This window comes from Gigantopelta aegis, chromosome 7 (assembly GCF_016097555.1).
Source record: "Gigantopelta aegis isolate Gae_Host chromosome 7, Gae_host_genome, whole genome shotgun sequence".
Classification (NCBI taxonomy): Eukaryota; Metazoa; Mollusca; class Gastropoda; order Neomphalida; family Peltospiridae; genus Gigantopelta; species Gigantopelta aegis.
The window spans coordinates 29,911,560-29,983,648 of record NC_054705.1 but is presented as its reverse complement, the minus strand read 5'-3'; the positions used below and the strand labels follow the sequence as shown (position 1 = coordinate 29,983,648).

Genomic DNA, 72,089 nt, shown 5'->3' with positions numbered 1-72,089 from the left:
CTATGGATTTAAAACATTTTCACAGCACTTTTTTTTTTTTGGCCTTAGACTAAATTTAGTTTTTCCTTTTTATCAATGGCATGTTTTTTGCCATGAATATCTTCTTATTTGCAGGAGTTGGGGTGGTGAGAAATTTGTATAGCAGTGTGGGTATAGAATGCTTTTCCTACTAGTCGTAACTAGTGGGAATCTCCTTACTGTCTCGTATAGAGAGTCGCTAGTTCAACTCCCATCAGTGGAGATTGATTTATTTGTTTGTTACAAATTGAATTGTGTGTAATATGTAACTGGTTGGTGTTTACTTGATTGTTTTAAACTGGTATGCAATGATTCCAAATCACTCCACAGTTTGTTTGTTTATAGACGTTAGTGAGAATTACACAAGATACTGACTCTTTGGACACAAATAGCTAAACATTACTGAAAGCATACAGGTTCAATGGCGTAGCCAGCATGAGGCAGACGAGGCGCTTGCCTCATCTGGAATTTGCCCAGATTTATTTTATTTTTTCCCATGACACTGATATTTAGTTTACAGGTCTGGGTTTGCCTCGGCGTTTTTTCCTCTATGGCTACGCTCCAGAGGTTAGTACTTGATATCCTGTTTGTTTATAAACACTAAATAAATATGGTCTCATTAAACGTGTCTAATTTAAATTAGAAAAGAAAAAAAATTGCTAGTATCCTATTGATTTTCTTTATTAGAACAAGTGGGTGGGATTTAGCACAGTCGGTTGAGTGTTCGCCTGAGATACTTGCATTGCAGGATTGAACCACCTTGGTGGATCCATTCAACTAATTGGTTTTTTTTTTTTCATTCCAAACCAGTGCACTACAACTGGTCAAAGGCCGTGGTATGTGCTGTCCTGTCTGTGGGAAAGTGTATATAAAAGAACCTTTGCTGCTAATGGAAAAATGTAGCAGGTTTCCTCTGATGACCACGAGTCGGAATTACCGTACCAAATGTTTGACATCCAATAGCCGATGATTAATTAATCTAGTGGTGTTGTTAAACAAAACAAACTTTAACTTGACTAGAACATATAGATGTATTATTAGTTAGAACAATAGGCAATATGATGTATATGTACCTCTACAATGTATGTTTGGGGCATTTTTCAAAAACTTTAATTCTTTTAATGAAAACTCAATACTCTGGTGTTTTGCCAACTGCATTTATTTCTTAATTTATTTACTTATAATTTGTAATATATAGCATTAACTAGCAGGTCAGAGTCTGGGTTATGACTAGCAGGTCAGAGTCTGGGTTATCACTAGCAGGTCAGAGTCTGGGTTATGACTAGCAGGTCAGAGTCTGGGTTATCACTAGCAGGTCTGAGTCTGGGTTATGACTAGCAGGTCAGAATCTGGGTTATGACAGCGAATAGGATTTAATTATGTTGTTTTTGTATGTAATGTTTCATTAGGGTTAGGTCCCATCTTTCTACAAAAGTGTTTTTTGTTAATAATTTCAGTTTCGTATGACATAAGAAGAAAAGTAAAAGTATTTTGGAAATAACAAACAAATAATATCTGTGTGTGCAAAACAATCGGCTCAGAAATAAATAACTTGTAGTAAATTCCATAGTATCAGAAAAGGCATTCCCTGTGGGACGGACTATAGTTTTTTCATTTATGTAAAATTGTGACTTTAGTTAATTTAAATACACACATCCACTATAACTATCCTGAGCTTGCGGCCATTGTACGATGTCTCTGACTAACACAGCCTTTCTGGCGACTACAATTACGTATTAAATATATGTTCTTGTTTAGAATAGCACTGTATCAGTGTCTGTGTATCCAATGTGTTTATGATGATGTACTAATGTTTGTACCAGACATTGTTCATTTTACTTCATAATATATACTTTTCAAGACTGGCTGCTCCTACATCCAGTGAAAAACTACACGATGGAAATCGATTACATTATGATGTTTAGTTAACCTGACAATCATGGGTCTGTGACGCATAAGTTAGCACACAAGTGCAATGGCTGTAAATAACTTTTAGTCGAAAAACATGTTAAAATTTGCTTTAAACCTGGTTTTTGAGGCTATGTAAGAAATAGAATAATTAATACATTCGTATCCGTTAAATACCATTTATCTCATAACTCGTATTTTAAAAATGTATCAATCTCACTTTCGCTTGTTGTATACATTTTAAAACAGCTTGTTGCGAGATATATGGTATCTAACGTCCACTCATGTATTATTCTCTATGGAAGGTAAAATCCGGTTTGAGCTAAAACAAACATTACTTAGGATGACAACAAGAAACCTTGTGAGATATATGGTATCTAACGTCCACTCATGTATTATTGTCTATGGAAGGTGAAATCCGGTTTGAGCTAAAACAAACATTACTTAGGATGACAGCAAGAAACCTTGTGAGATATATGGTATCTAACGTCCACTCATGTATTATTGTCTATGGAAGGTGAAATCCGGTTTGAGCTAAAACAAACATTACTTAGCATGACAGCAAGAAACCTTGTGAGATATATGGTATCTAACGTCCACTCATGTATTATTGTCTATGGAAGGTGAAATCCGGTTTGAGCTAAAACAAACATTACTTAGGATGACAACAAGAAACCTTGTATATACAAACACTGATTTTATAAACAGAAAAATAGCTTTAATATTTAATTTTAGCCCTCAAAAAGGATCTTAGTCAGAAACATGGTATAATGACAGGAAACCGAGGAACATTAAATAGTAGTTGCTAAACAAATTTCAACTGACTAGCAATGTCACTTATAAAACATTTTGAAAACAATATGTTCCTTGCACTACACAGCTACAATCGGGGAAATCAAACCAACTGTCAGTATTCATGAGAGTTAACTCAGTTATACCTTTTCTTTTAGCCAAAAAGCATTCGTCAATATTTATTTTAAAAAATAATAATATAAAAAACTGGAATACAAAATTAATGTAGCTTTTATTGGAATTGAAAACATAATGTCGTCTTCTGATATTTGACTATAATTTTGAAAAAAAAAAATTTGTGTGGTTTTGACTTTACTATATTATATAGTTAACCTTTAATTTAAGTTCGGTCTTAAATAAAATATCATTTTCTAAAATTGCTGCTACATACATGTACCTATAGCTTTATAATTTTGGTTCACTCATAAAGTAAGTTTGAAACTACATGTATACACTTTATAAAATATTCTGAATACTACAAAACATTATGATGAAGGTATGATTGTTGATAATTTGTTATTATAGATCCAAATTGCCCGTTCTCAATTATATATATATATATGTATATCGCAATATATCCAATATTTTGTTTTGAGACGGCCCCTAGAGTTACAATAGCCAAACACCTGTACAGATAATGTTGAGGTCGTTTTAAACTGTGTTACAAAATGATGATGAGATTTGAAATGTGTGTAATTGAGGCTTTTAACAATATGCATTTATAGAGATTACCATGAGTTTGTAAGAAGTATGATAGTAATTGTTATGTTTGTGATTTTGCATTTAATATTATAATATGGTGACGATGATGGCAGCTTAATTTTAATATCAGACTAATTTCAGAAAGTTAATGTAAAGCGAGAAACTGATTATTCAGGGGCGGATCCAGGAATTTTAGCGGGGGGGGGGGGGGTGGGGTGTGTGTCCAGTCTTGAGCCTTTGAAGGGCCCCCCCCCCCCCCCCCCCCCGATAGGACATTTTTTATATTTGAAGATAGCTTTAGATGGATTTGAAGTATATTCCCGTTACCAAAATCCTGCTTGTTGGTCACGAGCAGGGGGAGGGGGTGGGGGGGTCCAGACCCTGTCAACCCCCACCTGGATCCGCGTCTGTTATTATTCAGCTTATTTAGTTTATTTGTATTTTAAATATGAAATTTGCAAAACAAATTGTACTGATCCTACATGTAGAGTGTAGACTTGCTTTGTTTTGGGCATTTTGTAACCAAAGAGAAATTACAGTTGAATCCCTCGAGAAAGTGTTCGACCCATCGGGTAGTTTGACCTAACCATTCGGTCAGTTACGTGCAAGTGTAACTCGGGACTTCGTGTTTGGTTCAAGCATTGTGGTGTATTCAACCCTTCCCAGTTCGACCCAACGATATTCTACTGTATATACATATTTATAATTATTACAAGACTAATTAGCATGTTTTCTATGATTTCATTCAAACACAGTAACTCTCTGATCTAGTGGAGTTATCGGAGTGTGTGTAAATTAATATGCAGTATTTGTATTAGATGGTTGTGCATGTCATTGGTTGTTGAATGGTTGAAAATAGGAAATACATTCAGACCTTGTTACAACGATTGGGGCCTCCACCAGTCCAAAATATTGGACTAGTGCTCGAGGGTCAAACTCGACCCGGACCCGAGTACTCGAGGGTCAAACTCGACCCGGACCCGAGTACCCGACACTTACACTAGATGATGATGAGATTAAGGAATAAAGTAAAATAGCATTATGAATCTTAATTCCAGCGTTGAACATGGATGCCAAATCATGCCACTGTACTTTGCATATTTGTCTATGAAGTAAATCACAGGAGTGGATCCAGGGTTTGTAATGAGGGTGGGGGTGGTTCACAAACGTCTAAAAAAGATCAAGTTTGAGTATGCCAAAAACAAATGAGTTCAGTCCTCCAAGTATCTCTATGGGGTTCAGTGGCATGCTTCCCAAAACATTTTGAAATTCTCAGAGATGCATTTTCAGGGTAGTTTAAATTAGTTTTCTATATTATAAATGATAAATAATATTTTTTACAAATCATTAAAAAGGGAACTTTAAATAGGGGGATGGAGGTCATAGGACCCCTGTCCAATGGATCCACATGTAATAGTGGAGCTAATTTTAATTAGATTGTACTAAATTAATTTATCATCCATTAAAGGCATTTGTAGGAGATATTGCCGACACTATAATTTGCAAGATCTGAGATATTCCTGTAGGAGATATCGCTTCATTTGTTACGTCACTCTGTATCTTTCAAAGCTAAACCTATCATTAGTGATGTCACGCCACTGTCGTTCTGCTAGTTAACTAGTCTACCACTGCCAAATATAGTGACATTCAACCCACATTACTGACATTGTTTACAATTGTCGCAAATTAAAGAAATGATAATGGATGATAAAAAGAATATCCTCCCCCCTCGTGTCTTGTAATATAATTTATCAGCACTCGTTCATAAAAGTATACTTTTATCAATTCGGTAGGCGTAGGCGGTTTTGGCCGTAAGGGGTGTTAGGTTTGTCCGGGGGACTGCCCCTCTCCCCCCCGGAGCCTTCCCCGGTTTCGGCCACACCGAAGTCCCCAATACGATGGGTGCCCCTAAGTAAAACATATTTCCCTATTAAAAAAACCTTTTTGTGGCTGAAGCCTAACCTCTTAGTCACCTGCCACCCCTATTTTGAGGGCTAATTAATATATTTAAAAAATTATTTTAAAATATATTTATATTTAGGACTGCCCGATCTAAATTTGCGTAACAAATTGTTAGTTGTTTGCTGTATATTAAATATTGTTTGGGAAAATAACGCACAAAATTATTTATTGTAAAGTCCTTTTTCCCTGTTTGTTTAAATATCAAAATTGCGCCAGTAATTGTTCTGTCCCAGGTTGGACTACTGGCATCCGGTGGCCGAACCTGTGATAGACCTGCTCGAAACCTTCGTGGTATAGGAGCATGTAAATACTTTATTGATTGATTTTATCAATTCGTGCGTATAAATTATAAATTAAAGACACTCTGGGAGTATCCTCTATTTCTCTGTGGAAACCATTAAGACATTGCTTTAATCAAAATGGTGTAACTGTTATTGTGAAGTGGTCTGAATGTGTCTGTTTGCAATATCTAGTGGTGTAACTGGTTATTGCTTATTTTTTAAAGTCATTAAACTATAACGCCATGTCAAGAAGTCCTACCGACAGCATCGTTTTGCAGTCATCCTGGAATTGATTTTATTTTTATTGGCAGTCTCTTAGATTGTAAATAAATATCTATTGTCATTTAGAACATGCACTTTTTTCTGCGTTGTTCTTTTACTAGTTGACCGATGTTTTTCACATTTTATTTCCTTTTACTTCATTTGTTAATACCCATTTTTAGGTGCTGTGATTGTTTTGGGGTTTTTTCACAGAAAAATTATAGTATTAAAGTTACATAATATAGAAGTTGGTGTTTTTTACTTGAATGTGTTATTTGCAGGTGATTTTGTATTGCCCTTTTCACCTTGTGATTTTTGAAATTGTTAGCATGTAAATTTTTGTGCACTTTGCAATTATTAAATCAATCCCGGTTTATCCAGTTGTTGGTCATGTTCCAATATATTAATTATTCCAGTATTAATTTGCATTGCATATATATTTATTTACATTTTTTTAAAAATAATAATTTATTTGGTAGCAAGAGTAGAAGCCTTAAATTAAAATATCTCCGTGTAGATTGTTTGATTCTGTATATGGTGTGAAAGTATCACATGATATGATGTATGGATGACTCTGTAATCAAGCTCAATAAATACTTTTTACACCTTATGAAATAGTTCCTTCTCTGTTTAGAACATTTTATAGATTATTGGGTATGTATACGTGTAGACATATTCTTCAGATTGTCTGTCCTCCAATGATGTTGACAGATAAAACTAATACAGCCTAGTTCATAGCAGATTAACTGTGCTGCAAACTAAATGTTTGCTTCAGTCTAGATGTTTGGTAAATATTATCCAACTGAATTAATGAATGAAGAAATTCACTGGTTACATCAAATACTATCATTAAAGATTGTGGGTTCTTGAGGAACACGTATTAAGTACGTAGTGTGACAAGTATTATTCAAAATGGCCCGACTGTCAGCATGTTAAATCTTGAATCAGAATTACTAGCTTGGAGGAAGGTTAAAGTTTGTTTGATTAACGACGCCACTACAGCACATTGATTAATTAATCATCGGCTATTGGATGTCAAACATTTGGTAATTCCGACACATAGTCTTAGAGAGGAAACCCGCTACATTTTTCAGTTAGCAGCAAGACCTCTTTATATGCCTTTTTCCACAGACAGAAAAGCACATACCATGGCCTTTGACCAGTTGTGGTGCAGTGGTTGGAACGAGAAAAAACCCATCGAGTTGAATGGATCCACCGAGGGGTAACGATCCTGCTATGCAAGCACCTCAAGCGAGCACTCTACCGACTGAGCTAAATCGCGACCCAGTAACTAGAAGATTCTGATTCTTGTTTTTAACCAGAGCCAACACGGAACACCTCAAAAAAAGATCAAACACAACACGGTGTTAATTACAGTTTTTATTGGTACTAATAACAATCAATAAACGGTTGAATGGTAGTGCTCATTGGATGAATTAATGTACATTGTAACTATCAACTACAGTATAAACGAATAAAACAAGCGATGATCATAACATGATGCACATCTGCAACATTCTGCACTGTGAACGTTCAGGTGTTCAGTTTAAACAAGGCTTACTGCCAAAACATGAGAATGCAAAAAGTGTACAAGGAATGTGGACAAATGAAAGGAAAATCTGTTTAAAATGCACGGCAATTCTAATAGCCCTGAAACAAACTACATGTACATACATATTGTTAATAAAGCTGTACGTCTTCTGCGAATCCATAATTAAAGGGACATTCCCGACTGCTGCAATGTTTAAGATGTTATCGACTAACAAAGACTGTTTAACGATTGTAATTACATATCAAATATATTTTTCTGCATAAAATATTAGTGGCTGTATATTAAACGTGTTTCTGATAGTACTAGTATTTGTACTAGGTTAAATTTTATTTTATTTCCAATTTTTTTTCTTTTTTCGTACATACGAAATTATTTGAAAACAAAATCCAGTTTGGGCTTCTTACAGATATTAAGGCAACCAGAAACACATTGAATATACAGACACTGATATTCTAAACCAGAAAATATATTTAATATGTAAGTTTAATCGTAGAAATATTTTATAAGTCGGAAACATCTTAAAATGCAGCAAACTCAGGAATGTCCATTTAAAGTGTCTCGGACTCTGCCATGTTCGTGTTTTTATGCTAACTGACCTGTGTGCTATTCATGTACGTGAATTTGGAGTCTCTTTTCGAGCAATTTTTCACGGTTTCACAGATCACTGAATCGAGGAATCCCACAAGCAATGATATTATGAAAGATGTTGTGTTTAACGACACCACTAGAGCCTATTGATTTATTAATCATCAGCTATTGGATGTCAAACATTTGGCATTTTTGACATGTAGTCTTAGAGAGGAAACCCGCTACATTTTTTTTCCATCAGTAGTAAGGGGTCTTTTATATGCACCATCCCACAGACAGGATAGCACATACCATGGCCTTTGATATACCAGTCGTGGTGCACTGGCTGGAACTAGAAATATCCCAATGAGCCCCATCGACGGGGATCGATCCTAGACTGACCGTGCATCAGGCGAGCGTTTTACCATGGGCTGCTCATAAAAGAAAGCATCATCACCATTAAGGGCAAGAAGTCTAAAGTGACCAATGTTCTTACTGTGTGTTTTCAAAATTAATTTCTGTCACTATGTCACCACGGATGGTTTTAAGCACACAGGTATGGAACCGATCAACAGGGACACAGATTCGTGGTTTCACGCAATATGTATGCGGGAAAATGTACATAAGGAAACGTAGCTTTAATCATTTAAAAGGAGTTTTGTTCTTTTAAAAAGATCTATAAAACTCACAAAACATGTCATGACATTCCAACTTCAAGAGTACCATATACATGCACTTCTAATGCATATCATCTAGCGACCGTGGTTTTGTAGTACCGGTATACCGGTATTTGTTCACATTGACAAATTCAGTAAAGAAAATGGATCAGGAAACCTTGTTACATATGGCAGTCGTATCAGCTGACAAATGATCGATGTACAGTTGAAAGAAACAAAGGGAAAACCAAAACAATACTATGGAGGTGAATGATTACCAAATAAAATATAATAAAATATGTAAGTTGAAGGTAATGTATGACAAAAAAGAGAGAAAAATGAAGTCATTTTAAATTTTAAAAAAGAAAACAAATGAAGAGAAAGTGAATTCGTAACAATGATTAATAACTGTAAACTTTGAAGTTAATTATGTACAATGTAGGAACTGGAAAAGCTCAGAAAAAAATATTCATCTGCTAAATTTATGTACATTTTAAAAATAAATATAAATTTACCGAGAAAATGTGAATAAAAGTCCAAACTACAATAACACTGATAATGGTCGACAGTATTAAATTCTAATAAACATAAAAGTTGCAAACTGTATTCTGCAAAACTGTATTCTGCAAAACTGTATTCTGCAAAAAGGTTTATTACCTGCATATAAATAGTACATACATGTACTACTGACAGAATGTTTTGCAATTAAATAATATCTACTGGTATGAGATTTAAGGGATAACGATGCATGATCACATAATTATTTGATCATACATGTGAAAAAAACTATGTGGTTTTATTGTGGCAAACTGACTTTTACAGGAGTCCCTAAAGGATTCCATCAGACATTTTGCATAAGCATCCAGACATAGAAATGTGTGTGTATTCACTAACCAACTTGGGATGTTCACCTTTCTGTTACAGCTACATGTTGTGAGACTCCTCAACTCTGCCCACCATTTTTCTTTACATGTGCACATGTATGTCTTTATAATTCTATTTTCATATTTTGGCTGTCCTTAATTAATTTTAAACAAATGTATCAACAAATAGTGTGTTATATACAGCAAAGGACCAACTATTTAAGTATAAATAATATCTGTTTTATTTCTTTTCGGTTACACATGTTTACGTTACTGTTTGTTCTTAGGTGCGCGACTATTGATTACTCCAGGATATGTCAATGCAAGTAAACCTTTTAAATAAATTATACATGTAATTCAGTGATACACATAAAATAGTTTTTAAAACCCCCAAAATACATGCACCACCAATATGATCATGTACATGTAGTTGTTGAAGAGACATTACTTTATTTGGAAAATTTATTGAAAGAGGTAACTTTGAGAACATACGTAATCATGTACTATTCATTATTATATGATTATATGAACAGCGATAACACTGTTAGTCCAACCCTTTGCAAAATCGCAAGCACAATTTAAGAAACATTAAATAGGAGTGGGAATTGTTAAACTGTAAAAAAGAGGAAATCTAGAGGGGTCCCAGAAATTCTTGAAATCCTAGGTTAAAAGCTGTGCCATCCGACACATTTTGGAGGAAAGGACGATTAAAATGCGAGGAAACACAATGTTCCATGAGAGGAAAACAGCTGATCCGAGGAGAATTCCCACCCCTGATTAAACCACAACCTCAGATTCAAATAGAGAGAGAAAAATTAAACAGAACAAATTCAACTACCACAATACCAAGACTTAAAAAACCCCAAGTAGAATGTGAGCATTAAGGACGTGTACTAAACTCAGTCAGACATTAACCAAATGAAAAGGACATTAAGTAAAAACTTTAAATAATTGGGGAATTTTGTTTTTTAATTATGCATTACTGATATTATACAAAGTAAATAAATAAACACTTACGTTACCTCGTGAACATAAATTATATTGAACTATTTAACGTATGTGAGATCAGTATGACTGCTATTGAACTACAAACTGTGTAATATTTATGTTAAATTATCCATAATTATGCATGTATGTAATGTATGTGAGATCAGTATGACTGCTACTGAACTACAAACTGTGTAATATTTATGTTAAATTATCCATAATTATGCATGTATGTATTTTACACTATGTTTGACTGTTATGTATTAAAAAAAAAAAAGGCGGGAAATACCCTGATAATAATGAAAAAATAAATAAACTGTTTAATATAGGAATCTGTCAAGCTTGTACATGTACATACAAATTCATTGTGTCTTCTGCCACAATGTCACAAATATCTAAATATATGTACCAAGCTAAGTCTCTACCATCAACCATCTATCACACAATATGAACAGCAAATTCAAAAATAGTTTTAAAGGTTTGTAATGCTTCTCTTAGTTATCTTTATTTTTTGTTTGGTAATTTATAATTATAATTACAATTATTAATAATGATAATATTAGTATAATTATAATAATTATTATTACTATAAAATTATAATTATTATTACGCTGTTTTTCACCTCTAAACTCATCACATGACACAAACAAATCATAGGTTGGCTGTTATTTTGTTATTACTAATATAAATAATTCTTATAGGATTTAATCACCCAACACATTTAAGGGCTGTTGTATAACAAATAAAAAGTGGCAAATAAACATTTATAAAGTACATGCTATTATGAAAGTATGATAAAACATTGTAACATGAGTATATAACATAAACATGTTATTATGCAAGTATGATCATACATTATAGCAATATATATATATATATATATATATATATATATATATATATATATATATATATATATATATATATATTAGAAATGTTATTTATGTATACTAGATAAAATAATAAATTATAACACAACCATGTATGGTGAATATGCAAAAATGTTCATATCACTGAATATTATGAACTGAATGGTGTTGTAAATTCGAGACGGTATTAACATTTATCTCACGAGCATCCCTGACATTCAACAAATAGATGAAACTTAGGTATCTGACAAACAATTATCACAAAGTCACAGAATTAACTTGATAAAGGATAAAATGTTTGGATGTTTCAGTTTTACTTCTGAAATATGAGAATCTTTTCAAAGATCCAGACCCAGAATCAAATAGTGTTGCTTAAGCACATGTTTATGTTTTTATTTTTAGTTAACATATCCTTTCATTCCATTGTATAAAATGGACGGGACGTAGCCCAGTGGTAAAACGCTCCCTTGATGCATGGTCGGTTTGGGATCGATCCCCATCAGTAGGCCCATTGGGCTATTTCTTGTTCCAGCCAGTGCACCACAACTGCTATTATCAAAGGCCGTGGTATGTGCTATCCTGTCTGGGGGATGGTGCATACAAAAGATCCCTTGCTACTAATGGTAAAATGCAGTGGGTTTCCTCTCTATGACTATATGTCAGAATTACCAAATGTTTGACATCCAATAGCCAATGATTAATAAATCAATGTGCTCTAGTGGTGTCATTAAACAAAACAATCTTTCCATATTGTATAAATCGTCAGCACATTTTAAACTACAGGTACTGTTACAGTAATACTTTGTGTAGGTATGGAGTACTGGTAGAGATGGGAGGAAAAAAAAACCCAGTTCCATGGGGGGGGGGGGGGGACTGATCTTACATCTGATCGCACGCCAAGTGAGCTACCATTTACCCACATCCATAAAACAAACACCCACAGGACCACATGAAAAAAGTATGGGCCCTGTTGTTCAAAGCATAATTAAATTAACCCTGGGTTATTCCAATATTTCTCTTTTAATTATTTTTTACACAAATACAAAATAAACTTTAGATCTGATCGTGTATTTGATCAAAATCATGTTTTAACATTATGTTTTCAATTATTATTTGTATGGAATAAGCCCTTGGTTTTGAAACTTTGTGTTAACCATTGGTTAAGCTAGCTAACATTTGAACAACCGGCCCCTGGTTTTAAAAGGGGTATCCAGCTCAGAGGTTTTATATTCTGATATTTAAAAAGAGAAAAATGTCTGGTTTTGAGAGAATTCGTGTTTACAGAGATCTGGTTTTAAGAAGTTTCACTATTGTATGATTAAACAGAAAATAAAAGTGCAATCCACCATTTACTTCGTTGACACAATCCATATTGCATGTTGTGTTTGGGTCAGTGACTTTGTGAACATGGACAACAGTGTGCGATATATTTTGGTTTAAAAAAATTTAAGTGACATAAGGACTCCTGTTTGCAAATGTTTAGAGCCCACCATCAACACAGCAAGCCCTGCCGTGCGTCTCCAGTAGAACAGAAGATACACTAAATATTTTGCATGAAACATGGGAAAGATTGCTATTGAAGACTATGGTTTCCCAGGATTTTGACATATATGTTGACTGTGTCATTTCGAAGAATCAATGTAATTTGTACAAATAAGTTTTACGAGCCAGGTGGGCTCGTATGCTAGCCAATCTAAAAGAGTCCTATATGATTTTTGCGAGCCTCAGGCTCCCAGACTCTCCTCAGGCTCCCGGACTCTCCTCAGGCTCCCAGACTCTCCTCAAAATCATACACTGGACATTATTCACAAATTACAATATGAAACATTTCTGCACCCGTCATCTTTCAATTTGATCTGGTTCCAACTTTACAATCTCAAATTTACAACATCCTTACAATGTGATCATATAAACTGCATATACTGTAACATTGTCAAGGCCCTCGAAACACACAGCGGCAATCAGCAATTCTGCCCCAAAAAGCTGTTGCAAACTTGCTCTGCAGTTGAATTTTTTATTACAATCGGATATGTACTGGTGTTAAATTGTCATTACTGTCACAAGATAATCCGAATTTTGAGGGCTGCGAACAACCTTTGAACATGCACACATGGTAATAGAAACATTTCGGTATTCATATGTTATAAATGTGATATTAATTAAAAATAAAACATAAAATAGCATCAACTGGTCTAAAACAAACACAATAAAAAAGCTGTCATATCGATGGTTATATACCTGAATATTATCATACCTGTCCGGTTAAAATGCATAAATCTGAATATCATGAGTATGGGGGGGGTGGGGGGGGGGGGAGGGGGGGGGGGGGTAGGAGGAGGAGGAGAGAGAGAGAGAGAGAGAGAGAGGGGGTGGGGGGGGGATCACGAAAGCTGCTAACTCCAGTTATTCAGCAATGAAAAATACCCATGTAGTTTTCACTACTAGTAGTACAACTTCTGTTTCATCACCAACTTAAACATTACTTCTCTTCTTTTTTAGCTAAACCCGTGGCTTGCTGTTTTAAGTAGAGGGAAGAAAGACCTACCCTAGCCTTTGGCACTGGCAAAATTATTTTTAAAATCTTTTCCGTGGGTTTCAATGATTTTAATTGACCACAGTCCAATTGCCGATGTTTAATAATCAATGTGTTGTTAAATAAAACAAAGGTTTTTTTTGTGTTTCTAATCATCTCGGTGTCTGTCGTACCTGTAGGTCAAAATGTATTTTGTGTTCCTAATCATCTTGGTGTTTGTCGTACCTGTGGGTCAAAATGTATTTTGTGTTTATAATCATCTCGGTGTCTGTCGTACCTGTGGGTCAAAATGTATTTTGTGTGAAACCAACACAAATGTATTATCTCAGATACTAGAGTCAGCAGTTTCAAGTATTCATTGTACATGTATGTGTGCATTTAATCAATGGTTTATTCATGTTTTCTCAATGAAATCTGCACAAACTGCAACAATATTACCAACTGAATACAAAATAGCATTTATTATATAATTAAATGTACTTTTTTCTTTTGCTTAAGTACAAAAACTAAAAGTTATACAAAAATTAAACGTGAGGAACAAACAAAATACAGGTATATATTTATAAATTATTATATTTTAAAACGATACATAATTTTTTTTTAGGTGGGAATGAAGAGAGAAGGTGCACTCCATGCACAAAATGACCTTTTCCAATATTATAAAATATACATGCAGTCAGTACAATCTCATAACAAGCAACAAATGATTCGGTCAATATCAAATCATTTTAAAATGTGTATGTGTTTTGTGTCACTGTGTGTGTGTGTGTGTGTGTGTGTGTGTGTGTGTGTGTGTGTCTAGATGGAGGGGGGGGGAGGGACCATACTGTATTTCCACTTAACATACATATAGTTAATTTTACCATCACAAATTTACTTTCACATGTTTGCCATTGTAACCAAAATCAGATATAGTTTGTACCCAATCTGTCAGTGAATTAAAAGCAGCTAGAGAAGCTTTAAGCAGATATTAAAATGATTACACAAGACATAATAACAAACTTCATACTAGTCACCAAGAGAAAATGTGTTCATAAAGTCTATGAAGTCATAACAAACATTAAAACTCCTCCTTTAAGTTGATATGTGTTTGGACCTGTGAAGATTTGCTACTATACATGTACGTACAAAAAGTGTTCACTAATAGTGTCTCACTGAAAAGTCACACCCACTCTCACACTTCCCTCTCACACACCCTCTATCTCTCCCTCTCACACACCCTCTATCTCTCTCTCACACACCCTCTATCTCTCCCTCTCACACACCCTCTATCTCTCTCCCTCTCACACACCCTCTATCTCTCCCTCTCACTATCTCCCTCACCCCTCCCTCTCACACACACACCCTCTCTCCCTCCCTCTATCTCTCCCTCTCACACACCCTCTATCTCTCCCTCTCACACACCCTCTATCTCTCCCCCTCTCACACACCCTCTCTCTCTCCCTCTCACACACCCTCTCTCTCTCCCTCACCCTCTCTCTCTCTCCTCCCTCTCTCTCTCTCTCTCTCCCTCTCTCTCTCTCCCTCTCACACACCTCTCTCTCTCTCTCTTCTCCCTCCCTCTCTCTCTCTCACACACCCTCTATCTCTCTCTCTCACCACCCTCTCCTCTCCTCCCTCTTTAGTCACTCTCTCTCTCTCTCTCGCTCTCTTTCAACCTTTCTCCCTCCCTCTCCCTCTCTCTCTCTTCGCGCGCTCTCCCTCTCCCTCCCTCTCATCTCTCTCTCTCTCTCTCTCTCTCTCACACGCGCTCTTTCTCCCTCCCCTCTCCTCTCTCCCTCTCACCACTCCCTCTCTCTCTCTCACACCCTCTCTCTCTCTCCTCCATCTCTCTCTCTCTCTCTCGCGCGCTCTTTCTCCCTCCCTCTCCCTCTCTCTCTCTTTCTCCCTCCATCTCTCTATCTCCCTCAATCTCTCTCTCTCTCTCTCTCTCTCTCTCTCTCTCTCTCTCTCTCTCTCTCTCTCACACACACACACACATTAAATGTTTAGCTAATTTTTTCTTCAGTTTGCTTCTTAAGCTGGAAAGATGATAAATCGTACTGTACTGATGATAATCTGGTGAACGACCACTGAGATCTGTCAAACAGAGATCACTACTGGTATATATAATATATAATCTGAACAGACGTAGAGTGTGGTTTTTAAGATAAGTATTGACTTAATGTGTGCCATACACTAGGTTTATATGAACAGCTGACTAAAAAGTAAAGTTTGTTTTATTTAACGACGCCACTAGAGCACATTGATTTGTTATCTTATCATCGGCTATTGGACGTCAAACATACATGTATGGTCATTCTGACACTGTTTTTCAGAGAAAACCTGCTGTCGCCACATAGGCTACTATTTTATGACAGGCAGCAAGGGATCTTTTATTTGTGCTTCCCACAGGCAGGATAGCACAAACCATGGCCTTTGTTGAACCAGTTATGGATCACTGGTCGGTGCAAGTGGTTTACACCTATCCATTGAGCCTTGTGGAGCACTCACTCGGGGTTTGGAGTCGGTATCTGGATTAAAAATCCCATGCCTCGACTGGGATCCGAACCCAGTACCTACCAGCCTGTGAACAGCTGACTACTTCTAGGATTAGATATTCTTATAAACAGTATTGTACATTTTGAGTATTATAATTGGCACCATTCCTGAAAGGTTATGTTGTTTTTTACTGCCACATTTGGAGTAAAAAATTCCCTATTTGTATGTACATGTAAATAATTCCCATTTCTTATTATTATACAAAGACATACCCGGTATTTTGAAAATGATATGTAACACTTGACAGACACCCTTTCCCTCTCTCATATCATTACACAACACAAAACAGATATATTAATTTGAATAAAGACACAACATATTACACAGTATACATGTAGAATTAATCTTAAATTCTCACAACTCAAGAAGATGGCTTTCTTAAATGAAACTGAAAATTCCAATATTCTGTCAAACAATCATCATGATAAAATTCCCCGAGTTAAAGCCATGGGTGTCAAGTCAAATTTTAGAAGTAAAACCCTGCTATATATAGAATGCATTCTGTGTTGCTGGAGTAAATAAAGTAGCTATGTACAAGTAGCTATGTTGTGGAAGTGCTCTTCTAACGTAAAACACATTAAGTAATAATCATGTACAAAATGATAAATCGTACTGTACTGATGATAATCTGGTGAACAACCGCTGAGATCATTCAAACAGAGATCACTACTGGTATATAATATATAATCTGAACAGACGTAGAGTGTGGTTTTTAAGATAAGTATTGACTTAATGTGTGCCATACACTAGGTTTATATGAACAGCTGACTAAAAAGTAGTTTGTTTTATTTAACGACGCCACTAGAGCACATTGATTTGTTATCTTATCATCGGCTATTGGACGTCAAACATACATGTATGGTCATTCTGACACTGTTTTTCAGAGAAAACCCGCTGTCGCCACATAGGCTACTATTTTATGACAGGCAGCAAGGGATCTTTTATTTGTGCTTCCCACAGGCAGGATAGCACAAACCATGGCCTTTGTTGAACCAGTTATGGATCACTGGTCGGTGCCAGTGGTTTACACCTATCTATTGAGCCTTGTGGAGCACTCACTCGGGGTTTGGAGTCGGTATCTGGATTAAAAATCCCATGCCTCGACTGGGATCCGAACCCAGTACCTACCAGCCTGTGAACAGCTGACTACTTCTAGGATTAGATATTCTTATAAACAGTATTGTACATTTTGAGTATTATAATTGGCACCATTCCTGAAAGGTTATGTTGTTTTTTACTGCCACATTTGGAGTAAAAAATTCCCTATTTGTATGTACATGTAAATAATTCACATTTCTTATTATTATACAAAGACATACCCGGTATTTTGAAAATGATATGTAACACTTGACAGACACCCTTTCCCTCTCTCATATCATTACACAACACAAAACAGATATATTAATTTGAATAAAGACACAACATATTACACAGTATACATGTAGAATTAATCTTAAATTCTCACAACTCAAGAAGATGGCTTTCTTAAATGAAACTGAAAATTCCAATATTCTGTCAAACAATCATCATGATAAAATTCCCCGAGTTAAAGCCATGGGTGTCAAGTCAAATTTTAGAAGTAAAACCCTGCTATATATAGAATGCATTCTGTGTTGCTGGAGTAAATAAAGTAGCTATGTACAAGTAGCTATGTTGTGGAAGTGCTCTTCTAACGTAAAACACATTAAGTAATAATCATGTACAAAATGATAAATCGTACTGTACTGATGATAATCTGGTGAACAACCGCTGAGATCATTCAAACAGAGATCACTACTGGTATATAATATATAATCTGAACACACGTAGAGTGTGGTTTTTAAGATAAGTATTGACTTAATGTGTGCCATACACTAGGTTTATATGAACAGCTGACTAAAAAGTAAAGTTTGTTTTATTTAACGACGCCACTAGAGCACATTGATTTGTTATCTTATCATCGGCTATTGGACGTCAAACATACATGTATGGTCATTCTGACACTGTTTTTCAGAGAAAACCTGCTGTCGTCACATAGGCTACTATTTTATGACAGGCAGCAAGGGATCTTTTATTTGTGCTTCCCACAGGCAGGATAGCACAAACCATGGCCTTTGTTGAACCAGTTATGGATCACTGGTCGGTGCCAGTGGTTTACACCTATCTATTGAGCCTTGTGGAGCACTCACTCGGGGTTTGGAGTCGGTATCTGGATTAAAAATCCCATGCCTCGACTGGGATCCGAACCCAGTACCTACCAGCCTGTGAACAGCTGACTACTTCTAGGATTAGATATTCTTATAAACAGTATTGTACATTTTGAGTATTATAATTGGCACCATTCCTGAAAGGTTATGTTGTTTTTTACTGCCACATTTGGAGTAAAAAATTCCCTATTTGTATGTACATGTAAATAATTCACATTTCTTATTATTATACAAAGACATACCCGGTATTTTGAAAATGATATGTAACACTTGACAGACACCCTTTCCCTCTCTCATATCATTACACAACACAAAACAGATATATTAATTTGAATAAAGACACAACATATTACACAGTATACATGTAGAATTAATCTTTTAAATTCTCACAACTCAAGAAGATGGCTTTCTTAAATGAAACTGAAAATTCCAATATTCTGTCAAACAATCATCATGATAAAATTCCCCGAGTCAAAGCCATGGGTGTCAAGTCAAATTTTAGAATTAAAACCCTGCTATATATAGAATGCATTCTGTGTTGCTGGAGTAAATACAGTAGCTATGTACAAGTAGCTATGTTGTGGCAGTTCCCTTCTAAGGTAAAACACATTAAGTAATAATCATGCACAAAATGAATTAAAGTAACTTTAATTAAAACATAATCTTGTATACGATAGTGTATTAAAATAAGCATCAACATAATATAGCCAAATACCAGAGAAATATCTCCTCGAAACACTAACCGTGACAACAAAGCCTTTAAAAGAAGTTTTCATTATGCGGTTACTTGCACCGACTTGTCACATGCGATCTAATCGCATTGTTACAACATCTAAATAGGAATGACTTTTATCTTACATGTTCCGATTTTTCTAGGAACGATAAATTGCATGCGACAAGTCGGTGCGACTAATCACATAATGAGAACACCCCTTTACTAAATGGTTAAAAGACTCCATAAATTATCTTCTCAAAATAATTAAAATGTCCTGACTTTGCAGCCATTTAAAACGTGTTCGAATAACAGAGCATTTTTGGTGACTAAAATTACATATTAAATAAAAAAATTATTGTTTAGAATACTAGTGTCTTTATATCCAATGGGTTTGCAGTCGTATGCTAATGTCTGCCACAGTCATTATTTGTTTTCTTCGTAGCATATATTTTTGTGACTGTACAAAATTATTGGAAGGTAAAATCCAGTTTGGGCTACCACAAAGAATGAGATGACAACACACACCTTGTTTACACAGACACCAATATTCTAAAAAAGAAGACATCATTAATACGTAATTTTAGCCATCAATAAATGCTCTATTACTAGTATTAGGGTCGACGGCAGTCACATTTCACACCCTTGTATTGGCTTCATACACAACAAATATAACAAACCTTACCTTAATTTCACTTCAAATCCATATTTCATAAACAGCACAATTTGTTTTAATTACAAGATTTTCTTCAACCATAGTCAAATGGATTTAGTCATTCTCAAATCTAACACAAAACATTTTCAATAGCAACTTTGCATTGGAAGTTTCCAATGTTCTGAAAATGGAAATGTATTGTTATTGTAAAGTGATGCAAAGTTACGTCATTGAAATACTCACATTACTGAAATTAAAAATTAGCTATATTATTACTGTAACAATGCTTCGTCAACATTAAAATAAAAACCAGTTTATATTTACATGTCCTTGACCCCCGTCAAAATTGTTTCAAGTTTTAAAGTCAGCAGACAAATACTGTTTACAGGTCAGTATGTTCATAATTTTAGACAAAATTTTAAGATTAAGGTTTAAAAGATGAAACAAATAAAAAGTAGACCTACCATCCGTAAAAAATATCATATTAAACTATTATCATTGGATATGTTATATCCATTGTGTACGAAGCCTAAACAAGGGTATAAGATTAAGTTTTAAAAGATGAAAGAAATAAAAAGTACCATCCGTGAAATATATCATATCAAACTATTATCATTGGATATGTTATATTAATTTTGTACGAAGCCTAAACAAAGGTGACAAGAGTGACTGTTGTCGACCGTAGTCATAAACATGTCACAATGTCAGAAAACTCAAGACGGTTCCTTTAATTCACCATTTATTGTCTTAAGCTAAATTTCCATATGCATGTTTTTCCTGTACCTTTTCAGTGAATCCGTAAATATATGAATGAAAATGATCGAAATAATGTGTCTGCCATGTCTGTGTTCCCTTGCTATTCGCAAACCATGCGTGATATGTTTACGTGAATTTGGAATCACTTTTCGAGCTATTTTTCATGGATTCACGAATCATAGAACTTTACTTTTATTGACTGGTTGATTTATTTAATGAAAAGTGCAGTCGCCACCGCTGTACAATCTAATAATGTTTGTAATTAGAAGAGGGCCCTGTAAGTTGGATAACTTGTGCCAAATCCTTTCATGTGTGTGTGTATGTGTATATATATATATATATATATATATATATATATATATGCAATAAAATATGTTTTTAATAATAAAAAAAGCGGAATCCCACACGAAATGACATTATACGGAAGAGGTATGGACGTAGACTTATACGTAAGAAAGCACCATTATGAATACGGACAAGACGTCTAAACAGACCAATGTTCTTACCGTGTCCATTTGAAAGTAATTTATGTCACTGTGCCTTCACGGATAATTATACGCATACACACGTATAGAAGCGATCAACACGGGCACAGATTCGTGGTTTCGTGCAATACACACACGAAAAACATACATATGGAAACGTAATTTTATATCTTATCAGGGAAGTAATTGTTAAAAATTATACACTGTCATCTTTGAAAAAATAACATTGTTACAAACCAGAACAAAAAACAAAAACCTGAGCAGCATAAACTGAGTAAGAAATAGAAATCTATAATCTCACATGACTAAAAACTCACCTTTAAAAAAACGTATGTGAAAATAAAATATAAGTAATAAGATAATTTATAAATATGGAAGGTCACAAGGTCAATACCCTGTATATGGATTATTGCTTCTTCTTTGAAAGACTCGTAATGTTAAAATACAGAATAGCTAATATGGACAAAATATGCATCCACCACAATGTAGAGCTGAAAAGAAGAAAACAGAAGGGATTAAATTTATGAATATAAAACTAAACTTCGACGGAATTAAATGTCTCACCCATAAAATTATTGGGTGGTGTTCATAGTTCAACACAATACATAGTAAAAATATATTAAATTAATTTAATTAAATTTTTTAATTAATTTTATTAAAGAAACAATTGCTAATTAGTCAGGGTTTCTGCCACAGGGTAAAATGGGTATAGTGCCCAATTTGTTTTGCAGATTTTTTTTGAAGTTAACCTTTTGACATAATTAATTACTCTTATCATTACTGTATGATTTTTTTAACCCTAACTCTAAACTTAACCCATTTTCTTTCTGGGGGAGGCTCCCATTCCACGATGATTGTGGCTGTATTCAATTCCATTGCACCATGCCCAAAAATGTCTTTCTGGCAGAAACACTGTTAATCAAGATATTTTTTTTTTAAAACCACAAAAAGAAAACCCACTACATTTTTCCATTAGCAGCAATGGATCTTTTATATGCACTTTCCCACAGACAAGAAAGCACATACCACAGCCTTTGATCAGTTGTGGTGCACTGGTTGGAACGAGAAAGAAAAAAAAAATCAGGAATATGGATCCACAGAGGTGGTTTGATCCTGCGACGCAAGCACCTCAGGCGAGCACTCAACCGATTGAACTAAATCCCGTCCCTAGAATTATTTCATGATGGCACTATACATGCTATAAACACCCTGAGTTGACTGATAATTAGTCACACCAACATATATATTCTGGTTTAGTTTCAGTGGATGATAGCAGGCTAAGTCTGTCTTTTCATCAGTGTGCTTTTAGTCACGGCCAGGCAGCAAAAAATTTAAATATGGTGATTTGCACGGATGTCTTTCCATTGAAACTGATCAAGCTTGAACTGCAAGAGAATCAATGAAATTATGTCGTATAGCAGGAACTGCATCACAAGTATGTAACAGACAGGACAGCACATACCACAGCCATATACTAGTCATGTGGCACTGGCTGGGACATAAAAACCCACAATCAGAGAATGGGCCCACTTAGGGGGTTTGATCCTAAGACCAAAGTATCCCAGGCAAGATTCTACTGACTGAGTTAGATCCCAACTTGTTAATTATTAAAGTTTTGTCTTTGTTTAACTAGACCACTAGAGCATATTGAATCAAACATTCGGTAATTCTGACACACAGTCTAAGAGAGTAAACCTGCTACATTTTTTCCATTAGTAGCAAGGGATCTTTTATATGCACCATCTCACAGACAGGATGACACATACCTCGACATTTGATATACCAGTCGTGGTGCACTAGCTGGTATGAATAATAGTCTAACAGGCCCACTGACGGGAATCAATCCTAGACCCACCGCACATCAGTCAAGCGCTTTGCAACTGGGCTACGTCCCACCCCGATATTAATTATTAAGACACTACGACTAATCTCGCCTATATACTCGTATACTTGGTCCGAATTCCAGCACCGTGAATGGAGCACACATGATATTAATTATTAAGACACTACGACTAATCTCGCCTATATACTCGTATACTTGGTCCGAATTCCAGCACCGTGAATGGAGCACACATGATATTAATTATTAAGACACTACGACTAATCTCGCCTATATACTCGTATACTTGGTCCGAATTCCAGCACCGTGAATGGAGCACACATGATATTAATTATTAAGACACTACGACTAATCTCGCCTATATACTCGTATACTTGGTCCGAATTCCAACACCGTGAATGGAGCACACATGATATTAATTATTAAGACACTATGACTAATCTCACCTATATACTCGTATACTTGGTACGAATTCCAGCACCGTGAATGGAGCACACATGATATTAATTATTAAGACACTATGACTAATCTCACCTATATACTCGTATACTTGGTCCGAATTCCAGCACCGTGAATGGAGCACACATGATATTAATTATTAAGACACTATGACTAATCTCACCTATATACTCGTATACTTGGTCCGAATTCCAGCACCGTGAATGGAGCACACATGATATTAATTATTAAGACACTATGACTAATCTCACCTATATACTCGTATACTTGGTCCGAATTCCAGCACCGTGAATGGAGCACACATGATATTAATTATTAAGACACTATGACTAATCTCACCTATATACTCGTATACTTGGTACGAATTCCAGCACCGTGAATGGAGCACACATGATCACATTGGCTAGACGGGTGGCTATAAAGGTGACACAGTCATAAAACACTTTTAAGTTCTCAGACGTTTGAAAATATGGCCGAATATTTCTTCGAACCTGTAATATAGAAAAATGTCAAATGAAAATGTTTGTTCTGTTTCGTTCTAAATAATAATATAATAATTATAATAATAATATGGATAATAAAGAAAAGAATGCATTCGTATGCGAGTCATACTGATTTTATGAAACTCGTGTCAGGATTCATGAAATACCCTCACTCTCACTCGGGCAATACAAGAATCCTGACACTCGTTTCGTAAAATCAGTACGACACACAAGCTCATATAATAATCTCGATTTACTTAAATACATTACATTGTATGTAAACAGCAGTCTGCGAGACTCAGAGTACTTAATCTGCAGTTTGCCAATAAAATTTTGTTTAAATAAAAAAAAATTGTTTAATGACACCACTAGGGCTCATTGATTAATTCATCATTGGCTACTGGATGTCAAACAGTTGGTAATTTTGACACATCGTCTTAGAGAGGAAACCCGCTACATTTTTCCATTAGTAGCAAGGGCTTTTTTATAATTATAATAGCAATTTTATTTTTTCAAGAAAAAAAGTATTTCACAATATAAAATATTTTGAAATTTTGACAAAATTTTACAACAAACTACAAAATGAACAAAACATTTCACAATATTAAAATACTACTACTAAGAATAGTAATTATTAATTATAAATATTATATGAACTTTCCCCAGAGACAGTGAAGCACATATCACAGCCTTTGATACACCAATTGTGGAGAACTGGTAGGGGCAGGGAAAAACCTGGTGGAGTCCACCAAGGAGATTCGATCTTACAGCCAAAGCTCCTCAGACCAGTGCTCTACCAACTGAGCTAAATCCCAAACTTTGTTGAAATAATTCGTTCATTTATTTCAACTGATTTTCATGCTTATATCCATTTAGGGTTCAAGCACGCTGTGCTGGGAACACACCTCAGCTATCTGGGCTGTCTGTCTAGGACAGTGGGTTAGCTGTTAGTTGTTAATGGTTAGTGCGTTAGAAGAGGGTGTAGTGGTTGTACACCTATCCATTGAGTCACTAAAACCCGCTCTGGGTAGGAGCTGGTACCGGGCTGTGAACCCAGTACCGACCAACCCTATGTCCTATGGCTCAACCACGACGCCAGCGAGGCCGGTCAAATGAGTACTTAAAACCTGCTCTGGGTAGGAGCCGGTATCGGGCTACGAACCCAGTACCTACCAGCCTTATGTCCGATGGTTTAACCATCGACACCACTGAGGCCTGTTGAAATAATTTACCTGTCTAGCCGCGAATGTAAAGAGAGCTCCTGTGGCGAACGTCACATAGTAGCCGGGGTAGAAGCCGTGCCAAATGGCACTGCAGGCGAACACGGCGGCTGTGCGGTTTTTCGAGGTGCGGTTGTATACCACATGTCTCAGCCAATGAGTGCTCGTTATATTCCAGCACTCTACATTCACCTTCAGGCTGTTACACGTCTAAATAAAACAACAGTCAAGTTATAGCATTTGTAAACATGGCTAAATAAAACAAGAACTGGTCAAGTTATAGCATTCACCTTCAGGCTATTACACACCTGAATAAAACAACAGTCAAGTTATAGCATTTGTAAACATGGCTAAATAAAACAAGAACTGGTCAAGTTATAGCATTCACCTTCAGGCTATTACACACCTAAATAAAACAACAGTCAAGTTATAGCATTTGTAAACATGGCTAAATAAAACAAGAAATAGTCAAGTTAAAGCATTCAAGTTAAAGCATTCACCTTCAGGCTATTACACATCTAAATAAAACAACAGTCAAGTTATAGCATTTGTAAACATGGCTAAATAAAACAAGAAATGGTCAAGTTATAGCATTCACCTTCAGGCTATTACACATCTAAATAAAACAACAGTCAAGTTATAGCATTTGTAAACATGGCTAAATAAAACAACAGTCAAGTTATAGCATTTGTAAACATGGCTAAATAAAACAAGAAATGGTCAAGTTATAGCATTCACCTTCAGGCTATTACACATCTGAATAAAACAACAGTCAAGTTATAGCATTTGTAAACATGGCTAAATAAAACAAGAAATGGTCAAGTTATAGCATTCACCTTCAGGCTATTACACATCTGAATAAAACAAGAAATAGTCAAGTTATAGCATTTGTCAACATGGCTAAATAAAACAAGAAATGGTCAAGTTATAGCATTCACCTTCAGGCTATTACACACCTAAATAAAACAAGAAATGGTCAAGTTATAGCATTCACCTTCAGGCTATTACACACCTAAATAAAACAACAGTCAAGTTATAGCATTTGTAAACATGGCTAAATAAAACAAGAAATGGTCAAGTTATAGCATTCACCTTCAGGCTATTACACATCTGAATAAAACAACAGTCAAGTTATAGCATTTGTAAACATGGCTAAATAAAACAAGAAATGGTCAAGTTATAGCATTCACCTTCAGGCTATTACACATCTGAATAAAACAAGAAATAGTCAAGTTATAGCATTTGTCAACATGGCTAAATAAAACAAGAAATGGTCAAGTTATAGCATTCACCTTCAGGCTATTACACACCTAAATAAAACAAGAAATGGTCAAGTTATAGCATTCACCTTCAGGCTATTACACACCTAAATAAAACAACAGTCAAGTTATAGCATTTGTAAACATGGCTAAATAAAACAAGAAATGGTCAAGTTATAGCATTCACCTTCAGGCTATTACACATCTGAATAAAACAACAGTCAAGTTATAGCATTTGTAAACATGGCTAAATAAAACAAGAAATGGTCAAGTTATAGCATTCACCTTCAGGCTATTACACATCTGAATAAAACAAGAAATAGTCAAGTTATAGCATTTGTAAACATGGCTAAATAAAACAAGAAATGGTCAAGTTATAGCATTCACCTTCAGGCTATTACACACCTAAATAAAACAAGAAATGGTCAAGTTATAGCATTCACCTTCAGGCTATTACACACCTAAATAAAACAACAGTCAAGTTATAGCATTCACCTTCAGGCTATTACACATCTAAATAAAACAACAGTCAAGTTATAGCATTTGTAAACATGGCTAAATAAAACAAGAAATAGTCAAGTTATAGCATTCACCTTCAGGCTATTACACACCTGAATAAAACAACAGTCAAGTTATAGCATTCACCTTCAGGCTATTACACATCTGAATAAAACAACAGTCAAGTTATAGCATTTGTAAACATGGCTAAATAAAACAAGAAATGGTCAAGAAATGGTCAAGTTATAGCATTCACCTTCAGGCTATTACACACCTGAATAAAACAACAGTCAAGTTATAGCATTTGTAAACATGGCTAAATAAAACAAGAAATGGTCAAGTTATAGCATTCACCTTCAGGCTATTACACATCTGAATAAAACAAGTCAAGTTATAGCATTCACCTTCAGGCTATTACACACCTAAATAAAACAACAGTCAAGTTATAGCATTTGTAAACATGGCTAAATAAAACAAGAAATGGTCAAGTTATAGCATTCACCGTCAGGCTATTACACATCTGAATAAAACAACAGTCAAGTTATAGCATTTGTAAACATGGCTAAATAAAACAAGAAATAGTCAAGTTATAGCATTTGTAAACATGGCTAAATAAAACAAGAAATGGTCAAGTTATAGCATTCACCTTCAGGCTATTACACATCTGAATAAAACAACAGTCAAGTTATAGCATTTGTAAACATGGCTAAATAAAACAAGAAATGGTCAAGTTATAGCATTCACCTTCAGGCTATTACACACCTGAATAAAACAACAGTCAAGTTATAGCATTTGTAAACATGGCTAAATAAAACAAGAAATGGTCAAGTTATAGCATTCACCTTCAGGCTATTACACATCTGAATAAAACAAGTCAAGTTATAGCATTCACCTTCAGGCTATTACACACCTAAATAAAACAACAGTCAAGTTATAGCATTTGTAAACATGGCTAAATAAAACAAGAAATGGTCAAGTTATAGCATTCACCTTCAGGCTATTACACATCTGAATAAAACAACAGTCAAGTTATAGCATTTGTAAACATGGCTAAATAAAACAAGAAATAGTCAAGTTATAGCATTTGTAAACATGGCTAAATAAAACAAGAAATGGTCAAGTTATAGCATTCACCTTCAGGCTATTACACATCTGAATAAAACAACAGTCAAGTTATAGCATTTGTAAACATGGCTAAATAAAACAAGAAATGGTCAAGTTATAGCATTCACCTTCAGGCTATTACACATCTGAATAAAACAAGAAATAGTCAAGTTATAGCATTTGTAAACATGGCTAAATAAAACAAGAAATGTTCAAGTTATAGCATTCACCTTCAGGCTATTACACATCTGAATAAAACAACAGTCAAGTTATAGCATTTGTAAACATGGCTAAATAAAACAAGAAATGGTCAAGTTATAGCATTCACCTTCAGGCTATTACACATCTGAATAAAACAACAGTCAAGTTATAGCATTTGTAAACATGGCTAAATAAAACAAGAAATGGTCAAGTTATAGCATTCACCTTCAGGCTATTACACATCTGAATAAAACAACAGTCAAGTTATAGCATTTGTAAACATGGCTAAATAAAACAAGAAATGGTCAAGTTATAGCATTCACCTTCAGGCTATTACACATCTGAATAAAACAAGAAATAGTCAAGTTATAGCATTTGTCAACATGGCTAAATAAAACAAGAAATGGTCAAGTTATAGCATTCACCTTCAGGCTATTACACACCTAAATAAAACAAGAAATGGTCAAGTTATAGCATTCACCTTCAGGCTATTACACACCTAAATAAAACAACAGTCAAGTTATAGCATTTGTAAACATGGCTAAATAAAACAAGAAATGGTCAAGTTATAGCATTCACCTTCAGGCTATTACACATCTGAATAAAACAACAGTCAAGTTATAGCATTTGTAAACATGGCTAAATAAAACAAGAAATAGTCAAGTTATAGCATTTGTAAACATGGCTAAATAAAACAAGAAATGGTCAAGTTATAGCATTCACCTTCAGGCTATTACACATCTGAATAAAACAACAGTCAAGTTATAGCATTTGTAAACATGGCTAAATAAAACAAGAAATGGTCAAGTTATAGCATTCACCTTCAGGCTATTACACACCTGAATAAAACAACAGTCAAGTTATAGCATTTGTAAACATGGCTAAATAAAACAAGAAATAGTCAAGAATGGTCAAGTTATAGCATTCACCTTCAGGCTATTACACATCTGAATAAAACAAGTCAAGTTATAGCATTCACCTTCAGGCTATTACACACCTAAATAAAACAACAGTCAAGTTATAGCATTTGTAAACATGGCTAAATAAAACAAGAAATGGTCAAGTTATAGCATTCACCTTCAGGCTATTACACATCTGAATAAAACAACAGTCAAGTTATAGCATTTGTAAACATGGCTAAATAAAACAAGAAACAGTCAAGTTATAGCATTTGTAAACATGGCTAAATAAAACAAGAAATGGTCAAGTTATAGCATTCACCTTCAGGCTATTACACATCTGAATAAAACAACAGTCAAGTTATAGCATTTGTAAACATGGCTAAATAAAACAAGAAATGGTCAAGTTATAGCATTCACCTTCAGGCTATTACACATCTGAATAAAACAAGAAATAGTCAAGTTATAGCATTTGTAAACATGGCTAAATAAAACAAGAAATGGTCAAGTTATAGCATTCACCTTCAGGCTATTACACACCTAAATAAAACAACAGTCAAGTTATAGCATTTGTAAACATGGCTAAATAAAACAAGAAATGGTCAAGTTATAGCATTCACCTTCAGGCTATTACACATCTGAATAAAACAACAGTCAAGTTATAGCATTTGTAAACATGGCTAAATAAAACAAGAAATGGTCAAGTTATAGCATTCACCTTCAGGCTATTACACACCTAAATAAAACAACAGTCAAGTTATAGCATTTGTAAACATGGCTAAATAAAACAAGAAATGGTCAAGTTATAGCATTCACCTTCAGGCTATTACACATCTGAATAAAACAACAGTCAAGTTATAGCATGCACCCTCAGGTTGTTATACGTCTAAATAAAACAGGAATAGTCAAGCTATACATGTAGCATTAATCTTCAGGCTGTTACATGTCTAAATAAAACACGAAACAGTCATGTTACAGCATTCACCCTCAGGTTTGCATTCTATGGATTCCATCAGTCTGTGTAAAACATTTCAAAATCTTTATTTTGTTTTGTCATTTGTTAGTCATAAGATGTAATTTTCTATAAATGGAAGATTTATAAAGAAAAGATAATGTCGCTTTCCAAAGGGACATCATTTTGTCATCTTCTAGTTATGTTTGAAATGCTTTGACACAGAGTCCTTTTTATTTATAAAAAAAATAACTATTATAATAATATGGATAATAAAGAAAAGAATACATTCGTATGTGAGTCGTACTGATTTTATGAACCTCGTGTCAGGATTCATGCAATACCCTCACTCTCACTCGGGCAATACATGACATTCGTTTCGTAAAATCAGTACGACACACGAGCTATTATAATAATCTCTATTTACTTACCTCAAGTCTATATATATCCACATTGTTTACAAGATCCCACTTGGGACGACCTTCGGAATCGTAACCGTGGAAACCTAGACCGGCAGCATTGTTTACTAACTCCCCTGACAAAAGAAACACGAGAGAGTTACATTTAGTAAAGATAACTCGTCATGATAGAAGTTTGTTTTGTTTAATGACACCACTTGAGCACATTGATTAATTAATTAATCATCATCTATTGGATGTCAAACATTTGGTAATTCTGACTCGTAGTCAACAGAGGAAACCATGCTACATTTTCCTAATGCAGCAAGGGATCTTTTATATGCACTTTCCAAGGCTAGCTCTGGGTGAGCAAAATATTTCGCCAAATTGTCTGTTAAACTTTAAAAATTGTAGAAATCAACAGTTATTTTCAAAACATTTCAATTATTACATGAAATTATTTCGCCGAATTGATATAAAATTTGCCAATTACTTTCAAAATTCGCAACTGGCGAATTTGGCGAGTGCCAGAGCTAACCCTGACTTTCCCACAGACAGGAAAGCACATACCACAGCCTTTGACCAGTTGTGGTGCACTGGTTGGAACGAGAAAAAACCCCAATCAGTTAACCAGATTCACTGAAGTGGTTCGATCCTGCGATGCAAGCACCTCAGGCGAGCACTCAACCGACTGAGCTAAGTTTCGCTCCTGTCATAATACTACAGATCCAGAGGTACAAGGCATGACATGGCGAAGCTTCTTGTATTAGGATTGTTAATCAAGCTGACAAACGTCTGACTAGAATACCAGTATGAAGGGTTTAAGCTGTTGTTCGCCAAATCACCAAATTTGGCGAATATATGTTATTAACAATTTGCAAGAAAGTTAAATCGAAAACCACATGTCGTTTGTATGTGCATACATGTAGCTATTTTAAACAAGAGTACCTGTGAGGTACACGATACGACCATCAGGACTTTGATGGAAAATCATAGAGATTAATGAATATGTTATGGGTATGATTCAGTTCCAATTATGACCTAGTAATTGTATTTGACACACCACCATCTCAAGTTGTTCCTACATGTGAGGTTTGATGGTCCTGTATGCATCTGTATGCAAGATATGGTCCGGACAAGAAAAAGTTAACAGACGGATATACGGATGGACGAACAGACGCCGCCATACCATAATACGACCCATCATAGCTGGGCATATAAAACGTAATTCTGCCATTGTTCTAATGTTATTTAAATTCTGAAACGCTGTGGAATGTTTCGTTTTCATTCTAGGCATTTCATGTTGTGTTGGCTGAGCACAATTCTTCAATGCCACGCCGTGGTGAAAACATGTTCAGTTTAACTCCATTACAACAAAAGAAGCATTTCACCAGTGTGCTTAAAGTGTCGTTACAGTGCAGCTTCAAACACTTAAAATAAAATCAGGGCTTAAGAAGTAACAATGTGGACTTTGAGGCACTATCAATTTACTTAACTAATGTATAGTACTGGGATCAAAACATTTTCATATTTCCAAAGTTCAAGGATCATAATTCTGTACAAAATGGGTCAATTGCCACGAAAGTCCAGAATTTTTGCCATAACTGTAAAAAATGGGTAAATCCCCATTAAAGATAAACTTTATCCATAATACACATGTATGTAGTACATCATACATGATAAAGCTATACACAAAGTTTAAGCTCAATATTTTGAGGCATACCAAAACAAGTCCGGGACAAATGGACAGAGAGAAGGACGGTTTAAAGTTTTTGTTTTGTTTAACAACACCACTAGAGCACATTGATTTATTAACCATCGGCTATTGGGTGTCAAACATTTGGTAATTATTACATAATTATACAATCATGTAATCTTAGAGGAAATATAGTCTAAGAGAGGAAAACCTGCTACATTTTATCCATTAATAGCAAGGGGTCTTTTATATGCACCATCCCACAGGCAGGATAACACATACAATGTACCACGGCCTTTAATATACCAGTCGTGGTGCATTGGCTGGAATGAGAAATAGCCCAATAGGCCCACTGACGAGGATCGATCTCAGATCGACCATGCATCAAGCAAGCACTTTACCACTAGGCTATGTTCCACCTCAACAGAAGGATGAAGGCAAAATCTAGAATCCCCTCCCAGTTGGGACTTCTAGGGGACTAACGAGTGGAAGCTACCAGATATACTGACACAAAGAACTAACAACAATAATAAACACATTATATATTTTCACATACCAACTACATGTAACAGCATAATATATATATTTATCCTATAACTTACCCATGATATCCATGTCATAAACCCATGTGATAATTTTAGTGTATTAACCCGGTTAATAATGGTATGCAAATTTGCAAGTCTCTAGGTAACATGTTGCAGTGGATGGGTCATTTGCTTCCAAGCCAACAAGACCAGTGTACCTGAGCGTAATGTTTTCAAAGATTTAGTTAAAATGCGTGATGTCAAACTAATTTGTGCTAATCGTTATGACGTCATATTACTGATGGCGGCAACTTTAGTATTGTGATTTACTAAAAATTGCATTGAAATGTTATTGTAGAAGTGTTATAAGATAAATACCGTATATCGCTGTGTATTAGCCGACTCCATGCATTAGCCGACCCCCTAGTTTCACCCTCCAAATCGGCTTTAAAATTATCGACCTTGTATATAAGCCGACCCCCCTATATAAAACTAACCAAGTCAGATGTCTGTGTGGTCTCTACAAAATGACAAAGTACATCTGCTTTCAAACGTCATTTGTCACAGCAAACTTATCCGGAAGCAGTAGCCGATTTCTATTTATAGAAACGGTGTCCGGTTAATTTATTTCTCGTAAAATATAAGTACCAAGATAGCGAATATACCTAAACATTCTTGATTGGCAGCCACACGTTAAAAACACAGTGACTGTTTGCATTGTTGATTGTGCTAATCGGTCTTTTCATTACTAGTCGGCTATACCCTACCATACCCAACCACCCGTGTCGATTAATCCCAAGCCGACAAACAAAACAAATGAAGCTGGAACAATTAACGTGTTCACCGGTTTAGTAAGCAGTTTTGTAATGACACGTGACCTGCGAAGTTTTCCGAAACTGTTTTGATCGGTCACCATTTATTGTTGTTTAAACAGATAAATATTACTAAATAACTTTTAAACACCAACATTTATTAAAGATGAACATATATATACAATTTTAATATCTTTTATTTGTAATAGCTTGTGTTAAAATGCAATATTAAACCTTTATGAAAGCGGAAATGCAGAGCACAATAATGACAATAGATCGAGTCGAGCCGTGACGTCACTATTCTAACTTTACATTTCCAATAAAATGTTGACTCCTTAGATAAGCCGACCCCAGCCTTTGACTTGATAAATTTTGTATCAAAAAGTCGGCTAATACACAGCGATATACGGTAGAATTTGCTACTCGGTTTTTTTAATATGTATAATATCAACCTCGTCTAGTTAATCGGTATTTGTCTCGGCAGAGCCTCAACAAATACTGATTAACATAAGACTCGGTTGATATTTTCCATATTAAAAAATACTTGTGACGAATCCTTTATATATGTATTTCCACTTACCAAGTTTCCAGGCAAAGTAGTATTTTGCTCTAACCAGTGATATTATCACAAGGAGCCAGAAATGGCGTGTTAAGAAAGAAAGTTGATTATATTCATCACCTGAAAAATAGAAGCATTTCATGTATCAAAATAATCAATGAGTCTGGAAACCCATGTACAGGTTACCACAAAATACAGACCCGGGGCCTAATTCAATAAACTCTCGCAAATTTGCTAAAAGACTTGCAAAGAGGATGCTTTGTTGTCTAGCAGAGCCTAAGAGAGCTTTGTTAATTAGCTTTGTTAATTAGGCTCCTAGTAACCTATATCACATATTTATATTCCCATTATTATTCATAAAAAATCTGCTAGTAGCTGTTTATCACTTTCTTTTAAAGCTTAACTTTCTAAAATAAAAGTCAAGTTAAAACAAAACACTGCATATTAAAGTTGCACCCAAAAGTTAAGAATATGACATTAAGTATATTTTCATTTCCAATAATGGCTATTTCATAAAAATTATTCAAAATCCTGCATTAAAATAGCTTTTTGGCTCAACTGAAAAACTGAATGGTGATGTAATTCGCGTGATTTTTGTCATCTGCCATATAGTGTACATGTACGTACAGAAAATGATTTAGAATGACGTCACGTATTAGGTGTCCTTGTTTTCGGATAAAGTAAGGAACGTTTATCATAGGTATTTCATATGATGCTTTACAGCACTATCTGAAAGTAAAAGCAGGAATAGCACTTTTTACTCATTATTGAGAATACAAATAATAAAGTTAACATTTGTTTTTTATTTAACAACACCACTAGAGCACACTGATTAATTAATCATCGGCTATTTGATGTCAAACATTTGGTAATTCTGACTCGTATTCATCAGAGGAAACCTGCTACATTTTTCCATTAGCAGCAAGGGATCTTTTATATGCACTTTCCCACAGACAGGAAAGCACATACCACGGCCTTTGACCAGTTGTGGTGCACTAGTCGGAACGAGAAAAAAACCCAATCAGTTGAATAGATCCACCGAGATAGTTCGATCCTGCGATGCAAGCACCTCAGGCGGGCGCTCAACTGACTGAGCTAAATCCCGTCCCACAAAGTATAAAGTAAAATTAATTTAAACGGTATAGATCACAATTCATAATTTTATTACAAAGTTAACCTTTAATTAGCCATTATAATCTTACAATACAAAGAGAGGGTGTAGGATTAAACATTATAAACATTCTTACTTAGTAAATAATCGGGTGGTAACCTTGGTAACAATGTGATCATGATGATTCCAAAGAAAGCAGTTATCATCAGCTTCTTGGCAACCACTTTCTGAAAAAACAAATAAAACAATAATTACAGAAATAGAGGAGTCGTCACAAATGTTTTTTTAATAAGAAAAATATCAATGGCGTATGGAAGAAACTCATGTATTCATGCATTCGGCAGTTGTTTCGGAAATGGAGGATTCTCCACAAATGTTTTTTAATATGGAAACTTTCAACCTAGCCTATAACCATCAGAAGTTTGGACACAAGACATACCCCTCAATATCAAACTCTGGGGACCTCTCGATGACCTCCTGAAGACGTCACATTTCGTCATCACATCCGGATTATTGATCTAATACGGCCAAATCTTGATTGAATGCAGCAGAAGAAGAAGAACCTAGCCTATGTTAATCAGTATTTGCCGAGGTTCTATTTATTCTATAACACTTCTACAATAACATTTTAATTTGATATTTAGTAAATAACAGAACTAATGTCGTTTGCTTCCCAGTACTGGCTCTCACCCACAGAGTTTTATGACTCAATGGGATGGTGTAAAGCCATGATACCAACTTCTTTTTAATTCACCACTAACAACTAACCACTAACCCTCTGTCCTAGACAGACAGTTAGCCCAGGACAACATACTAGAACCGTAATTGGATACAGGCACAGAATTAAGTATCAATGAAATAAAAACACATACATGTATTTTACATTTCTGTTATTCAACACTGGCATAACAACAAAATAAAGAAAAAAAGAAAGAAATGTTTTATTTAACGACGCACTCAACACATTTTATTTACGGTTATATGGCGTCAAACATATGGTGAAGGACCACACATATGAGAGAGGAAACCCGCTGTCGCCACTTCATGGGCTACTCTTTTTGATTAGCAGCAAGGGATCTTTTATATGCACCATCCTACAGACAGGGTAGTACATACCACAGCCTTTGATATACCAGTCATGGTGCACTGGCTGGAACGAGAAATAGCCCAATGGGCCCACCAACGGGGATCGATCCCACACCGACCGCGCATCGAACGAGCGCTTTACCACTGGGCTACGTCCCATCCTTATAAATAAAATAAAAAAACATACATGTATTTTACATTTCTGTTATTTACCACTGGCATAATAATAAAATAAAATTATAACAAAAAAAGTCCAAATTTTCCCCAACTTTAAAGTTAATTTAACAATCATGTAACCAAAACGACAATGTTGTTGATGAGGCTGGGGGACAAGATATGGAGAGGAGTTAATCTGCTGCTTACATTGGGAGATGTGTCTTCTATAGGCACTGGAGATTCAGAAGATTCAGAAATATCCTGGAAAAAAATTAAATTATTTAAAACATCAAATGAACAAGCATGAGACAGGTTATTAAAACGTTTGCACATGTCAATAAAGTGAGAACAGCATTTCATTCTTGACAACTTCGTTTCCATTCACAAATCATTTGTTTAGATGAGGTTTTTTGTGCAGTTTTTGTTTTTACTGTGTATTACATTAAAAAAAAATATATATATATATATACTACTATTACAAGATTTTTTTATTAACCTCAGATAAACTACAATGTCATAATTGGGGAACCTGAATCACTGCCTTGCAAATATGGTTAAAGTAGATGAAATATATGAATTTCAAAGTTCCTCAATTCATAACATAAAATCTTATCACTGATGCAAAGAAATTCTACTATGTAAAACAAAACATAACAGAGGAAGACAAACATAGTGAGAGAGAGAAAATGGAAAAACAGATGAATCGGAAACTGAGATCTCAACAAGAAAAGTTTTTGCTGTTTATACGGTATGTATTTCTAAAGTTGTGTTGAAAACAGTAAATTTGCAAGCTGTCTAACAAAGGTCTCTGAAAATTGAAGGAGTGATAGTTTCATTAGCGCCTCACTCGCGTAAGTATAGTTTGGGTAACCCATTTTACATCCATGCATTGAATTTATGACATCATTTACATGGTCATGGTCATGGCGGTTACGTAAAAACTAAATGGGTTACCTGAATTTGTATTTGCGTCACCCATAAATGGTTTATGATAATTTTCAATTCTGAGAGGCCTGCTAACAATCAACGTTAAATATTATATTCACAGTATGGAAATTCAAACCAAAGATTAAACATCAAGACCATCATAAATATTCTACAAAGACATTTCAACTAGAAACATTTATAAATACTTTTTAAAAATTGTAATTATTATAATAATATATTTAAGGCATCTAAGACATTTAATTTGAACATCATGGATAAAGCTTTTCGAATAAATAAGTCTACACTTACATGTGTACTTAGAAATAACATAAAACTTTTAAATTTAGTTCAAATGGTTTTTAACATAATTTTACTTTATTTTATCTTGATGTTATTATAATATACATTGTGCGCTGGCTGGAACGAGAAATAGCCCAATAGGCCCACCGACGGGGATCGATCCCACACCGAGCGAGTGCTGTGCCACTGGGCTACGTCCCACACAATATAATTAAGTCCAAATTTTCCCCAACTTTAAAGTTAATTTAACAATCGTGTAACCGAAACGACAATGTTGTTGATGAGGCCGGGGGACAAGATATGGAGAGGAGTTAATCTGCTGCTTACATTGGGGGATGTATCTTCTGGAGATTCAGAAGATTCAGAAATATCCTGAAAATAAACAAAAATATATATTTAAAATATCAAATGATCAAGCATGAGACAGGTTATTAAAAGGTTTGCACCTGTCAATAAAGTGAACAGCATTTCATTCCTGACAACTTCGTTTCCATTCACAAATCATTTGTTTAGATGAGGGTTTTTTTTTTTTTTTTTACTGTTTATTACATTAAAAAATCATAATAATAAAAAAAAAAAATATAAATATTATATAAAGTATTATTATTATTATTATTATTATTATTAACCTCAGATGAACTACAATGTCAGAGTTGGATTATTATTATTATTATTATTATTAACCTCAGATGAACTACAATGTCAGAGTTGGGGAACCCTGAATCACTGCCTTACAAATAGGGTTGAAGTAGATGAAATATATGAATTTCAAAGTACCTAAAATCATAACATAAAATCTTATCACTGATGCAAAGAAATTCTACTATGTAAAACAAAACATAACAGAGGAAGACAAACATAGTGAGAGAGAGAAAAAGGAAAAACAGAAGAATCGGAAACTGAGATCTCAACAAGAAAAGTTTTTGCTGTTTATATGTATATCGAAAGCTGTGTTGAAAACAGTAAATTTGCAAGCTGCCTAACACAGGTCTCTGAAAATTGGAGGAGTGATAGTTTCATTAGCGCCTCGCTCGCGTAAGTATAGTTTGGGTAACCCATTTACATCCACGCATTGAATTTATGACATAATTTACATGGTCATGGCAGTTACGTAAAAACTAAATGGGTTACCTGAATTTGTTTCTGTGTCACCCATAAATGGTTTATGATAATTTTCAATTCTGAGAGGCCTGCTAACAATCAACGTTAAATATTATATTCACAGTATGGAAATTCAAACCAAAGATTAAATATCAAGACCATCATAAATATTCTACAAAGACATTTCAACTAGAAACATTTATAAATACTTTAAAAAAATTGTAATTATTATAATAATATATTTAAGACATCTAATTTGAAGCTTTTCGAATAAATAAGTCTACACATACTTAGAAATAACATAAAACTTTTAAATTTAGTTCAAATGGTTTTTAACATAATTTTACTTTATTTTATCTTGATAAACTAAATGTACCTATAGCTGTTCTCATCACACCAGACACCGACTCATCAAATACAGTGTGTGTGTTTGAGAAAGAGAAAGAGAAAGAGAGAGAGAGAGAGCGAGAGAGAGAGAGAGAGAGAGAGAGAGAGAGAGAGAGAGAGAGAGAGAGAGAGAGAGAGCGAGAGAGCGAGAGAAAGAGATGGGGAGGGAAAGAGAGAGAGAGCGAGAGAGAGAAAGAGATGGGGAGGGAAAGAGAGAGAGAGAGAGAGAGAGAGAGAGAGAGAGAGAAGAGCGAGATAGAAAGCTAGATAGAGAGATAGAGAGAGAGAGAGGAGAGAGAGAGAGAGAGAGAGAGAGAGAGAGAGAGAGAGAGAGAGAGAGAGAGAGAGAGCGAGATAGAGAGAAAGAGATGGGAGAGAGAGAGAGAGAGAGCGAGAGAAAAAGAGATGGGGAGGGAAAGAGAGAGAGAGAGAGAGAGAGAGAGAGAGAGAGAGCGGATAGAGCGAATCGAGAAAGAGAGAGAGAGAGAGAGAGAGAGAGAAGAGGCGAGAGAAAGAGATGGGCGATGGAAAGAGAGAGAGCGAGAGAGAGAAAGAGATGGGGAGGGAAAGAGAGAGAGAGAGAGGGGGAGGGAAAGAGAGAGAGAGAGAGAGAGAGAGAGAGAGAGAGGGGAGAGAGAGAGAGAGAGAGAGAGAGAGAGAGAGAGAGAGAGAGAGAAGAGAGAAAGAGAGTGTGAGAGAGTGAGTGTTAAGATACCATTAAACACATAACATTGCCAGTAAAATCAAACCACAGTATCTGTAGGATTTAATCAAGAAATCAAATACATTTTGACGAAATCATATTTTAGTATTTAATTTTGACAATATCTGAAAGGATTATTACCCAACATATTGCCCCGACTTACATTCTGTATCGCGGGTTTTATAGCTTTACTGAAGTTGGTGCCGTCAATAAACGCGAGGTAGTCTGAAAAAAAGGTGAAGGGGCCACACATGATGCCATGGAAGTAGAAGAGGTAGCTCAGGAAAGTGAGGACATCAGGAAGTTTTCTGAAACACAAACGTCATAGAGATGTCAATGTAACACAACCATTCACAGGGTACTGCTATAAAGCAATAGATGTTCCAGGGCTTCTGGGATTTTTTATACAACCCTCTAGCCATGGGATCGGTGAATAAAATATTTTTACTAGCCACAATTAAAAATTCACTAGCCCTACTTTACTTTAAGTTAATGTAATTTTACTAAATAATAGTAATAATCAGATATGTCGCCTAAAGAGGGAGATAGAGCTTCAAAACACTAACATTGGGGGTTGGGGTGGGGACAGAATATTCATATTTACAAAACTGACTTAATATTTGACTCTCTTTTTTTTTCACTAGCCGTCGGGCATGGCAATAGTATTTATTTATTAGCCCAACATTGAATATCACTAGCCATGGGAGTGGGGCTACCATAATCTAGAAACCCTGTGTCCCCTACCCTGGACAAACACATTTCGACAGAGTCAAGTGACAGTACAAAACAAGCACTCCGAGAGCACGGCTATAAAGCAATACATGTCCCCTACTTGGCCCAACAAATTTCCATACCTACTATAACTAGCCCGATGGCTAGTGGAAAAAACCCTTGTCAAATGCTGCATTTAAGTCTTATTTTGTAAATATGAATATCCTGCCCACTCTTCCCACCCCCAATCTAAGGGGTTTTAAGCTCCATGTTCCTCTTTAGGTGACATATCTGGGGCGTAATTCATTAAAGTCTCAAAACTTTGTGATATCGCAGTGCAATGCTAAAAAGACTTGCAAAGAGGATGCTTTGTTGTCTAGCAGAGCCTAAGAGAGCTTTGTGAATTAGGCCCCTGATTATTACTATTAGTAAAAATTGTATTTATTTAAATCAAGGGCCATAACTCTGTAAAAAAAAAGAAAGTAAATCACCATGAATGTCCAACTTTAGACTGCATTAAGAAAACTCATAAGTAATATATAGCTAACTCTTGGTGCAATCTAATTAAAATTAGCTCCACTATTACATGTGGATCTAACAGCACCAGTTGGAGCTCATGTCCACCAATCACAACCTTACTTGCAGAATCATGCCAGTGATTTAAAAATAATTTGAAAACATTCCGAATTATCCTAAGGGTATACGACATGTTTCATGTGAATTACGAATGCCTTATTTAGACCAGTAGAACTAATTTTAATTAGATTGCTAACAACACTGCATAGTCTCCAAGGTCCAAGTAACATTTCGTCTGTAAATAATAATTTAAATATTGACCAATCACACTTCGCCTTTTATAACGTTATTTGGGAGCATACAAATTCTAAAAATATCGGGCGAGTCTATTTTAGTGGCCGCAGTACAGCGAACCATACCAATACGTACGGGATGGGTTATCAGTCTTCAGTTTTACATTACAAATTATTTATTTATTAAAAAAACTAAAAACTAAATCAGTCTTCAGTTTTACATTACAAATTATTTATTTTATAAAATAAAACATGTTTTAAGGCATTCGTAATTCACATGAAACATGTTGTATACCCTCAGGATAATTCGGAATGTTTTCAAATTATTTTTAAATCACTGGCATGATTCTGCAAGTAAGGTTTTTATTGGTGGACATGAGCTCCAACTGGCTGCTCTTAGATCCACATGTAATAGTGGAGCTAATTTTAATTAGACTGCTCTTGGTGAGACTTCAAAATGGGTAAAGAATCATTATTGCACCTAAATTTGAAAGTAAAGTTAACACTGCCAGCTTGCAAATTATAGGCCCTGAATTAGTTTTTTATATATTCTTTATCACTATGATTTGAAAACATTGCACTGCTAAGAAAACTGCACCACATACAGTTTGCATCAGACTAGAGTTATCCACCCATTTGGTTGCGAGAAAATAGCTGCTTTGTATACTGGATTGTTACACTGGGTTTGACAGGTAAGAGGATGCAGTTAGTGAATATGTGCACTTGGTTTACACTGGATACTGCATAATGTCCTCCACAGCACCTTGAAAGAAAGAAGTGTTTTATTTAACGACGCACTCAACACATTTTATTTACGGTTATATGGTTAAGGACCACACAGATATAGAGAGGAAACCCGCTGTCGCCACTACATGGGCTACTCTTCCGATTAGCAGCAAGGGATCTTTTATTTGCGCTTCCCACAGGCAGGATAGCACAAACCATGGCCTTTGTTGAACCAGTTATGGATCACTGGTCGGTGCAAGAGGTTTACACCTACCCATTGAGCCTTGCGGAGCACTCACTCAGGGTTTGGAGTCGGTATCTGGATTAAAAATCCCATGCCTCGACTGGGATCCGAACCCAGTACCTACCAGCCTGTAGACCGATGGCCTAACCACGACGCCACCGAGGCCGGTCCCACAGCACCTTGAAGTCATGCAACATTTGTGTAAACTGCACAGAAATGGGTGTGATTCGGTCCCTTAGCCCACGTGTGTTTGTTTACATTGATATAACATGAAAAAGAGCTGGACAACAGGGGTCGTCCTTTTGAGTGTTCACTGACCCCAGGCAGATAACGTTTCTTGTGAAATGCCAATGGCCTGGTAAAATTAATAAAAGTGCTACAGCCACTAGAGCTACATGAAAAAACAGTGTAATTAACTGTAGTCTGAGGCCATATGGTAGGTGTTCATAATGTGTTACCACATGTCAGAAAGATTTTGTTTATTTCTCATAATCTTTAGTAGCCCAGAAAAATACCCAATACATGTAGTGCGACTGTTAGAAGTTGGGCCCCAAATGACTACCATTAAGAGCTACAAAGTAATGTTTTACAGTATACACACACAAAAAGTATAAACAGACCGCACCATTAAAGGAGAGCTACCACTAATGCTCCCCAGCACTCCCCTGAGACTAGCTCAAGGAGAGTAATTTTTACCTCCCTTTAGCAAGTGAATTTAGATGGTATCAATATGATCATATATTTTAAAGGGACATACTCTAGTTTTTAAACACTAAGGCATATTCTTGACTATTATAGCCGTTTTTTTGAAAACTGAAATCATACTTTACTTAGATTTTATGGTTTAGATTATCCATTTCCATACATTCGAAGTGTTTTTTGCCATCCTGGTGTTTTTAATATCACAAAATGCATTTCTCATATTTTTAAAACGCATGTGCATTTGAGAAATAACAGTCACATTTTAGTCTATTTTTAGACAGCAATTCACCATTTCAAAGTCACAGACTCATGTTTCACTCAATTGTAACTTTATCTAAATGTGTTACAGGTTTGTAGATTAACTAAACTTAGTGTTAATTTTCACGGGCTGAAACTAGGGTCTGTCCCTTTAATGGCGATTGCACCAAATCTGATGTGATAAATGATGTGACCAAAATAGACATGTCCAAATTAGGAACAAATATGCTGACCTCAAAACCACTGAAATGTTAAGCTTAATTATATTAAAATTACTTGAAATGCATTTCAGAATATCTAGAATCCTTCAACAATTGTTGTTAATATTATGGTGAACAGCACATACCACAGCTTTTGATATATCAGTCATGGTGCATTGATTGGAACAACAAATAGCCCAATGGGACAAGGATCGAATCTGGACCGACCGTGCAACAAGCGAGCTCTTTACCACTGGACTACGTCTCACTCCTAGCGAAATCTAAAAGCCATGTTAAGATAGGAGAGCAATTATTATAATCACGATCCTCATTTTTGTTTATCATGGCAAGGTCTGTATAAAGTGAAGACACCAAATAACCGTAAATAAAAATGTGTTGCGTGCGTCGTTAAATAAACATTTCCTATGTATGAACTGACATTAAAAGGAAAGAAAGAAAGAAATGTTTTATTTAACGACGCACTCAACACATTTTATTTATGGTTATATGGCGTCAGACATATGGTTAAGGACCACACAGATTTTGAGAGGAAACCCGCTGTCGCCACTGCATGGGCTACTCTTCCGATTGGCAGCAAGGGATCTTTTATTTGCGCTTCCCACAGGCAGGCTAGCACAAACCATGGCCTTTGTTGAACCAGTTATGGATCACTGGTCGGTGCAAGAGGTTTACACCTACCCATTGAGCCTTGCGGAGCACTCACTCAGGGTTTGGAGTCGGTATCTGGATTAAAAATCCCATGCCTCAACTGGGATCCGAACCCAGTACCTACCAGCCTGTAGACAGATGGCCTACCACGACGCCACCGAGGCCGGTAACATTAAAAGGATTGCCCAATGTAATTAAAATTAGCTCCACTGGTTAACTACTATTACCTGTGGATCTAATAGCACCCCATTGGAGCTCATGTCCAGTTGACCTTTCATTTGACCAATCAAAACTGTACTTGAAAAATCATGCCAGTACGGGTGAATTACAAAGTCTGCCGAATATATATATAAAATTTCTTTCATGACGAAAAAAACAAACTGTGATGGTATAGCCATAAAATCTGTTTATACTAGTATACAATCCAGAGTTTATTACTGCACTTTTCCCCCTGTTTTTTAATGTTGAAATAGACCAACAAGTTCGCATATTGCATAAATAGTCTCACCCAATATTTTTAGAATTTGTATGCTCCCGAATAACGCTATAAAAGGCTAAGTATAATTGGTCAATATTTAAATTGTTATTTATAGATGAAATGTCACCTGGACATGGGAGTCCACGCAATGCTGTTAGATCTACTGGTAGACCAGTAGAGCTAATTTTAAACAGATTGAGGACTGCCGTACCTGACAGCCATCAGTTTCTGTTCTGGGGTGAGCTCGCTGTCAGATTTCACCACGCCGTCATGGTAGGAAAAACCAATACTCGTCAACTTCTGTACCATGATCATCATAGGTCTGTAAAACAAAACCACAGCATATCATTATTATACTTAACATTTAAATAATCAATCGTATTACCCACATGGTTAAAATATCTTGGTACATATCAAAGTGATACGTCCCACTAGAACGCCAAGTGGGACATAACACTTTGACATCATCGATTGGTGCAATACAACCTTACAGAAACATAAACCAAACGAGATGAGTGATATAAATTAAGATCGATTATAGGTAATAAATAGGATATTAAACTCGCTACCATTTCGTATTATGTTTACATGGCTGTTAACTGTCCGTCGTGAGACGGATTTCCGTCGTCAGAGAAATTGTGGAAATTATTTTTCGGTTCCGTAATGTCAACCCGATCACTTCGGCCGTTTTCTTTGCCCCACTGACCCCCCTTTAGGTACCTATCAGATGGGTATAATCTACCATACATTTTGGGGCCGATGAACGGCCCCATTCTCCTAACGTAAATTCCCAATCCAATATCAAACCTTTTCCCAATTACGACCCAACAGTTTCCCAATAAATATTCCCAAAGTTGCTCTTATCGCGGATACTTGAACTCATAAAAATGTTTAAAAATTTAGCTAACTGTATATTTTAAAAAAAACCTGACATCGAACATGTTTCGTTTTGGTTTTCCGATCGATTACGAACATGTGACGAACAAGTCTGACCTGGATATGCAAATTAGTTTTATCCTGTTTTGATACAGTCTGTTGTGTCGTAGTTTTTAGTAATAATGCCTACATTGTCTGATATAATACAGTTTTGGTAGAAAAATACAACTTTTTGTTTTAATTCATTCATTTGCGTTAACACATATTTGGGATCTATCGCAACACGTCCAATCCGCTATTTACATAGTCCGAACGGACGTAGAAAGTAAAGTATTGACTTAATGTGCACCATGCACTATCATTTGCTGTGCTATTTTAAGCAGACGATCTTATTTTGTAAAAAGGTGTGTACATGTTTCGTACTTTTTTTCTTCAAATATTTTATTATTATTTTATTTTTTTAAGATCATTTTTGGTATGGTTTTTGTAATTAAAAAAACAAAACAAACGTTTCTACAGTAGTTGTAAATTAAGTGAAAAAAATACTACCTTTAATTTAAATGTGCTACTCACTCTCTTTGAAGTAATGGCCGTACCCGATATCACATCATATGATGAACAGCACGTGCGAGTTTGAACACTGTTACAATGTAATAGTTCTGCTGGGAGATATTAGATTGTGTATTATAGATAATGAAACTTAATAAAGTTGATCCGGTCAAATATAACATTTACCGACCAGCGGTATGTTAGTTCTTTATTATTTACGATTGAATAATGGGATCATTCGAGAACTACGCAACGTGCACTAAGGAGAGTGGGAATTATGGGATGTGACAAAACGTAATTGGTGTGTGTGTGTGTGTGTGGTGGGGGGGGGGTGGTGGTGGAGGAGGTTATTGTGCAACGTAATGTTAATTCATAAAGTAAAATGCAACCAGTCATTGCCATTTTATTTTAACATATATGTATTACTAAAGACCCCAAAGTAAAATATGACACGGTCACAAAACGTTACAAGGGGAGAGGGGTATTGAAACTGCAAGAGTTTGCGTTACGTATTGTTAAATGACACAAAGATCAACAAAGGACTATTCAACGTTAGCGTAATGCAGTATCACACATTGGCTTTTACCTCAATTTTTAACGACCCCCTCCCTCTCCCATAATGAATTTGCAATAACACAAGGGCCACCCGATGTAAATGTATGACCCCCCCCCCCCCCCACACAATCCTGGGAAATATTTACCTTTTCGCTTATTAATAACTTTAAAAAGGTTCCTGTCATATCCCACTACACAAGTGCCCCCCCCCCCCCCCCCCCCCCCCAATACAAAATCCTGCCCATGCCACTGCTATTTCCATTAATATAGGTTCACTGCAGGACCCATCAAATTAATGTTTTTGTCAAATAAAAAAAATAACAGGGTGTGGGATGGGAGAAATACATGTTTAAAGTGGACTATCATTGTCATATAAAACATTACCATTTTGAATGCCCTGTACCTTGAAATTTCAGTCACAACATTTTACTTTTGTTAACAGCCATGTGTTTACATGTGTATGTCCCTCAGGACATAAACATGATATGAAATGGAAGCTTGTTTAATATCCTATAAGTATGTCATATGTTCAGGGAACATTTTGTTTAGTATTGCATGACAAATATCTACACACGTTTCAGAGATCGCTTCATAACATTAAAACATTAAACAGTAGTTGCTAATCAAGTCTCAATTCACTAGAAATATCGCTAATCAAGGTTTTGAAAACAGAATTTTCACTGATGTTAAATTCAATGTATATACATGTACACAGTGAAATCCTCTAATTTGGACCAAGTAAAAGGTATCATTTTGAGAGGTACCCATATTAAAAGGTTCTTTTCTGTATTGATGTTGAAAATGGACCGTGAAAAATCACCAGTTTTGAGGAAATTCCGGTCTACCGAGGATCCAGTTTTGAGGAAATTCCAGTCTACCATTGATCCAGTTTTGAGCAAATTCCAGCCTACCGAGGATCCAGTTTTAAGCAAATTCTAGCCTACCGAGGATCTGGTTTTGAGGAAATTCCAGCCTACCGAGGATCTGGTTTTGAGGAAATTCCAGTCTACCGAGGATCCGGTTTTGAGGAAATTACAGTCTACCAAGGATCCAATTTTGAGCAAATTCCAGCCTACCGAGGATTCAGTTTTGAGGAAATTCCAGCCTACCGAGGATTCAGTTTTGAGGAAATTCCAGCCTACCGAGGATCCAGTTTTTAGCAAATTCCAGCATACTGAGGATCCAGTTTTGAGGAAATTCCAGCCTACTGAGGATCTGGTTTTTAGCAAATTCCAGCATACCGAGGACCCAGTTTTGAGGAAATTCCAGCCTACTGAGGATCTGGTTTTGAGGAAATTCCAGTCTACCGAGGATCCGGTTTTGAGGAAATTCCAGTCTACCGAGGATCCGGTTATGAGGAAATTCCAGTCTACCGAGGATCCAATTTTTAGGTTTTTCACTGTATTATATGCATATAATTAAGTCAATATTTGTAGTATATATAGAGTACTGGCAGAATTCTCAAAACAAATCCCCAAATTCAAAGTGTAAAGAAATTTACTTTTCAATATTTCAGATCAAGTCAAATCTCCTGTGTGAAAATGATTTTCCATTTTGAAAAATCTGACCAAGTAAAAAGCAGAAGAATCATTTATTTCCCTGTATATATTTCATCCCCCACTACCCCCCTTCAAACACCAGTCCTTTTTCATTTCATTTAAACTTATTTTTGATCTTATATCCAATTACGGTTCAAGCACGCTGTCCTGGGCACACACCGTAGCTATCTGAATTCTCTGTCCTGGACAGTGGTTTAGTTGTTAGTGAGAGAGAGAAGAGGGTGTAGTGATCTTACGTATACCTACCCAATGAGTTGTCAAAACTCGCTCTGGGTGGGAGCCGGTACCGGGCTGCAAACCCTGTAACTACTACTAGACGTAACCATAACACGACCGAGGCCGGTAGTCCATACATACCCAGTGATATCCAGAGTGTACCCTCCGTAGTCGTAGTACTGGCGAAAGATGTGTATAACACTCAGATAGGTCATGGTAAATATGAACACTGCAATGTGCATCCATTTCTGGCCACTGCGCATCAGCAGGTAGCAACCGAGAGCCAGCAGAAACAGATGGTAGATCTGACTGAAACAAGATGTCACACAATTAACAGTATCGTGAAACTCCTCTAAACCGGACACCCTTGAGACCAAGTAAAATGTCCGGCTTTCAGAGGTATCCGGTTTAGAGAGGTTCTCTTCTACACAGACATTTAAAAAGGGACCAAGTAAAACGTCCAGATTTGAGGGAATTCCAGTTTACAGAGGGTCCGGTTTTGAGGGGTTGTACTGTATAAATAAAATAAAAGTTTGTTTTGTTTAACAACACCACTAGAGCACACTGATTTATTAATCATCGGTTATTGGATGTCAAACATCAGAGGAAACCCGCTACCGGTACATTTTTCAAATAGTAGCCAGGGATCTTTTTTATGTACCATTCCACAGACAGGATAGCACATACCACAGCCTTTAATATACCAGACTGGGCCCACCAAGGGGGATCGATCCCAAGCCGACTGTGCATCAAGCGATCACTTTATCACTGGGCTACGTCCCGGTCAGAACTATTATTAAAGCAATACATGTCACCTATAGTCTTGAAAACAAATTTTCATATCTCCTAAGTTCAAGGGCCATAATTTTGTGACAAATGGGTAATTCGACATAAAAGTTAAAACTACTCAGTAACATTACATGATAAAGTAATATACAAAATTTCATCTCGATATATCTTCAGGCACTGTGAAAAAAAAAAAAAATCCAGAAAACAAATGTTTACATCTCCGAAGTTCAAGGGCCATAACTCTGTGAAAAATGGGCAAATCGCTGTGAAAGTCAAACTTGATCTGTAACAGTACAGGCCTTGACCTTACGTTTTTTTCAGTGGCAGCCCACATTTGGAGAAGGTTTATAACAGAGAGAAGCTAAAGTCTGTGATGTTTAAACCATAACTTCTCAGACGAAACTGCGTTTTTAGAATTATAAAACAAACATTTTGGGGTATTACTTAAAAACCTGGCTGACCAGAACCACTTCAGGTGTACGGAAATGAATACTTTACTCAATAATAAAGTGTTCAATACTTCTAATTTAAATTATCAAAAAGAGCTATAATAGTGAAAAAATAACTTGTAATGTTTAACAACTAGGGTCCGTCACTTTAAAGGAAATAAACATTTGTTTGAAACAGAAAGAAAGAAATGTTTTATTTAACGATGCACTCAACACATTTTATTTACGGTTATATGGCGTCAGACATATGGTTAAGGACCACACAGATTTTGAGAGGAAACCCGCTGTCGCCACATAGGCTACTTTTTTTACAACAGGCAGCAAGGGATCTTTTATTTGCGCTTCCCACGGGCAGGATAGCACAAACCATGGCCTTTGTTGAACCAGTTATGGATCACTGGTCGGTGCAAGTGGTTTACACTTACCCACTGAGCCTTGCGGAGCACTCACTCAGGGTTTGGAGTCGGTATCTGGATTAAAAACCCCATGCCTCGACTGGGATCCGAACCCAGTACCTACCAGCCTGTATACCGATGGCTAACCATGACGCCACCGAGGCCGGTATGTTTGAAACAGATACATCTTGGAAATTCAGAGGTACATCCAGAATTTTGTAATGGGGGGGGGGGGAGGGGGCCACAAGATTCTAAAATGACAACTTTGAGTTTAACAAAGGCAAATGAACTGATGTATAATAATATAATTTTTTTTATATATACACACGAGCTCCAGAAGATCTTTATAGGGGTTTTGAGGGAAGCTCCCCAGAAACTTTTGAAATAAAGATACACAGTAATGTGTTTTTCAGTGCAATTAAGTGTTTTAACTTGTGAATAAAACTTTTTATTTTTAAAGGTCATTAAAGGCATACTGTTATGGATTTAAGGACCTTATTTCCCTAAAAATGGATAATAAATAAAAATTACATTAATTGTTGGAAACCAAATCTAGCTATTGCATCATTTTAACTGAACCATGATGGAGTGAAATCCATGTCAACCCTCTCGGCAATTTTAGTTTTTGAATTATGGACCACTGGTCCCAGCCTCGGTGGAGTCGTGTTTAGGCCATCGGTCTACAGGCTGGTAGGTACTGGGTTCGTATCCCAGTCGAGGCATGGGATTTTTAATCCAAATACCGACTCCAAACCCTCCAAACCATATATAATGTCCAGTTTCAAAATATTTCAAACCCAGAATCACGATGTACATATAGAGGCATTTATAATCTGTTTTATTTTATTATGTACCCTCAGATTATTTTTTGGCAGAAAGCCCCCGCCCCCCCCCACCCCCGGGAGCCTTCCCCGGTTTCGGCTGCACCGAAGTCCCCAATACGATGGGTGCCCCTAAGTAAAACATATCCCCCTATTAACAAAACCTCCTGTGGCTGAAGCCTAACCTGCCACCCCTATTTTGAGGGCTAATTTATATATTTAAAAAAAATTTTTTAAATATATTTATATTTAGGACTGCCCAATCTAAATTTGCGTTACAAATTGTTAGTTGTTTGCTGTATATTAAATATTGTTTGGGAAAATAACGCACAAAATTATTTATTGTAAAGTCCTTTTTCCCTGTTTGATTAAATATCAAAATTGCCCCAGTAATTGTTCTGTCCCAGGTTGAACTACTGGCATCCGGTGGCCGAACCTGGGATAGACATGCTCGAAACCTTCGTGGTATAGGAGCATGTAAATATTTTATTGATTGATCATAAATGTGTACAACTATGTGTACATGTATGTACTTATAGTCCATCCCTCAGGGAACGCCTTGTTTCATGCTATGGAATTGACAGCAAGTTATTTATTTCTAAGCCGATTGCTTTCTATCTAGCATACAAAAATAGTATAGTTGTGTTATTTCCAAAACACTTTTGCTTTTTTTCTTACATCAAACCAAACTGAAATTATTTTTAAATTATTTTTTTATAGAATGATGGGATGGACTATAGAACCTTATTACCACAAGAATGGTTTTATGAATAACTTGGCAAGCAGTGTTTATTTAGAAGCTTGCAATACAACCACAATGGTCTTGTGAATGGTTTTACTCTGTGTTATGTACGACTGAATGCTTACTATCCAAAGCAGAAGTACGCCAGGCTGACACCGAACACCAACTCTATGGCATGTCGTGTCACTACACCGCAGGTTTGGGGAGAAAAATGTTTCCGAAATGGAAAGGCAAACAGCAACGCTAAAGTCTGACAGAAGAGAAAGTTCACCTGGAATAAAAAAAAAAAAAATCTAATGTCAATTTATAGATGTAACATATATACAATGCCATGCAGAGGACATATCCAGGGAAAGAAACTAACCCCCCCACCCCCACCCCCCAGGCAAGTAAAAATCACATGGGGGATAAGCGCAGTTTACAATGTTTGTTTTGTTTAACGACACCACTAAAGCACATTGATTAATTAATCATCAGCTAGTGGAAGGAAGGAAATGGTTTATTTAATGATGCACTCAACACATTTTATTTATGGTTATATGACGTCGCGTATACATGTATGGTGATGGACCACAGATATTGAAGGAGGAAACTCACTGTCGCCACTTCATGGGCTGTTGTTTTCTATTAGCAGCAAGAGATCTTTTATATGCACCATCCCATACAGGAGAGCACATACCTTTGCCTTTGATGTACCAGTCGTGGTGCACTGACTGGAGCTTTACCAGAGGGTTACGTCTTGCCCTCCGGCTATTGGATGTCAAACATGTGGTCATTATAACACGTAGTCATCAGAGGTAACATGCTACATTTTTCCTAACGCAGAAAGGAATCTTGTATGCACTTCCCCACAGACAAAGCACATATCACAGCCTTGGACTAGTTGTGGTGCACTGGTCTGAACGAGAAAAAACCCAAATCAGCTGAATGTATCCACCGAGGTGGTTTGATCCTACAACACTAGCACCTCAAGAGAGCACTCAACTGCCTGAGCTAAGTTCTGCCCCCATAACATGTACATGAATACAATGCCAGACAGAGGACATATCCATACAAAAAAACTAACTCTCGCCCCCAAGTAAACTTGTAGAAATCACTGGGGGGGGGGGGGGGGGGGGGGAGACGGGATGGGGACGAGTGCAGTTTACAATGTAAATGATGCTAGTCCTCCAAGCCAAGGGGGGGGGGGGGGGGGGGGGGGGGCGCGAGATGTAACCCAGTGGTAAAGTCCTCGCTTGATGCACGGTCGGTTTGGGATCGATCCCTGTCACTGGGCCCATGGGCTATTTCTCGTTCCAACCAGTACACCACGACTGGTATATCAAAGGTCGTGGTATGTGCTATCATGTCTATGGGATGGTGCATATAAAAGATCCCTTGCTGCTAATCGAAAAAGAACAGCCCATGAAGTGGCGACAGCGGGTTTCCTCCCTCAATATCTGTGTGGTCCTTAACCATACATGTATGTCTGATGCCATATAACCATAAATAAAATGTGTTGAGTGCATCGTTAAATAAAACAGTTCCTTCCTTCCAAGCTAAGAGATGGGATGTGGCCCAGTGGTAAAACACTCGCCTGATGCACGGTCGGTCTACAGGATCGATACCTGTTGGTGGCCCATTTCTCGTTAAGCCAGTGCTCCATGACTCATTGACTGGTATATCAAAGGTCGTGGTATTCTGCTATCATGTCTGTGGGATAGTGCATATATAAAAGGGCTTCTTCTCTAAGATTATATGTCAGAATTAGCAAATGTCTGACATCAAACAGCCGATGATTAATAAATCAATACGCTTTAGTGGTGTTGTTATGTTAATCAAAATAATCTTGAACTTTTAACTTTCTTCCCAGCTAGTAATTGTGAGTCACAGATGAAGAGTCAGATTTAAGATGCCGACGGTCAGGCTATTTTGAATGATACATGTACTTGTTACACTACGTACTTAATACGTGTTCCTTAAGAACCCACCTGTTTCATCTTCTAAGGTTGCCTCAATATACTAGGAAGACTAGTGATTTTTATTGAGAACGTGTGACTTTTCAGGGCTCCTAGTCCCCCAGGCCAATGAAAATATTTTGTAATTTCTACCCCCCCGATTTCAGAAGAAAGAAAGAAATGTTTTATGTTTAACAACACACTCAACACCAGCCCTCTACATTGCGACTGATTTGGTTGCATACATGTATGAGACCATTTTTTTCATTTGGCGACTAAAACATTTCATATTATCTATACAAAAATACAAGTATGCGCCATCTGGTGCTTAGATGGAAAAGTTAACGTAGAGGGTTGAAAACAACGTACTTATGGTTATATGGTGTCAGACATACATGTACATGTATTGCTGCATGAAAGGACAACACAGATAACTGGAGAGGAAACCTGCTGCTGACACATTATGGACTACTAATTTCGATTGTCATGTAATAGCATGAAGGGATCTTTTATATGCACCATCCCTAGGGCTTCTAGATTATGGTAGCCCCACTCCCATGGCTAGTGATATTCAATGTTGGGCTAGTAAATAACTACTATTGTCATGCCAGACAGGGCTTCTAGATTATGGTAGCCCCACTCCCATGGCTAGTGATATTCAATGTTGGGCTAGTAAATAACTACTACTGCCATGCCAGACAGGACTTCTAGATTATGGTAGCCCCACTCCCATGGCTAGTGATATTCAATGTTGGGCTAGTAAATAACTACTACTGCCATGCCAGACAGGACTTCTAGATTATGGTAGCCCCACTCCCATGGCTAGTGATATTCAATGTTGGGCTAGTAAATAACTACTACTGCCATGCCTGACGGCTAGTGAAAAACATTTGCTAAATGTTGCAGTTAAGTCTATTTTGTACATATATCCTGCCCCCACCCCCCCCCCCCCCCCCCCCCCCCCCCCCCCCCTTACACCAATGTTAAGTGGTGTTAATCTCTATCTCCCTCTTTAGGTGACATACATGTATGTGATTATTCATGTTATTTAATAAAATTGTATTACCTTAAAGTAAAGTAGGGCTTGTGAATTTTTAATCGTGGCTAGTATATTTTTAAAATCACTGATCCCAATTGGGCTAGTGGATTTTATAAAAATTCTAGAAGCTCTGCATCCCAGACAGGATAGTAATTACCACTGCATTTGTTAACACCAGTTGTGGAACAGTGGCTGGAATTAGAAAATAGCCCAATTAATGAGTCCCATTGACAGTGATCAATCCTATTCCTAGACTGGCCACACATCCCTGGAGTGAATGCTCAACCACTGGGCTACAACCAGCCCCCAGGCCATTTCATGCCTTCTGGCAATCTAATTAAAATTAGCTCCACTATTACATGTGGATCTAACACCAGCCAGTTGGAGCTCATGTCCACCAATCAAACCCTTACTTGCAGAATCCTGCCAGTGATTTAAAACTAACAACACTGCGTAGTCCCCAATGTCCAGGTAACATTTCGTCTGTAAATAATAATTTAAATACTGACCAATCACACTTCGCCTTTTATAACGTTATTTGGGAGCATACAAATTCTAAAAATATCGGGCGAGTCTATTTTAGTGGCCGCAGTACAGCGACCCATACCAATACGTACGGGGTGGGTTATCAGTCTTCAATTTTACATTAAAAAGTATTTATTTATTTATAAAATTAAAAAAAACTAAATCAGTCTTCAGTTTTACATTACAAATTATTTATTTTATAAAATAAAACATGTTTTAAGGCATTCGTAATTCACACGAAACATGTATACCCTCAGGATAATTCGGAATGTTTTCAAATTATTTTTAAATCACTGGCGGATTCTGCAAGTAAGGTTTTGATTGGTGGACATGAGCTCCAACTGGCTGTCTTTAGATCCACATGTAATAGTGGAGCTAATTTTAATTAGATTGGCCTTCTGGTTAATATACATGAGACAAATGTGTTTTAATTCACAATCTATACTCCCAATTGCCTGGGGTGGGATCTAGCCCAATGGTAAAGCATTCGTTTGATGCGCATTCGGTCTAGGATTGATCCCCATCAGTGGATCCATTGGGATATTTCTCGTTCCAACCAGTGCTCCACAACTGGTATAACAAAGGCCGTGGTATGTACTATCCTGTTTGTGGGATGGTGCATATAAAAGATCCCTTGCTTCTAAGTTCTAATCGAAAAGAGTAGATCATGAAGTGGCGACAGCAGGTTTCCTCTCTCAATAGCTGTGTGGTCTTTAACCATATGTCTGATGCCATATAACCAAAAATAAAATGTGTTGAGTGCGTCGTTAAATAAAACATTTCCTTCCTTCCTTCCCAATTGCTTAAAAGATAGATGTTCTATACATCAACATGTACAACATGTTATCGGAATGTAGATTATTTAAATGTAAAAGAATATGCAATAAAATTATTGCTCAACAATTTCAGGACAACCACCAATACTGTGTGACCATAATGACAATATTTATTTAAGTAAATCAGTGATTGAAAATTCCTATACAAGTTTGACCCCTGTACCATGTGAATTTTATGTAGGACAATTACATGTAAATGATTTTGACTGAATACATACATGTATGCCTGAAGGCAATATATAGGGAATAACTGGTTACTATCTTAAGATATCTGCTTTATCCTGCGAAGGTTAGAATGGCCAATGCAGTGAGGCTCTGCCGAGCTGAGCAGGATAAAGCCGATATCTTAAGACAGTAACCAGTTATTTCTTTTATCCTGCAATCCTACAGGAATACTTTGGTAAATCATTATTTATTCCAGTTTTGTGTACACAAACCAGGTATTGTCAACCTAGCAAGGCTTTTGCCGTATGACGTCATACAAGATACATGACGTCAATATTTGTAAGAAGCTACCTACATTCTGTCACATTAAAAAAGCATTTCTAAACTCTAATTCATAAATAAATATACAAGTTTTGTATTGTTATCGCAAAACTAAACTTTATTTGTATTTACTGTACTTAAACAAATGATTTAAAGACTATTTATTGAAAATCTACCCTGAACTACTCGAGTCGAGTCAGGCTTATGTCACGTGACCTACATTTTTGGTCAGTGACTGAAAATATAAAGATTTATCTAGTCATCATATCTTGCCAATGTATACAGTAATTGCGGGATAAATAGATATACACACACAATAATATATATATATATATCTACATGTATCTACATATGTTGCACGCTTCAGTTTATTTCTATTTTTATGACTACAACATGGCACATTCCATTAACTGCAAATAATTAACATAAATGTGTCACAAAAAGTATTTTACAGACATGACATCCCGTAGTTTGTATTCAAACCAATTCCTAATAGTATTCAGTTGCAGATTACTTTGTCACTTGTCCAACACGATTATGTACATGATTAGTATGTGGTGTAAGGTATACAAAAATAAAGTGAACTAAATTATAAAGAACAAAAAAAAAGAGAAGAATTTTGTACATGCAAAATGTTTGTTTGTTTTGTTTATCGACACTACTAGAGCACACCGATTTACTAATCATTGGCTACTGGATCTCAAACATTGGGTAATTTGGACATATAGTCTTAGAGACAATTTTTTCCATTAGTAGCAATTAAGGAATCTTTTATATGCACCACCCCACACACAGGATAGCACATACCACGGCCTTTGATATACCAGTCATGATGCACTGGCTGAAACGAGAAATAACCCAACATGGGCCCAATGATGGGGATCGATCCCAGACTGACTGTGCAGCAAGTGAGCGCTTTACCACTGGATTACTTAGGGTCCATTTTGTACATGTATGAAGTAGAAAATAATTATATGACAAAATGAAGATTCATGAAACTAATTCATTCATGAACACCACAGGACCGAATTAAATATTTATCATGAATCTACAGTGGGCCATGTGAGGTGAATTCTCCAACTTAAAATTCATATTCACTTTAAATGCTTAAATGTAACTGCAAAATTAACTAAGTACTATTTTATACTTTTTAATGAAAAAATTAGTTAAAATCGCTAGAAATATTTATAATAAAACTAATAACTAAAAACGATAGGATTCCTTCTTCCCTAACCAGAAAAGCTAAGCTAGTAAATCTTCTACAGTGAATGGCTGGCATTATGTGTGATACACTGCTACTAAACTAAAGAGCATACATGTATGTGTAAACTATGATTACTAATTTAGTATGCGACAGTATTTGCTGGATTCCCTAGAAATGCATTAATACTATCACTAATATCAGGTTTACATGAATATATAAGGCAAAATATCACACATTAATTCACAGGGGTCTCACTGGAAAGAGGTTTACTACGTTTTAGCCAATTTTCAAATATTCAGTCCTTGGTTTTTGAAAAATCCAGTAGAGTGGAAAATCGCACATTCATGCTAGGCGAATGAAAAATTGCATTCTCCAAAATAGCTAAAATAGGCAGTGTACGTGTAGCTCAGATTGGATTTTGACTGGTACATCTACAAAATTGTCTATTAAACCAGTATTTCCCGATTTGTTCAACAAAGAGAAATACCAGTTTAACGACTGCATGGAAGCCACTGCCATGTTTTTAATTATTGTTTCAATAAAAGGACCTTCCTATCAGCTAAATGAGCTATGAAAAGTATTGGTTTTTGTAAATTGTGGAAATAAATATACAAATTAATTTTACGTGTATCGCTTGTCGAATGTAACATGCTGTTTTTCACACTCATCAGATTAAAATTGTGTGCGCTGTATGAGTGCGATTGCACCCGCGCACATTAAAAACCAAGGTCTGAATATGCAAAATATTGGTTTAAGAATTCCCGAAAAAATTGTTAATATAAACAAAATTTTAGTAGTCAAATACATGTATGCATTGTACATGTGTAAAATTTAGCAATGGGCCAATTTGGCAATGGCCCTGAACTCATTCAACAACATTACAAAGTTCTGCACATGTGTGGTCTTGTGGGATAAACTGCTGAATCAATTAAAGATGTATACAAGTTCTGTCAGTTGTGAGTGCTCATACAGGTACAGGTATTAATATTAACTGTAACCCAAACTGTAAACTTTTCTTACAAACGTTTTCATTCAAAATTACATGTACACATGTATGATTGCCAACAAAAAACATTCTTTATTTGGCTCAAATACCATACACATGTGCCAATCCATAATTACCAATTTAGCAAATAATTATAAAGGAGACTTTTTTTATAATACACTCTTCAAAAAAAGTAGGGGAACCTGAAATATTAATGTTAATATCAACTATTAGACCGAATATATGTTTTGACCACAGACATCCTAGTAAAGAACGTTCTGGTCTGTTTATCAACACACCGAAACACATTCCATAGTTTGCACATGCATTATGCAGTTGCCCGTACACGTGCGTGTGGTGTCATTCTCGATTTTGACAATTTCCAGGAATGTCAATTAATCACTGTGGAACATTATTTCTGTCAATCTTTTTCATTTTGTTGATCATACAGTTGTTATTGTTTTGTTTTTAGTAATTTTTATTGTTTGAATTTGCGATTTACTGATAAAAAACCGTCAACTTTCAAATTTCACTTCTGACCCAAATAGTCCTTCAAGATCTTTGGAGGTCATAAAACCTACTGTAATACTGAACTACTGGTTGTAATGTTTGCCCAATTAATTCACTATTATCATATAACCATTTCCCACACCTAATACACCTTACAATTTTGGCAATTGTAAATTCTTATTAAAGTTCCCCTACTTTTATTGAAGAGTATATATATAATCTAGATATATGTATTGCATGTACATGTGTACTGCTTGGGTGGATTGGCAATGGGAATCTATTTAATTTAATTTATAGGAACCTACTGTACATGTGTATCTATCATGTTAACTACATGTATAGTATACATGCATGTATATATTACCAAATACTGACACTTTGTTTGATTTAATGTAATTAAACAATTCTAACTTTAATTAACTGACACTCAACCCTGTACAAGTTTATGACGTGAGAATAATAATGGGGTTTTAATTACGGTAATAAACAAGATTCCGTTCAGTGGGTTATGAGTTATAGGATTCGGGGTATTAGTGGTTGGGCTCTAACGATTTAATGATCAATTATAGAAATACATAATCGACTGTCGCAGACAATTTAAATGACAACCATAATTGTTCATCCTGTTTAGGTTATAAAACTGATGTAAATATGTTGCGGTTAATTGTTTATTTGTTCTCATGTTTTCATCCGGAAAAATAAAATAAAAGAGTTATTATTAAGATAAAATTAGACATCAACTCAGGGATTCTGCCCGAGGGTAAAACGGATATATGGCGCCATACTCAAATGTTTTTGCAGATTTAATTTTCCTTTTTTAAAGTACCTTTTGACAAAATTAATTACTCTTATCATTACTATATGATTTTCTTAACCCAAACCCTAAACTTAACTCATTTTCTTTTTGTCAACTGTAGTTGCATTCAGCACATGCAATTGTAAATATTCAATTCCATAGCGCCATACTTAAAAACGTCTTTCTGGCAGAAACACTGCAACTGGTATGATCTACATCAATTGTACAACCTGGTGAACACAAACAATAAGTGCATGGTCATTATAATCAAATCCTTTTCATGTTCATATTAATTCTAACTGACTGTGTGTGTAATCAAACGTTGATCAGTTGATCAACTGTTCCCAATGATCGATGACGAAAGTTCACCCTATGTACTAATTAGTACTGTACATATTATAATCACAATTTTTGCAAAGTTCCAAGTGTACGTGTGTACAATTTGGAATGGATGTTTCAAACACATTTATATCTTAATAACAAATACATGTATGTCAGTTAGAACCCAGTTATTATCAGGTTGTGATGTGAGTTCATAATGGCCATGACCATGACACATAATTAGAGCTGGGTAGTATACTATATATATATATATATATAAATATATATATATATATATACCGTTCGGTATCGGTATTATGTCAATACCAATGTACCATTGAAATTTTGGTTTTGTAAATAGAGGACGTTTCACGTTTTTTGTCAAATACGATTTATATCTCATCGAGTAAAGTTTGCAATCATATTTCATGAGTCGCGCTTGCGTGACGAGTGTGATCTGATTGCAAACTTCACGAGATAAGATATAAATCATATTTGACAAAAAACATGAAATTTTCTATTTATTACATGTATATATATATAACTTTTGGCAATTTACCTTTATTTTTAAAATGCCAGCAGCAAAATAGTTCCGGCTTTCTTACAGAGAAAATAACACTTTCTACAGTAATGATAACACATTTTAGAGTGAAATTTAACACTTTTATTTCACTGACATTTTTAGATATTTCAGTAAATGTTATATAATAAAATGTTTTATGCCATTTAGTAAAGCACTAACAATATACCGTATCTGACGAACACAAAATAGCTGAAAAGAAGAGAGAGATAGGGCCTTGTGTATGGAACTTAATTGTATTTAGATGAAATTAGTGGGTGAGAGTTAAGTTGGGCATGCATTTAAAGGCGAGTATACCGAAAATACTGCTCGATATCTGTCTCGTATTAATACCGAATACTGTACCGATACCGAGGTAAATCACCCCAAAATACTGATATTGAACCTGAAATTTCAATACCACCCAACTCTAGTTATAATTATACATTGATATAAATACAGTGTACATACATGTACATGTATAACTAGTTTGAATAATTTAAGCCAAATTGAATATAAATAAATATTAATTCTATTTACAGAGATCTATGGCAATTGAGATACAATATATATCAGCCTATCATGGGTGTCAGTGACGACACTTTATGCACAGCTGGGTAAAACATATTGCTGTCGCTAAAACTGCTTAATGACAGCAAAATGTATACGAAGTCAAAACAAGGTGCAAAGACTACCTGTCGTTGACCGTAATTAGTCACTGAGGTTGACGACAAGTCACTTTTCGCACCCTTGTTTTGCCTTCGTATATATACAATAAATAAAACATATCCAAAGGTAAAAAAAACTTTGACAAAAGGTACTTTTTATTTCATTCATCTTTTAAAACTTAAACGTAATATTTTGTGAAAAAGAAAAACATACTGACCTGTAAACAGCGTTGTCTGCTTGTTATAGAATTTTGACAGGGGTCACAGTAAGTAGACCAGTTTCTATTTTAATGTGGTGAAACATCGTAACAATGGCGTAATAATGCAGCTACTTTTGAATTTGAATGACATCACTTTGCATCTTGATTTTTATAATAACTATTAACTGAATGCATGACGTTTCCATTTTAAGAAAGCTGAAAAAATTCCAATGCAAAATTTTAATTGCTATTGAATTTTTTTTTTTTTGAACAGTACTAATTCTCTTATATTTTTTAACTGAACAATTTTCCATTATAACCATTCATTTGCTCAACTTATAACACATTTGTAAGACATCAGAATTGTTATATTAATTTGCCTAAAATGTTGTCTGTTAGTTAACATTGGTTCTCAAGGACTTCATTTTGTAATCTGCCTTAAAATATTAAATTATATAATTTTTTTAAATTATTATAAGTACATGTTTGGATAAAAAAAAACTGAAAAATTTGTGTTGGAAAGTTTTTGCTGTAATTAGCTATATCCTGGATCTATTGAATTTCGTCCCATTAACAGGAAAACGCTACTGTGCATATAACATGTATGTTCAATCCAACAACCGGATAAATTTAACGACCTCATTGTTTACCTCGTCTAATCCAAAGTAAAATAATAATAAATTTTTGTAATTACTTACCTTTGTTGTCAACAAATGTAGAATTCCCACCAGGAAGTGAATATTTGTAATTTTTTTAACACCATCGAAATCCGTCCCATGTGAACGTCACAAACGCGGAATGTATGAAAGACCACGTACACCCATCATAAAATTGAGGGAACAACAATACAACTGATTGTCAACGAAGCAAATGTAAATGAATTATGAACATATATACATCTTTTTGGTGAACACTGATTGTTGACCAACACCACATGCTGTATTCAAGATTAGAAAGTTCCTCTTGCTTTTTTTATTCTTTAGAGTTAATTTTAGAATTTGATATTTTTTTAAATGCTTTGTAAACAGTCATGCCACTCTTAACAGCTTTTCAAGTAGTCAATAAATTTTCGTAAATATAGGAAAATTGTTTTCTTATGCTAACAACTTTTGAAGATGAATGAAAAAAGGAAAAGCTTTCTTCTACAAACAGTAAAAAATCTACTAATGTTGTTTCTCAATAACATTTGTGGATCTGACATAAACAGCCTTTCATACCCCCCCCCCCCCTTCCCCCCTCCCCACTAAGAGTGTCAGTCATGTGACTTGTTGCTAAACATAGACAAAACTCACTACCGATCTGTCAAATCTAGTCTCTTCATTTATAAAGGTTTTAATATATTAGAACCTTTGGATATGGTTCCTGTATGCAATAATAGAATGATCAATCACTGGTACTGTACAAGGGAGAGAAAAAACTTAACTTTTCCCACCCTCATTGTCAATGTTGATCATCAAGGCTTGGTTAGTTGATACATATATGCAGTGGTATTAAAGTTTGTGCTTGTGCAGTTTGATTAAAAAGAGTGTGGAATTCATACGGGATGGAATTCAATGGGGGATGAATTTTATAGTTTAGAATACCACTAAGGCCAAGTAAAAAAAATTGTTTGGTTCCTGTTACATGCCAAAAACAAATAGGGTAGGTAGGTAGGGAAAACTGCCCCCCCCCCCCTCCCATTTTCGAGCTAATATTTCCTGAATAGTATAGCAGATTAATATATCAAAAGCTCTTTCTTTGTGTTACAGTGCAACTGACAATACATACTCTAATGAGGGTGAATGGTAGAAAATAATTCCTTGAATGTCGTTTCATTTGAAATTGATTTAAATAATATTATTTGATTTGAATGAGCATATTTTTGACATTCTACTCTGTAAATGGAAGACGCCATTGATACCACATGCTCTCGGATGTGTTCTCGTACTCATTCGGAACTACTCGGAACGCGTGAATCCAATTGGAACACCTCGTCACATTCCGCTACGCTTATATTTCTTGGAAATGTACGAGGAGTTCCGAATGGCTCTCGCAAGCTTTTCACTTGGAACTCTTCGGAAGTAAAATTGCGCGAAGTGTTCCAGGTCTTCTGGTAACGAGATCTTGGACTGACAGATCTCGTGGCATCTCTCTGCAGTTGTTGTTTTCAGAGTCAACGAAAATTAAAATTGATATTAATGGATTATTAAATAAAACAGGTGGGAAAAAAAAAAGGGGGGGGGGGGAGGTTAAAAAAAGTTTAGGGTCGGCACCAAAAATCTAGGGACGGTCGGGTAACCAGAACCAAACAATTTTTTTTACTACACCTAATGATTTTAATCACTGAAATAGGTTACTTAGTTAACATTAACAAACTGCTGATGCCTGCTAGTTTTTTTTATAATGCATGTGAAGTAAACTTTATTACATAGCGGTCTGTTTAATGCTCATTTGAAGCAATACTAATAAAACATTAGCTATTTAGATAACAACTGTCTGTTTATAAATGTTGATATGTTTTAGAACCAAATGCTTATGCTCACCGAAACTGGTTCACCCAGGGCACGCGCTGTCGGTAGCCAAATTATCCATTGGCCAATTTAAAAAAAAAAAGGCTAATAAAATTTGCAAGTGGCTAAAATTTTGGCTAAGCCATTTTCTGTCTTCTGATGTGAACAAACGGTTACATATTCTATCAGACACCTCAAACATAATAATACTACCAAATAATAATATTCAATTAGTGTAATAGCGATCTCGCTACTAGTAACGAGAAACTGTGTCATGCAGAATACAGCGTAGGCCTTATAATGTTTGCTTATTTTAATAATCACGGTTATTAATGGCATGCATTCAACATGTATGACAGCAATGTGACATGTCTGGAAGATCTGTAACTTGTTATTTTTACTTTGTAAAATCTTTGAATCACCCATAATATATTAGTTCAATATACATTTTATTTTATTCTAAACATTTTGTCAAATCTAGTAGCAACTGTGATCTGTTTTAGGTTTTATCTAAGTGATATCATCAAGTTTAACGCACTTTAAAGTAATATTAAAATCCGTCTACCTGATCAATTGGAAGAAATGAAATGCCAATCAGAAGTCTGGATCCGCCGTAAAATTCACCGGTTCGAACCATTCTGCTGAAATAAATACAACACGGTCTATCCAAGTATCAATCCTTTGTCTTTACCAATTTATGCATAAGTCATAAAACCTATACACATTCTAATGTTCTGCATCAATTCACCGAAACGGTTTCAACCTCCAAAAATGGCGATATAAACAAACACATGTCATATGAATTATCTCCCTTGGCTTTGCGGAACCGGTGCAAAGTTCTTTGAACTCTGTGAATAAGCTACACAATGATCGTTGATTGACACATTGGGACACGTCAAGGCCATATGCGCGCGATTGAGTTCTAGGTCAGTTTAAAGGGACATACCTTGGTTTTTAAACACTAAGGCATATTTTTCACCAAAACCCTAGTTTCAACTGGTAAAAATGGACACTAAGTTTGGTTAATTTACAAACCTGTAACATATTTGGATACAACAGAGTGAAACGAGTCTGTGACGTTGAGATACCCTTAAAAGTAGACTAAAACTCGACTCCATAACCATTACTTCTCAGACGCACGTGCGTTTTTATAACTATGAAAAAAATTCATTTTGTGGTATTAGAAACATCAGGATGACCAGAAACACTTCGGTTGTGCGAAAATGGATGATCTAATCAATATAATATAAGTAATGTTTGATTTCAGTGATCATAAACGGCTCTAATAGTGAAAAAATATGTCTTTGTTTTTAAAAACTAGGGTCTGTCCCTTTAATATCAAAGATCCAGACAAAGACTTGTTAGCGTTCTCGGTGGTCTAGTGGTTAAACCATCAGATATGAGGCAGGTGGGTACTGGGTTCGCATCCCGTTACCGGCTCCCATCCAGAGCGAGTTTTACAGCCTCTACACCGACAGACGGCCCAAATAGTTAAGGTGTCTGCCTAGAACAGCGTGTTTGAACCTAAATGGGATTAAGCACTTGTTATCGCCTTGGTGGTGTCCTAAGGCTGGTAGGTACTGAGATCGCAGCCAAGTACAGTCTCCTATCTAGAAGTGGTGGTGTTATTTAGAAAATTGTTAACTTTTTAATCAATTAACACTGAAAACATGAGTCAAAATACGCCCTTGTTTGATCACTGGACTGACCCTAGGGGCGGGACGTAACTCAGTGGTACAGCGCTCGCCTAATGCGCAATCGATCTAGGATCTAGGATCGATTCCCGTCGGTGGACCCATTGGGCTATTTCTCGTTCCAGCCAGTGCACCACAACTGGGGTAACAAAGGCCGTGGTATGCACTATCCTGTCTATGGAATGGTGCATACAAAAGATCCCTTGCTACTAATCGAAAAGAGTAGCCCATGAAGTGACGACAGCGGGTTTTCTCTCTCAATATATGTGTGGCCAGTAACCACTTGTCCGACGCCATATGTGTTAAGTGCGTCGTTACATAAAACATTTCCGGCCTTCCTTCCTTCTTTCCTTGACTGATGCTACGCACCCCCCCCCCCCCCCCCCCACCCCCTCACACACACACACACACACACACACACACACACACACACAGCACCACCACCACCTCCCTGGAAGTTGTGGCCATTAAAACGAGTTCGGAAATCTTTGAATATGGTGTTATTGACTATGAAAGTAACACCCACAATATTAATGTGTGGTAGTTAAGTATCGCCATTCTATAAAGAAAAGAAGAAAAATAACGAAACAGAAAATATGTTAGGTATAGCCATGGAATCAAGCAATTGAGCTTTACGCCCCCTCCCCCCGCATAATGTTACCCAAGATCAAACAAACCTGATTTTCTCAATGATAAGAATTTCAAGTACTCATGCCTATGACAGACGTGCTTGAACATTCAGTGGACACAAGCACGTGTGTCAAATTATTGAATGACCAATCCAGCCACTGATTGCTGCTGATCAGTGTAATCAGCACCGGCCTCTGTGGTGTCGTGCTTAAGTCATCGGGCATAAGGCTGATAGATACTGGGTTCGCAGCCCGGTACCGACTCCAACCCAGATCGAGTTTTAACGAATCATTGAGTAGGTGTAAGACCACTACACCCTATTCTCTCTCACTAACTACTAACAATTAACCCACTGTCCTGGACAGACAGCCCAGATAGCTGAGATGTGTGCCCAGGACAGCGCGCTTGAAGCACGAAAATAAGTTGAAATGAATGAAATCAACACCAGCGATGTTGATTGGGAGTCATCCTTCCTCATGTAAGCCTACGAGCATAGATTAGCCTTCTCACTGGCGTAGGAAACGGGAGGGGGGGGGGAGGGCAAGGGGGCATGTGCCCCCCCCCCTCCCACTTTTCGGATATTTTGCTTTATAACAGTATAAATGTGTGTAAATATAAAAGTCGCCCCCCCCCCCCCCCCCCCCCACACACACACACACACTTTTTGGCACCTTCCTACGCTCGTGCTTCTTATAAAGTCAAAGAGCACGTTGATTTATTAGTCATCGGCTATTGGATGTCAAACATTTGGTAATTCTGACATAGAGTCAGTCATAGAGAGAAAACCCGCTACAACGTGCTCTAGTGGTGTCGCTAAAGAAAACAATCTCTTCTCTTTTTTTTAATTTTGCGTTTATTTGCTTCAATTATTAAAGTTACTGGCTTAAAATTGCTGTAGCGAGACTCAAAATTATAGTATGTGAGCATTAATTTTTTTATCCCAGTTAACAAATTCTTAAATTCAAGCCCTGCAAAATTGATGCTACTAACATCTTTACAGCAGATGAGTCAGCCTTGAAAACTGTTTCCACTGAGACGTTCAAGCATGCACAGTATGCTGATGGCTGATGCCTTAGCCAAATGTAGGCTGCTGTTTCATTGCAAGCAAATCCCCTGCGCGTGCTGTAACCTCACCGTGGTGCAGGGGTGTAACATTCTCTTTGATAATGGCCAATACAGCACAGATCCCCTTGTTTTCTTCGGGATACAATTGCAATTTTGAGTGAAAGTCAGTATCTGTCGCGGTGATATTTGTAGTTTTGCACAGTTCTTTACACTGTTTTTATTTAAATCTTGAATTTTTATATTGATGTTGATCATCACTTTATTTGTTTGCATTACCATAGTTTGACACCCAGTGGCCGATGTATTTTTCGTGCTGGGATGTCGTTAAACATTCATTCATTCATTCATTCATTGCAAGCAATATGCTTCCAAACGCAAATGAGCGGGACGTAGCCCAGTGGTAAAGCACTCGCCTGTTGCGCGGTCGGTTTGGGATCGATCCCTGTTTCTCGAGCAATTTCTAGTTCCAAATGCTGGGTATCAAAGGCCGTGGTATGTACTATTCTGTTTATGGGATGGTACATACACTGTATGAAAGATCCCTTGCTACTAATGGATTATTTTTTTTAGCGGGTATCCACTTTAAGACATATCAAAATTACCAAATGTTTGACATCCAATAGCCAATGATTAATACATCAATGTTCTCTAATGGTGTCGTTAAATAAAACAAACTTTATCCATACGTAAAACTTTGCCCCCCCCCCCCCCCCCCCCTCCACACACACACACTTCGAACGAGATATTATGAATAGTTTGCAACACACTGACCAGAATGAATGAATGGATGAATGAATGAATGTTTAACGACACACCACATTGACTAGTTGCTGCGAATGCGTTTGGGATTCGTATGCGTCTTGCTTTATGGGCATCAGTGCCGAATTTATAAGGGGGCAAAGGAGGCAATTGCCCCGCCCCCCCCCCACCACGCCAGAGCCCCCCCCCCCCCCCCCCCCCCCCCCCGACTAAGGACTTCCTTTATACAAAATGTAATAATTATAAAATTAGTTCATTTTTTAATTTGTCATGTAATTTAATTTCTATGTTGAGGGGCCCCCGAACCTGAAGTGCCCCGGGCCCCCCCAAGGTCTAAATCCGGCCCTGGTGGGCATATAAACAATATACGACTATTTCACTGCAGCTGATCGCATGCATTTTGTAGACCCACGTGCATGCATCTAGTCTAGACGCGCTCAATGAAACTAATGTATTTCGATTTTAAAACGAAGATAAAACGAATTTGCAGGATGAAAAGGATAAAAACGAATGAAGAGAGATGCAATCTAAATAATAGATATGTAATTAAAACGTGTGAAGAGTAGGAACAGTAATTAGGGACATTAATTAAGGGATTTAATTAGGGACATTAACTGTGGAAATTTACGGCTTACACAAAAGTTAATTCGGGTAGCCCAATTTCTTTTAGCGTTACCCATTAGGGACTATGTTCATGAAATTATGTCCAAAATTAGAAAAAAGAAGTTTGTTTTATTTAACGACACCGCTAGAGCACATTGATTAATTAATCATCGGCTATTGGATGTCAAACATTTGGTAATTTCGACATATAGTCTTAGAGAGGAAACCTGCTACATGTTCCGATTAGTAGCAAGGGATCTTTTATATGCACAATCCCACAGACAGGATAGCACATACCACGGCCTTTGAACTACAAATCGTGGTGCACTGGCTGGAACGAGAAATAGTCGAGCCATGTAATGATATATACTGGACAACAAAAGAATCACGAATATTTTAATATATGTATTTTTTCACGATATGGTTTATTGGGTAGGCTGTCAAAATGGGCCTATAGGTAGTACTAAACCAAATAACCTCCGGCTGGGTCAAAGTTCGAGGTGTACCAAACTTTTGATAGAGAAGTGAACACCATAAGTCTTGTGATTGGTTATAAATGTGAGTGTGTTGTTTGTAAAAGAAATTAGTTTCATCTGGGCTGAAAATGTATGCAATTTTATTTCATCTGGTACCACTGTCTCAAGTAGCCTTGTGCTTGGAACATGTATGGGGTATCTGTAAAAAAAAAAGTACTCAAATTTTGTGCGGAACTAGGGTAGTCATAGATGCTACCCGTTATCTCAGAAATGAGCAGCTGGACCCCCATTTTTTCTGATTCACTTTAAGGGTGAGGGGTGGTAGTACTTATTTATATCCGTGGCGTTTATGTTGGTTGATACGTTGCAGATAGGAGTTTTAGCCACATATGTTACTATTGTCGTCTATGAGATTTGATTTGGTGGTATACACCCTATAATGTTCACAAGATATTGACAATTTTGTTACACATAAATTAATAATTTTAAAGAAATTAAAAGAAAACTAAAAATTTGCGTTTCTTTAGTTGCTCGGTATATTATGATTATTTGGGTTACACATAATCTTCCCCTCTCTTTTTCTTCTTCGAGTCGACCCTGTATTTGCGGCTACGGTATTGGATTACATGACGAGTATGCCAAATGGAACAGCTGTATTATCAAGACTGTACGTGTGAAGATCTAGAGAAAAGATACCTGAGTCATTCTGCAGTAACAGGTCAAATTGGCGTCCCCTAACTTTAGTACTGAATAACTCGGTAAAACAAACATTTTCAAGTAATATTTTTGTTTGTGTCATCTTAGCAAACAATTCATTTTAATATCTACTCCATTTTGAGATTGTAAATTATATCTCTATCATTTTCTTGTAATATTTTCCTAAGAAGGTAGTCAAAAAGCGGCTGTCCCCATTGCCTGCTTTCTAGTTTACAAGGTAGCCATTAAGAGTAACCAGTACGTTGAAATGATCACCGATATTGTTTATTTTTGAAAACTATACAGGTGCGTATATTTATTACATGACATCTACACACGGCATGCGTCTTGTGAACAATAAGTCAGACAAAAATTGTTTGATACTTTTTTTTATAAACGAGTGTAATTGATAGATCAGAAACAACATAACTCGGCCATTCTCTTTATATGAACAAATTTGCTTACTATAAAAAAAAGTACTGTCGGAAATAGAATAAAAATTATTTTCGTCGATTATTTCTTACATCATAAACTGACAAGTAAATATTTTGTAAATATCTATTTCGTGATACTCTACCTAATTTAGCATTTACTTGTTTGGGCTCTCATTGGTGTATAAGGTGGTGTTTACTCTTGAAATTAAAAGAAAGATGTCAGTAAACAGGCCTTTGTGCACTTTATTGGAAGAGACTATAACATATTTTGGTCAACATGTGTCAGTTTCATTGCTGTTATGTACAATATGTGAGGGACTGTTTCTGATGATGGTTTACCCCTATATCCCTCTCCAAAACAAAATTCATTGTAGTCATTTATAAGTAACTTTTCAGCAAAACTGTAAAGAACAATTCTGAGTTTGTGATCTAGTATACCGGTATTAAAGGTGCTATCTCAATGTTGCACAATGACAGCTATTGCAAATCATTTTCTTAATAAACTTTTGATTTAACATTTAAAGAAGACGCCTTTAACTATATGCCCATAAAAGATTATAGGAAATAATTTTATCTACTAGTAGAAAATACATTTTTATTGGAAAATCTTTATCACAAACAGATGCTCACATATAACTATGATATAGCACCTTTAAGTGGTTGCAAGATTGTGTAAATTTCGAATGTACTTATATTGAATTTATATTCAATAAATATGTTTGTCATAATTCATCATTTATGCTGCAATTTGAAATATTCAGTTAACTTACAGTTTTAAATTAAAAGTTTGTTTAAGGGTAAATGGAATTGACACATATGATCAAAATGTGTTATAGTCTGTTCCAATAAAGGTCACAAATTACCTGTTTACCGACATCTTTATTTTAATTACAAGAGTAAACACCACCTTGTACATCAATGAGAGCCCAAACAAATAAATGCTAAATTAGGTATCATTAAATAGGTATTTACAAAATATTTACTTGTCAATTTAATATGAAAGAAATAATCGACGAAAATCATTTTTATTCTATTTCCGACACTACTTTTAAAAAGGTAGCCATTAAGAGTAACCAGTACGTTGAAATGATAACCGATATTGTTAATTTTTGGAAACTATACAGGTGCGTATATTTATTACATGACATCTACACACGGCATGCGTCTTGTGAACAATAAGTCAGAAACAAAATTGTTTGATATATATTTTTTTTATAAACGAGTGTAATTGATAGATCAGAAACAACATAACTCGGCCATTCTCTTTATATGAACAAATTTGCTTACTATTATAGTAGTATTAGTGGCAGGATTTAGCTCAGTGGTACAGCGCTCGCTTGTTGCACGGTCGGTCTGGGATCGATCCCTGTCGGTGGGCACATTGGGTTATTTCTCGTTCCAGCCAGTACACCACGATTGTTATATCAAAGGCCGTGGTTTGTGCTATCCTGTCTGTGGGATGGTGCATA

At 36.0% G+C, this 72,089-nt stretch overlaps 1 protein-coding gene across 2 annotated transcripts; it reads right to left on the bottom strand.

The window, feature by feature from the left end:
* Positions 1 to 18,621: 18,621 nt before the first annotated feature.
* LOC121377388 (lysophospholipid acyltransferase 2-like) lies at positions 18,622 to 65,019 on the bottom strand. 2 transcript variants are annotated; one of them, XM_041505370.1, is made up of 13 exons: positions 64,829 to 65,019; positions 51,834 to 51,979; positions 48,654 to 48,821; positions 44,969 to 45,079; positions 40,124 to 40,268; positions 38,097 to 38,141; positions 36,750 to 36,803; positions 35,437 to 35,527; positions 34,211 to 34,309; positions 30,632 to 30,735; positions 25,300 to 25,497; positions 23,925 to 24,076; positions 18,622 to 21,777 (listed from the first exon to the last, which is right to left on the bottom strand). In XM_041505370.1, the coding sequence occupies exons 1-13, from the start codon at positions 64,898 to 64,900 to the stop codon at positions 21,693 to 21,695; spliced, it is 1,470 nt and encodes a 489-aa protein (XP_041361304.1). In that variant the 5' UTR covers positions 64,901 to 65,019; the 3' UTR covers positions 18,622 to 21,692. The 2 variants fall into 2 exon arrangements, 1 of the variants encoding a protein (XP_041361304.1); XR_005958612.1 differs by having other exon boundaries at positions 21,663 to 21,777; positions 23,573 to 24,076.
* Between the last annotated feature and the right edge of the window lie 7,070 nt (positions 65,020 to 72,089).

Excerpts from the sequence above, each read along its gene's own strand:
- LOC121377388 (XM_041505370.1), bottom strand. The coding sequence starts at position 64,900 with ATGGTTCGAACCGGTGAATTTTACGGCGGATCCAGACTTCTGATTGGC. Across the intron at positions 51,980-64,828 it reads CATTTCTTCCAATTGATCAG|GTGAACTTTCTCTTCTGTCA; the intron begins GTAGACGGATTT and ends TTTTTATTCCAG. Across the intron at positions 21,778-23,924 it reads CCAAGTATACGAGTATATAG|CTCTACATTGTGGTGGATGC; the intron begins GTGAGATTAGTC and ends TCTTCTTTTCAG.